At 34.4% G+C, this 61,074-nt stretch overlaps 3 protein-coding genes across 3 annotated transcripts; 2 read left to right on the top strand and 1 right to left on the bottom strand.

Moving 5' to 3' along the window:
* The first annotated feature begins 1,167 nt into the window (after nt 1-1,167).
* On the top strand, nt 1,168-10,705 carry LOC126714218 (WD-40 repeat-containing protein MSI4-like). Its single transcript, XM_050414256.1, has 15 exons — nt 1,168-1,608; nt 1,778-1,841; nt 2,800-2,886; nt 3,011-3,073; nt 3,388-3,453; nt 3,592-3,666; nt 4,754-4,829; nt 6,838-7,036; nt 7,509-7,590; nt 7,764-7,837; nt 7,995-8,106; nt 8,220-8,294; nt 8,499-8,575; nt 9,704-9,803; nt 10,339-10,705. The coding sequence occupies exons 1-15, from the start codon at nt 1,322-1,324 to the stop codon at nt 10,447-10,449; spliced, it is 1,548 nt and encodes a 515-aa protein (XP_050270213.1). The 5' UTR covers nt 1,168-1,321; the 3' UTR covers nt 10,450-10,705.
* A 4,244-nt stretch (nt 10,706-14,949) lies between these two features.
* Nucleotides 14,950-15,453, bottom strand: LOC126701369 (LOB domain-containing protein 22-like). Its single transcript, XM_050399425.1, has one exon. The coding sequence runs from the start codon at nt 15,451-15,453 to the stop codon at nt 14,950-14,952; it is 504 nt and encodes a 167-aa protein (XP_050255382.1).
* Nucleotides 15,454-35,699: 20,246 nt separating this feature from the next.
* On the top strand, nt 35,700-41,284 carry LOC126714217 (translation machinery-associated protein 22). Its single transcript, XM_050414255.1, has 7 exons — nt 35,700-35,981; nt 36,070-36,150; nt 38,272-38,324; nt 38,460-38,541; nt 38,620-38,687; nt 38,837-38,920; nt 40,830-41,284. The coding sequence occupies exons 1-7, from the start codon at nt 35,834-35,836 to the stop codon at nt 40,884-40,886; spliced, it is 573 nt and encodes a 190-aa protein (XP_050270212.1). The 5' UTR covers nt 35,700-35,833; the 3' UTR covers nt 40,887-41,284.
* The last annotated feature ends 19,790 nt before the right edge of the window (nt 41,285-61,074 follow it).

Genomic DNA, 61,074 nt, shown 5'->3' with positions numbered 1-61,074 from the left:
TTTAAATGGAAGGGAATGTTCCATAATGGCTTGAGCATGACCTTTCTTTTTTATATCAACATGGTTTTCTATCCTCCTAGATGATGATATTGTTGGTATGATGATTCATGTTACTCATTTTGATAAAAAAAAAAAAAAATGATACTTGCGTTTTCTAGAGTAAAAAATGAGAGAGAGAGAGAGAGGAAAATTATACTTCGATTTAAAATTAAAATTATGGAATTCTATTGACAATCTTCCCATTTACATTGCATGAATATTATAGTCTAGGAGTTTGTTAAAAAATTGGCCAAGATTAAAGTCCTAGTTTTGGGTGCATCTATCACAAGGAAGGAAATTAGCCAGTTGTGGATTATTCATTTCAAAAGCGTAAGATACAAATTTTGTGGCTTCCCTAGCTTATCTTTTTTCAAAGGAATCTTTGAAAAGTCTTATCAAAAAAAGAAAAAGAAAGAAGAATGTTTGAAAAGTAAATATTCTTTTTTGAAAAAAATGTTTTGAATTTAAATTAAAAAAGTTAAATCTTAAAATTGGTATTGTACTTTTTATTTAAGAAATAATGTATTATATAATGTATCCTTAAAAAATAGGATTTTCCAAAGAATATGTTTGGACTAGATTATTTTGTTAGTTTATTTTGTTGAAATAAACTGTTTTTTTTTTTTTTAATTTAATCTTATCCTACCACACCTTAAAATACATGAATATTTTGGCTAAAATTCCAATTGTATTATCTAAGTTTGGTTGAAATTAATTTTAGACTTTTAATTTTAATTTTGTTAAATTGAGTTCATTAAATTTTAAATTTATTCAATTTAAGTATTTCATTCAGTTCCATTAAAAAATTACTTTTAAGTAGGAGTATATAGTTAACTAATAAAATAAGATTTTTGACATAAAAAAAAGTTCAATAATTTTTTTTTTTTTAAAAGTGTAAATACGAAATTAAAAAAAAAAAACCTGAATTAAATAACCTTGAAATTTAAAATACACGATAAAAAAAAAAAATCTGAAATAAGTTTTCGGTCAAAGAAAGTATGATTTGCATAATTTTTTATTTTAGTAAATAGTTGAAGCCGGCCCAGGTCCAGGCCCAGGCCCAGGCCACTCAAGATGAGTGAGCACGACTTGTCAATTGTCTTTTAGTCTTTAGGCTTTAAACTGCCTTCTGAGTCTGACTTTGACGCAACGCACAGGCACGCAGGCACGCATAAGCATAAACACTCACACAGATACTCGCTCTCTTCTCTCGTCTCTCTTCACACAAATTCCCCCATTTTCTACAGCGTTAAAAGTTTGAGCAAAGCAGCAGAAGAAGAAAATGGAGTCGCAGCAGCAAGGTCCGGTGGTGAAGAAGAAGGAGACTCGGGGCCGGAAGCCGAAACCCAAGGAGGACAAGAAAGACGAATCTGCGAAGCCCAAGGAAGGCAAGAAGGCACAGCAACAGCACCACCAGCAACAACAACAACAACAGCAGCAGCAGCAGCAGCAGCAACAACAGCAACAATCCGCTGTAGACGACAAGTACACTCAGTGGAAAACCCTCGTCCCTGTTCTCTACGACTGGCTCGCCAACCACAACCTCGTTTGGCCTTCTCTCTCTTGCCGGTATTTTCCATTTCTAGGGTTTTCGTTTCATTTTTCCCTTTCACTCACTCATTTCTCTCATTTCTTAGGGTTTTGCTTCTGTTTACTTTTTATTTATTTATTTATATTTTATTGTTAGGGCTTTATTGATTTATTTAAAGACTGACTGAACTCAATGATTTAAATATAGGTGGGGCCCTCAGCTGGAGCAAGCTACTTACAAGAATCGCCAGCGTCTCTATCTCTCTGAACAGGTATTTTCTGCTCGTATCAATTCATTCCAATTAATTGCTTATTAGCTATAATTACTGTGTGATTGATATCTAATTTTAATTCGTTACTTATTTATTTATTTTTTTTAAAAAGAAAAGGATAGAGATCTAATTTAAGAGCGTGCAAAAATTCCTGATTATTCTTTCTCTTTCTATTTTACGTCACATTGCATTAAAATATTAATTATTTTATTTTATTTTCTTAATTTTTTCTCTTTTCAAATAAAGAAAGAATAAAAAAACTAAATACAAAATGAATAGTGTCGGTGTAAATTTACATGGTTATTATAACAGCCTGATGTGGGTGAATTTTAGGCTTGGTTGGCTAAAATGTGGTACATTTTTTTCGTACAAGCACTGATGCGGTGCTCTAATTGTTAAATTAAATATGTGGCCACTTAAGTATGTTTGATTGACTAAACAAGTTTATGAATTTGAAAAATTTCTCATTGTCTCAATTAGATAAATAGACTATTCTTCAATCATAATCCTATTTTAAATATTAGGGCAGTGCTAGGAAATTTCATGCATACTGTTTTTTTTTTCCTTCTTAATTTCAATTACCTGTTGTAAGACACAAAGAATCAATTTGGTTTTTAGATGATTTGAATCCTAAAATGTATTCTTTGACAATAAACTGTCAAGGTAAGAGCTTTTTGGATAATTCGATGGTTACGATGAGAGAGGGGGAATTTGAGCCTTAGATGTCTCCGTTGGAAGCACTAGGAGGTGCTAGTTGTGTTAAAAGAGCTTTTTATATACAAGTGTTTCTTGTGCGTGTGTGCTTATCATTGTAAATCTCTAACACTCATATGATCTATTGTTGAACTCTGTTCTGATATTAATGCAGCAATTTGTTATTAGCTTGTCTTGTGTTAAACAAGTTTATGGGCCTTTTTTTTTCTTTCATATAAATCCTTTTCTTCTCTTTTGTTGTCAGACTGATGGTAGTGTTCCAAATACTCTGGTCATTGCAAATTGTGAAGTGGTCAAACCTAGGGTTGCAGCCGCAGAGCACATATCCCAGGTGACTCATTATTATGTTATGTTTCTGCTTTATTATATATTTTCCTTCTTGTGCAATACTTTATTTTCAATGAGGTTATGTAATACAGCTAAATTCTGTTACCATCAATTTCTTTATTTTTCAGTTCAATGAAGAAGCACGTTCACCATTTGTAAAGAAGTTCAAGACCATCATTCATCCTGGAGAGGTATGAGCCGTGCATTCATTAATTGCACATATAAATTCACCAACCTGCACAAAAATAAAGAGGAATATCTATTTCTGGTCCTACCTTGTATTGAATCTAATTTGAAAGCATGCCACTGTTATTTTTGTGCAAACCAGTGGAGTAGATATTTTACGAAGTTATGTTTGTAATTATTCCTATGAAAAGGCTATTTGTGTTGAGTCTTTATCCAATTTTATTCGTTTTTGGCTCTACTGTCATAGATGATGGAAGTGCCTGCATATTATTGAATCACTTGGTGCTCATTGCAGTAATTATTGAGTACTATTTTGCAGGTGAACAGAATCAGGGAGCTGCCACAGAACTCTAAGATAGTGGCCACTCATACTGATAGTCCTGATGTATGTGCTGAACTAAACTACTAATTTTGTCATGTATATATATATTGGATTGAGGATATTATAGTTGTCTTTGATTTCTATGTTTCATTAATTTGAAATGTTTAATGTTTTTCATTGTTGGATTTTACTAAAACTCAGGTTCTCATTTGGGATGTTGAAGCTCAACCAAATCGTCATGCTGTCCTTGGAGCTACAAATTCTCGTCCAGATTTGGTACATATATACTGTCAAAAAGTCTTTTTTCTCATTATAAAGTGCGTATTTTATTTTATTTATTTTATTTTCTAATTTCTTCTTAAATTACCATTGATGGAAAATTCATCCATTATTATCTAAACAAAGGGCTTCACTTTGGATCTGTATTGTGATGTCACATTGCATTGCTTTTGAAACCCTGGGATTAATCCCACTACAAAAAAGCGAATTCGATGAGTGCATTGGTTTAGGGGACACGTGTGGAAATCAGCCCTTTGTTCAATCATTGGGTCTCATGCTACTTGGATGGGTAACATTGGATTGGAGAAGTTCCCAGTCCTTGCTCCCATGGGTTGTAAAAAGGCTATTAGAACTCAGAAGTTGAAACTAATCCTTAGGATTAGTTAAGTTAGGTAGTTGTTGGCTGATTTCCACCATAGACTCAAGTAAAATTGACCTCAGTATTTGTTTTCAGTAAAGTTGGCCAACCACTATAGATCAATTCTTGAGTAGTACTTGATGACTTGAGGAATCCCCTCTATTCTTTAGATGTTATCGTTTATGTATTTAGCCAATGGCCTTTGGGCTAAATGGCATCACCACCCTCATAAGAATGGGGTTGTGGGTGAGGTTACGCGTTCAAGCCTTGGGAATGTGTGAGCTATGTTCCAGTAAATTCAGTTGTTTACATTCCTGTTAGTAAGAGATATTTTACAAAAAATAAAATTTGACAGTGGTGTGGGAAATTTAATCCAAAGACAAAGAACTGTCTAGTAAGTATATTGTTTCTGAAGCTCTATGTATATACGAGGGAATGGTAACCACAGTACATGAACAGCCCAAAGAAACTAACAAAGGCAATCCTTTGGAAAAAAAAAAACAGTAGTAACACAACTCTTTTGTTTATCTTCTGGATATTCTTGCATCACAACCTGTTTAGATAATATAATTAAATTGTGGGCCTTCAAGAATATATTTCTTGAGAATAATTTGATATTAGTTAAAAAAAAAAATGTCAGCCTGTAAATTCTCTATGGCCTGTACTTTTTTTTTTTTTTTTTTTTTTCCTGTTTATGATATGGACATTGAAATATTCTTCCTGCAGATTTTGACTGGACATCAAGATAATGCAGAATTTGCTCTTGCAATGTGCCCAACTGAACCCTACGTGCTATCTGGAGGTGGATTATTTATTTTTAATTATTTCTGCTATTTCAATTAGGTGTTGAAACTGTTGGGCAAATCTTTGTCTAGTTATTTCCACAACCATAGATGATATGAATTAACACCTTTTGATATCTAAGATAAAACATGGTTGTAATTTGAGTGAGCTAACTGTGCCTTATTCTCTGTTGGATATCATATGATGATTAAGTCATCTTTTACCTTTGTTGGCATTTTTTATAAGATCAAGTGTGGTAAGCATGTTGTGGAAGTGTAATTTTTGTGATATTTTATGTTCTATAATATGTAATGTAGCATTGTGGACCCATGGCCCTTGATGAATCTTGTTGAATGTTGCATCCTTGTTATTGTTTTTTGAGTCCAGCACAAATTGTCCTTTTCTTGTTATGTTCAATAGTTCAAGTGTAGTTACCTTGTGGAAGTCAAGTTTGTAACGTATTATTGTGGGCCTGTGGCCCTTGATGAATGCTGTTGAATGTTGCATACCTGTAAGTTTTTTGGAGTTCTAGAACGAACTGTCCTTTTTCTTATTATTTTTAAAAGAAATGAGTTCAAGCAGAGTTTTCTTGTTGTGGAAGTGTAAGTTTTGTGTAAGTTTTCTTGCTTACCGCGTGAATTGGGTGGTTTAGGAATTCGGAAGTTGGTGCCTTTTAATCAGGCCCTTTAGGGAAATGGCTTTGGAGGTATGGCCATGAAACCTCTCATCTGTGGCGAAGGGTCATAGCCATGAAATATGGGGAGGGAAAAGGGGGTTGGTGCACTAGAGCTTGAAGTAAGGCCCATGGGTGTGGGTTATGGTGGAGTATTGGTGAAGGGTGGGAATCTTTCGCTAAGCATTTCTCTGTTGTGGTGGGGGATGGATCTCGTATTCTTTTTTGGCATGATAAGTGGACTGGGGATGTCCGTCTTAAAAGTCTTTATCCTCAGTTATTTTTGTGTTCAGCTAACAAGGAGGCTTGTATTTCTGATGTGTTAAGCCCTTCAGTGGGCGATAATGTCAGAGTGTGGAGCTTAAGATTTCAGAGGGAATTCAATGATTGGGAGTTGGCGGCCTCCTACTCCCTTCTTCATTTCATCCAAACTCGAATCCCTAGGGGTGGAGGGTGTGATAGGGTTTGTTGGGATCTTAATGGCAGTGGGAAGTTTGATACTCGATCTTTCTATCATAAGATTCGTAATGCTGCTCCCTCCACCTTCCCTTGGAAGGGTATTTGGAAAGTTAAGGTTCCTAAAAAGGGTGGTTTTCTTTGTGAACAGCAGCTCATGGTCAAATTCTAATCTTGGATAATCTTATGCTTCATGGTCGCCCATTGGCAAATTGATGTTATTTGTGCTGTTGTAATGCAGAATCTGTGGATCACTTATTACTTTTTTGTCCGATAGCTCATTCTTTGTGGATGTATATGGTTTGGTTGTTTGGGATCGTTTGGGTCATGCCAGGTTCAGTCGATGACTTATTATTCTGTTGGTTTCATTGGCTTGGGAAGCATAGTTCTGATATTTTGGATTTGGTCCCAGGCTGTTTAAAGTGGACTATTTAGTCTGAACGGAATCGGCGGGCTTTTGAGGATGAGGGGAAAATTGTGGTTCAGTTATTAGAGTTTTGCCAGAAGACTCTCTTTGATTGGTCTCGTTGTTGGGGTTTCTCGGATTGTTCTTCCCTTGCGGATTTTATTTCTTCTATTAGAATAGATTAGGGGCTGTTTTTGTTTTCTTGTTTCTTTTTTCCATTGTTCACTACCGTGAACTCTTTTTGTTTCTCTTGCTTTTCTTTTATTAATAATATTCTCTTCTTACTTATCAAAAAAATAATATGCAAGCATTATAGCCTGTGGCCCTTTGATAAATTCTGTTGAATGTCAGATCCCTATAAATTATTTGGACTTCCAGCACAAGCTGTCCTTCCTATTCTTATTATGTTTAGAGGAAACGAGTTTTTTTTCTTTATCTGAAGAAAGAAAAGACTCATGAACATCTTCATCTGAAGAAAGATTATTGTTGCAGGGAAGGACAAGTCCGTGGTTTTGTGGAGTATTCAGGACCATATATCAACATCTGCAGTGTCTGGTGGCTCAATTACTAAGCAAAACTCTAAACCTGGGGAAGGAAATGATAAAACTGCTGATGGCCCTTCTGTTGGACCACGGGGTGTCTACATTGGGCATGAGGATACAGTTGAAGATGTGGCATTCTGTCCATCGAGGTAACATTTGCATGATCTTTGTAACATGCATATCCAGGAGTGCTTTGTTATTTCTCTCTCAGAATTTGCAATGTTAAGTTTCATGTTTCATGTTAAACGTGATTTTATTCATGCTTTCTAATTATAAACCCTAGTCTTGACATTGTTATTGCTTAGATGTGCTTAAAACTAGTCTCTACACACCATATTTAAGGTGAGAATTGGTGTTCCCTGTATCAGAGGTGGAAGCTGAAATTCTTGCATATCATGGGAATTGATATGCTCATGTGATTGGAATTCTCAGGAATCTTGTCAAAAAATAAAATAAAATATTGTCAGTTTCTAAGAATCAACAATCCCCACCTTGAATTCCTAGGTTGCAACTTCTAGTGAAGTGCTTTTGGTTTATTCTTCATTTTAATCACAGCAAGATATTAGCTTTTGAGGTTTAAAATTTGTTCCTATTTCTGACACCTTTATATCTCTGCTGAAGTGCACAGGAGTTTTGTAGTGTAGGTGATGATTCTTGCCTCATATTATGGGATGCACGAGTTGGTTCTAGCCCAGCTGTTAAGGTTATGTGCCCTGTGTTTTTTTTTTTTTTTTTTTTTTTGTCTCCTTCAATGATGGCTATTTTTTGTTTTTGATTTGGCGTTTTTGGTTATGCATTATCATCATCTGTAAGATAAATTCTTGGCTTCTGTTGAATTAAATTTGGCTCTTTTTTTTGGTTTGTTTCTGGTGACAGGTTGAAAAGGCACATAATGCTGATCTTCACTGTGTTGATTGGAATCCCCATGATGATAACCTTATTCTAACTGGGTATGTTATAATCTCATGTTTCTTTCTATTTTGCCATTTCTCTGTATTTTGGGCATGTGATACTCTTCTGGGTTTGATGGTGCTTCCTTATGGTTTGCACTGGTAGGGAGTTACTTCAATTGAGTAGATAAATTCAAATGTTGTACTTTTTGTCCAGGTCGGCAGATAACTCTGTTCGTATGTTTGATCGCCGAAATCTCACTTCAAATGGAGTTGGGTCACCTATCTATAAATTTGAGGGTCACAGAGCTGCTGTTCTCTGTGTTCAGGTATTAATGAATCTTCTTGTTGTCTTTCTTAATTCTCATTCGTCTACTTTTTTGGGAGTTATATTTGTTTCCTGAAGTGCTAATCTGTATCTTTTGTTATTCTCCTATTCCAGTGGTCTCCAGACAAGTCATCTGTCTTTGGAAGTTCTGCAGAGGATGGTCTCTTGAACATCTGGGATCATGAGAAGGTAAAAACTTTGACCTGTACTTATCCAAGTTTCATTGCTATTACATGTGTCTTGGATAACATATGCCCTGTCTTTAAAGTCATATGCAGCATCTTTTCTGGTTGGGTGCCTGGTTGATCGTTTTGCCACTTTTCATGTTGGGTGTGTATGCTAAAATGTATAATCTTTTCTCTCTCTTTGGCAATCTCTTATTTTATATTGTAGGTTAGTAAGAAGGTAGAGCGAGCAGCAAGAAGTCCAAGTTCTCCACCTGGCTTGTTTTTCCAGCATGCTGGGCACAGGTTTGAATATGCTTTTCTCACCCTATTGACTTGCTCATGAAAGACTTTCCAGCTATATGAGGTCTTAGCTACATGATTTTTTTTCTACTATCAGTTGTACCTTTGACTAAATCTTCTTCTGAACCAAGCTATCATATATATTCTAATCAACTTGATATTTTAATTTATTTATTGTTTCCTTGACTTATTGACCTGAATCAAATGCCACTTATTGGTTTTTTTGGTGCGGGTGTGGGGGACACCCACCCAATGGTTTGTGAACCCACAACCTGCCCCTTGAACTTATAAGGGGTGGATGTATCAGTTGAGCTAGAGCTCATTGGCAATTAAATGCTCCTTAGTGAACTTGTTGGTTGTTGTTTCATATCTCTTCATCCTTATTATTTTTCTTTCTTCTTATCCTGTATTTTCTGTCATCTCATCTTCGTCCATATGTATATTTAGTTTACAAGCAAAATAGCTATTAACTAATCACTTTGGTTTACTAGAGACATCGACATATTATATTGCTTTAGCTTGGTGGAAAAAAAATCATTTTCCTAAGGATTCTTTTCAAATAGAGATAGAGAATGAAGTAATTAGAAGGGTGGTTCTAACCCCCCCTCTTCTATAGGGGTCATCTATAAAGTGGGTTTTATTTTGAATGCATTCAAACAGAAAAGCTGACATAGATGTTAATACACCATCCAAGAGGGGGTGGTTTGCAATTTTAAATTATGAAAAGCTAATCTTGCTCTTCATTGAAAGTTTCATCATGGTAATTTTACTTTGCTTACTTACTAGTGCTGATCAGAGGTATTGGTTGTTTTAAAATTATATTTTTCTGAATGAGATATGCTAAGATCTCCGTGTAGCATCAAAAACCTTTGCAAATTAGGAGACAATTTGATGTATGTTTTCTATAACGGTTAATATATTCCAATTTCAAAAGTCCACCTTTGATTGCTTCTCTCTTAGGAAATTTCAATGCATGTTATGAGATGCCTAGCGTATAGTGTTGCACTTTTTACAAGTCTTGGCTTATATGGTTTGATCAGATAATTATGAATATTTTTTGAGGTTTATAGCTAGAGTTATTCAAAGTGTTTGTTTATCTGATTTACTCATAAAGTCTTCACTTTTATGCAGGGACAAAGTCGTTGACTTCCATTGGAATGCATTTGATCCATGGACAATTGTGAGTGTGTCTGATGATTGTGATACCACTGGTGGAGGAGGGACATTGCAGGTATCAGGATGTTGATTTTCATTTAATTATTTCCTTGCATAAGCTTTTAAATTATGAATATGTAGGTGACCAGGAGGGAAATTAATTTAAGAATTCTTTGTCATTTAAACTTGCACACTGGGAAAGAAGGGCAACTTATGAGAGATGGAGTTAGGATCGATGCAAATGGAGGAAATAAGCTTGGAAATATATCCCATAATTCGTTGCAATGTCATTGTACAAAATTTTTTGCAGGATGGTTGCAAAGAGTTTTACAAGAAGAATAACATTTAAATAGAGTTATAATGATGAAAATTTTAAAACTTAGTACTTCATAATGCTTGTCCTACCCAGTATATTCATTTGATTATTTGAATGTGGTGAGATGGAATAGCTTTACATAGTAACCTTTTCAATCCACTTTTATTCAAGAAAAAGGATATACCTCTTTCCTTTCCAGTCCTATCTTTGATTTGTAATTAAGTTTATATAAAAGTTCTCCTTGAGTTGTTTCAGGGGACTTCAATTGATATGCAAAATAAATTAATTTGTGCAGATATGGCGGATGAGTGATCTGATCTACAGGCCTGAAGAGGAGGTTCTAGCCGAGCTTGAGAAATTCAAGTCGCATGTGGTTTCTTGTGCTTCAAAGGCTCGAGAGTCCTGAAAAATTTGAGCACCTGTAAAATAACAGGAAGCAAATCTTTGTAGGAGCTTACTATATGGATTTAGAGACTTTTGTATCTAGGCGGGGAAATTGCTAGCAATGTTTTTGTAGTAATGCTTCTGCAGACATTCAAGGTGACAACGATAGGGGTGTAGGAAATTTCTTGAGTCTCCAGAGATTCAGGCCAGGAAATGGCTGTTTACATTGGGCCTTTCCGGGTCATGTTCAATTTAGTAAAACTATTACCTCCATTTAATCTTTTGCTCAAATTTTATTAAAACTAATACTGATGAGTACTTTTTGAGAACAAAAAGAAAATGTGGTGCTTTTTTACCCAAGGCAGCAAGGGGGCCGTTAAGAAGGGCTGTTTGACCTTAGGTTGCGTCTCTTGCTGCTTGGAGAAGTGCCAGTTCTGGCACTGCAGCCCAATAGCAAGCCTTCTGGTTTGTCATCAAAATATTTCCCTTCTGTAGGTAAGTGTTTCTGGAATTGGTATTGCATGCGAAGTGGAATTCCTCCTGTTTAGTTAAAGTAAATAGTCGGAGTTATATGAGAAAAGGTATAGTTTTTTGTTTGTAGCTATTGGTACTAAGTAAATATCTTTGTTTTGTTTTGTGGTTGTGGAATTGTACAACGAAGATGTTATATATGTTACTAAAGATTGCAATCGTTAAGTTCTCGACTGTTGGGTTTGGTAACCTCCTTCTAACCTTATGGGATGAATTTTTCGGTTTCTAGATTAAAGATCCTCACACGAAATCACAGAAAAGGCAACTAGGATTTACAGGGAGAGAAAGGATATCACTTTGATGGCTCTTTCATCCTTTGTAAGGAACCTTCTTTTTTGTTGTTAGCCAAAATGTTGGCAGGCTAGGGGCATTGTATTCCCCAAATTAATGTGTACTTGATTTTGCCCTAATTTAATGCACTCTTTAATCAAAGCAAAGACAAGTATATATATATATATATCTGTATGTATATATTAATTCAATAATTTGGGGAAGAGAGAACTTGAACTTTGAACGTCTTAGTCTTAGTTGAGCTACAAAGCTTTCAGTAAAAATTTATAAATAGAAAAAACTATACTTTTTTTTTTTTTTAATATAGGGAAAAAAGAGATAATATAGATCTAACAATTTAGACTTTATATCATTTTGAATTATAACAGTATAAATTATTATATGCATAATCTGAATATATTACCATAAAATAATTAAGATAAGATGAAGGAGATCAATACAAAGAAGAATAAGATGCAAGCATTTTAAACTTAGCTCAATTGGTAAAGTCTATTATGATTTAATAAGAAATCTGGGGTTCATTCTCTGCTTACACAAAAAATCGACTGGTGTCTTGGTCTGATGATAAAAAACTATCATTAGGAGTGGACGTCATAGGTTGAAACTCTCTAAAAAAAAAAAAACTTAAAATAAATCCATTGATTCACATTATATAAATTGCTACAAAGTCCAAAGTGAAGATCCACCCACATTAAAATTTAATTTAGACACTCCTTTGCGCATACAAAAATAAAAGTTCCTGCCCATCAATCTCATCATGAGAGAGAGAGAGAAAGAGAGACAGAGGATGTAATTTCATTCATCCTCTTGATCTTCCTCCCCTTTCGCAGAAAATCCGACAATGTTATTTGTATATTCCTCACCAACATACTCCATAGGTCGCTTACAATGGGGCTATAGAGCCAGCGCTGCAAATTATTGATAAAGATGAATTATTATCAAATTTATTGAAAGTAAGACTTCATATTAATTGAACAAAAAGTAAAGAGATTTTTTTTTGAGAAACAAAGTAAAGAGATCAATATATTAGAACATGTATATTTGTGCACAAAATTCATAGTTTGTAATATATGTATGGGATGTTAATGGATACCTTTAGGAAAATTGTTAAACCATTTTAGGAAAATTTTGACACAATTTTGTTAGAAAATATAAAAAACTGTCAAAAAAATTAATTATTTTTTCTTTTACCGTAACAAGTTCCTAAAAATATATCTTGAACGAATGCCCAATGCCTTTAGGGCATTTGTTAAATTTTCCCTATATAAGTATAGATTTTATGTAATAGAGTATGAGGTTCCATCATGTAAGGCATTCTTTTTTATTCTCTTTATTTAGGCTTCCACCTTAACAAAGATTTCATTTATATCAAAGCATTAATTTATTGAATTATCTAATAGAGTAAATGCACATATTAATTATTTATAATTGTGCATTAATTATTTATATTAAAGGAATTTATATAATTACTTTTATAAATTAAGAAACTATTTTTATTTGTGAATTTGCTAAAATTGATATGAAGAAGAAGATATGACATTCTTACTCATATGTAGTTGCTTTGAGTTACAATAATTGAAATAAAAACCATCAAAATTTAAATATTTGTGAATTTACTAAGATTAATCTCTTTACCAATTAGGTTTCTTAACTCCTTTCAATGACATATAGTAACCAACATTGCAGTATTTATTCTAGGAAATTTAAAAGATTACTAATAGGATAAATATATTTATTTTTTATTATTAATTATTTAAGTACAATGAAATTTTGATGTCATTTTTCTAAGATTTATACGAGAAATAATTGATTTAAAATATGACATTCTTACTCAAATTTAGTTGCTTTTGTAAAAATTGAATCAAAGTCCCAAAAAAATGAAAAAAAATTTAATAACACACAATCAAGAATGTAAAAAAAAATTAAAGGATATTTGCATTTTTATATTATCAAAAAGATATTTTCATTCTTGAGTCAGTATTAAACGTGTTTATCTATATCATGCAATTTTAAAATTTGTAAACACATATAGTATGATCAAATCATTATACACTCTTATTGTCTTTGTATTTTATCTATAAAAAAGAACAATAAATATTACAATTTTTTTACAGTAAAAATTACAATTTTTACAAGAAAAATTATTAAAAAATATATATTTTTTCGTATATCAATTGTTGGGGGTAAGGCGATTTGAATTCTAAATATTCTCATTGAAAACACTGGGAGGAGCCAACTAGTTAGATTACAAGACTTGATGAAAAATATTAAAATATTGGAAGAAATTAATAACAAGTTAGTGATATTTGTGTTAGTGGCACAAAAAGTCTTTCGTATATTAGAAAACATAATTTTATTATTTTTAAGAGCTTTCTTTTACTCTCTTTTATTATACATGATCCATAAGAAAATATCTTATAAGAGTAATGTTAGTGAATATATATTTTGATCGAAAAATTGTGCTATAAGTTATATGCAGTGGCAGAACTGGGATTTGATGTCAGGAAAGACAAAATTTACAAGCACATACACTAGAGTGGTTGAGATCAATATAAATAATAAATAATCATTTATGTGAATAATATATATATATATTATTTATTTATTGGACAAAGTTTTCCTACAAACAACAAAAGGAAAATATCATGTACGTACAATACACATGACTAACATAAAAATAATTGTATACAATCACTTAAGTGTAGTTTAGTAAGTGATCACATGTCATTTTTCGATTGTTAATTGCAGCTTACAACTAAATTTATAACCAAATTTTATCCTTATTTCATTATATTTATTTGTTAGAGATATGTTACACATAAATAAGCCATTTTTTAAGCCATTTTGATATACAACGAAGATTTTACTTACATTCACGTGAAAATAATTTTTATAGGCAGATTAACCTCAAGTACAGCTCATATGAATTCTGATATCTATGTTAATATAGGCTTATAAAATATTCAAGTTGTAACTTTCTCAAAACAATATTGTGAACATATATTTGCTTAAAATTTTGGAGTTAACATGTAAACGATATTAAACTTTGTAGTTTATTAAGTAATCATTCTTATATTTTATTACTGTTACACAAATTTACATGAAGAAGAATAAATTATTGTACAGGTATATATATATATAATTTTTTTTTTTGCTTTTCAATAAAAATTATTGTTTCGTTAATATTTTATTTCTTTTCAACAATTTTTTTTCCTTTTATAGGTTTTGAATCTTCAGTGAGTGATAAAATAATGAATATTTTTTTTTGTTCTTTTTCAGATTAAGAATGACATATAACACAAAGAAGAGTCTATTAGTTGTGATGATTATAAAAAATATTTATCGAATGTCACAAAGAAATAATAACAAAGCAATAAATCATTGATAACGAAAAGAACATTATGATTATGATTGTACCTAGATTCTCCAGGTCCATTAAAATTTGTAATAAAGTTTTCGTGCTGATAAGCTTCCAACATTTGATCTATAGGCTGGATGTCAAACGGTTTCACATCTGTACCTTCTTCCAACGTTGACGGATAATTATATCCATCATCAGAGTTTTTCTTGTCACCTACATATTCACTAGGCTAGAATTGTACAAAATTAAATGTCAATTGCTTAATAAGTCATAAATATCAAATAATAGATTTGCCTAACCATAAACATATATTCTTTAATAATAATAAAAAATCTAAAATCATAATCTTACTAGGTTGGGCAGGATTGGTGACAAAAGCTTAAACCCATCAATTTGATCATGTTGCACAGGAGTTGGAGCCAATGGTGGCTTTGATGCAAATGAAGGAGTATTTGCTAAGTTTTCTAATTTCTGATTTTGTTGCCCGAGCTTCTCTCTCCCCCGATAAATGGCAAGGTGTTGATTCGCAATATTTAGTTGTTTTTCATAAAACTCAACTTGAGACTTAAGGTTACTGATAATACCTAAACAACCATTCACTGGATCATTTCTCCTTGCATTACCCTCCATTAGGATTGATTCAGCAGTGGCTTGTCTTTGGCTTGGCTCAACTGCGTTCATGATCTTTAGTATGTTGCTCACACCAAAGAGCCTGTGGGCATTTTGAAATTCATGATACCTACTAGCTGGAAAGTATGGAGCTAATTCACAGTTTTGGTCACATTTCTTCCTTTGGTGTTTACATGAGGAGCAAGCAGAAGGATTTCCACCTTCCCTATTCATTGTGTTCTAAAAGTACTTACTAGATAAACTAGTAGAAGAGAAAATGTGAGTAGGCATTTTTCTTTTCAACCAAACAGCAGCATATAAGTGAGGGTTAAGAGCTTGTGAATATCATAAAATGGGACTAAACACAAAGAATCATATATATTTAGAATTTGAGTTAAATGGGTAAGATCACATTAGATTTTATAGAATATTTTGGTATCTTGATATAAATGGGTTAGATATTGCACAACTCAACCTCAACAAAAGTTGAAGTTTTTTTTTTTTTTTGGTTTGTTTTTACTCTCAGATAGAATTCTACTATAATCTTATCTAAGTGCATATGTATGTGAAGTTTCTTCTTAGAGATTTAAACCCCGACTCTTGCCCCCCACACCCCACAAGCACTTATACTTATGGAGTGACCATCATGTCAAGGATGTATGATGGTTTGGAGTTTTAAAAAGCCAATTGTCATATTAAATGGTTACAATTTGTATTCAATACCATATAATAAAAACTTTCCATGTTTGTACGAAAGTACTTCTAGGAAACATGAGAGAGGATTATTTTAGAAGGAGCCTTTTGTATTATAAATGTGGTTTCTTATGGGATTATCTTTCTAGAATACAAATTTCCACAAGAGTATGGAATTAAAAACAAAAAAAGAAAAAAAAAAAGAAAAAAAAAAAGAAAGAAAAAAAATCTATAACAAGAATTTGAGACTACTTTCATAAAAAAGAAGTCCTTGCAAGTTGACATTATAAGTAATTGCCCTTCATAGTGATTAATGATCATCTTGCACTTGTAAAAGAATTCTTAATTATTCGGAAAAATTACACTTTACCATCTTAAACTACACCTCATATTATACTTTGTACCCTAAAATTTTCAAATGCACGTTTCACACTCCAAATTATGACCTTTGTTATATTTTGCATCCCCAACACTAAGTTTGTTGTTAACTTAGACGTAAATTCAAAACTTAGGGTGCAAAAAGTAATCAGGAGTATAGTTTAGGGTGGTAAAATATAAGTTTTTATGGAATTGAGAAGAAGAGCAATTATTGTTATTATTTTTTATGCAGTATCACACTTTTCTATTCAAGTTAACAACAAAACTTGATGTCAGCTTGCAAAATGTAATAAAGATTATAGTTTATGGTGTAAAATGTGCATTCGAAAAGTTTATATGTAAAGTGTAATCAGGGTATAGTTTAGGGTGTTAAAATGTAATTTTTCCTAATTATCGAGGAATACACCTAAATCATTTACATGGTTTATGAGTGTTTAATTGGAGGAGGATGTTCTATTAAGTAATTACTACTGATAATAAATTAATTAGATTAATTACCAAAAAAAAAAAAGTTTATGTCATAATGTAACTATATCCTGACTTTTAAGCAATAAATGAAAATAAATTATTGCTATTACTATTACATTCTTTATGAGTGTTGGTTTAATTGGTAAGGTCTTTAGACACTAAGGGTGTATTTGAAATTTTGAATATCACTTATTTTGCTGAAACTGAAAACTTATTGCTGAAAGTACCGTAAATAAAAGTTAAAGTTAGTTGAAATAATATATCTTGACTTTAAATTAATTACTACTGATAATAAATTAATTAGATTAATTACCAAAAAAAAAAGTTTATGTCATAATGTAACTATATCCTAACTTTTAAGCAACAAATGAAAATAAATTATTGCTATTACTATTACATTCTTTATGAGTGTTGGTTTAATTGGTAAGGTCTTTAGACACTAAGAGTGTGTTTGGATACAATTTATTTTGCTGAAACTGAAAACTTATTACTGAAAGTACTGTAAATAAAAGTAAAAGTTAGTTGAAATAGTATAGTAAGACCCATGAATAGTATTAAAAAGTGCAACGGGATCCATAAATAGTAACAAAAATAAGTTGAATAGTAAAATAATTTTAATTGGTAATAAGAAACTTGTGATCTATCAAAGGATCTCCATTTGAATAGAGTAAAAAAAGAAAAGAAAAAAAGAAGAAGCTAATGGATAAAGCCTCTGAACAATAAGAAAGAATCGATTAGCGGACCTCCATTGAGTAAAGAATAAAAAGACTAAATTTCCTTAAAATAAACCATGTTCCAGGGTCTACCAAAAAAAAAAAAAAACCATGTTCCAGGGACAAAATGGATATAGATTTCTTTGACTCTTTCCTATATGGATTTGGTCTTTTATAAGACCTGTGGATGTCCCAGATTATAATTTATATGAAAATTATTTGTAAAATAGTATCTTTATGGTTCATGCATATCTTAGGTGGTTTTATATTTGAGAATTAGTTATATTACACGTTATTAAATAGGTGGAAAATGTGAATTACTATGATTGATATAATTTAGTATATGATATTGTTTGAATGAACTCACAATATATAATTATTTTGACTAATTTAATTAATTGCATACTTATTATTTTATTACAGCGTGTATTGTTTAATTTGCTTTTGTTTTTTATTGGTTTTTGTTTCAATTATTGCAAAAACAACTAAACTTGTAGTGGAAGGTTAAATGGAGAGTATTCTATTTTTTCTTCTTAAGGAATGTGCCACATGACAAAGCCTTAAGCTATTGCAACCTTAAATAAAACTTGTGAAACAAAATTATTAGTTGGAAATTTAGGATAACATATACTTCGTGGTAAGCTTTTTATGGTGCAATATATATATATATATATATATATATCTTGCTAATTGGTTTCCCAAATATTTATTAAAATTTAAATACTTAGATAATAAAATTATTTATCTTTGAATATAAATATCCAATAAAAAGTCAATAATTCACTCAACCGTTGTTTAGGTGGAAAGTTGAATGAATCAATTCATTAAAACCTTTGTCTAGGTTGAAAATTAAATGAATAATACATATTTCTCTTTCAAAGAATAGTGACACGAAGCACTAATTTAAAGGCGAGGTAGAAGGCAAAATGAAAATTTTCTTGAAAAAATGCGCCAAATATGAAGTTCGTGCTTATATATATTATGAGAGGGATGTTTGCGGTGCGGTGCAGTGCTAGGTCATTTTTAACACCACACTTTGCGGTTCGGTTTAGCCAAAACTATAACTGCATCGCACCTTATTTTTGCAGTTACATGTGTGGTGCGGTGTATAGTTTAGCCAAAACCATAACCGCACCGCACCTCATTTTTGCGATCACATGTGCGGTGCGGTGTATAAAAATTCAACATATATCAGTAATATCACTATCTTAGATTCTTAGGTATACATCAAACATGTAATGAAGTCAAGTACTTTGAACAAGGTAGAGTAGCAAGCAACTTAAATGTTTTAACTATCAAAATCTAATGCCCTTCAGTCTTCACTTTAGATCAAGAATATGAAGTAAAAAGTTTATGTGAAACACCAGGTACAAAGCAAAAAGGATTTACCCATACTCAATACCAAACAAAAACAAAGAAAACCCACAAAAATTAAACTTAAGTATCTAACATAGGACCCATCAATAAAAAAATAATATCTAACTTAAATATCTAACATAGGAAGTTCCAAGTGCCAGTATACCAAGTTACCAACGGCAACACAACAATCAATAAAAAAAAAAAAAAATATATATATATATATATATATATAAATAAATATATATATATATATATATATATTTATTTATTTATATATAATTAACAACTGGTGCAATGACAGTGAATTGAACTAAGAAAAACTTTAACAATAGATTAACTAACAACTTGTCCTGAGTGAATAGTATAATAGGCCAATAGATTAACTTTAACAAAGAAAAACTTGAATTGAACACAGGAATACCTCAATAGTAGAAGCAATTGGTATGACAGTGAGTAATCTAGGTGGAAGTGTGGCGGCTAGGGTTTGACTTCTAAGGGCTGAGAGAGTGATAAGATTTTTATTTTATTTTTTATTTTTACTAACAAAAGTTACAAAACAATGAGATACGGCTAGGGTATTAAATTATTAATGTATTGATCTTTTGTCCTTATTATATATATAATATTAAATAAATAAATATATTAATATATATAGAAGGTGCGGTGCGGTGCGGTTTGTGCGGTTTTCATATTATAAAACTGCAAACCGTGTTGCATCATGTGGTGCGGTGCGGTGCACTGTTACTTGCAGTGCGGTGCGGTTATGCCATTTTGCAGGCGGTTCTGGTGTGGTTTTTGTGGTTTGGTGAACATCCTTAATTATGACTTATAATGCTTATTATGTGTTATAATATTTATGAAATTAACTTCAATTATTTTATATTATATCATTAGACAGAAAAATTAACTAAGAATATGAACTAATTACTTGAGTGAATTGTAACATATTTAATTATTTCACTAAGTAGACAATTATACTTTTACATTCTTGATTAAATGAGATTTTCTTTTATCTTTATTGTACTTTGTTCCAATTGTGGTCAAAGCAAAATTTGAGCATTAATGTCAGATTTCAAAAAAATTGTTTTTCTTATAAAAATCTAAGAAAAATAATCATAAAAATTAGTTTCGCATAAATAATTAGTACACCACATAAAAAATTAATATATGAAAGTAATGTATTTACACGTATTAATATTCTATTTAATTATTGTTGAGGGCCATTTGTGAGAAAGAAAGCCCAATAACAAGGGAAACAAAGAATTGACAAAGTAGGCAGCAAAACCATTAGGCCCAAGCAGCAGGAATAATGGATCACAGGTTCAAGAAATAAACAAATGGGTCTTGAAGAGGCAAGTGGGCTCAAAGAAGCCCAGAAAGAAAGAAATAGCATCCCATGGGCAGTGTATGAGATAGAAAAGCGAGAAAGGGCCGCCGCAGGCCCAAGGAAATGTAAACTAAGAAAGTAAGGGGTTTATGGCAGGCCCATAAACCCCAAGGATGAGAATAAGGTTATTGGGCCAGGGAAGCCCAATGAAGTTAGTAAAAAGCCCATGGGAGTGTGGAATTAGCAAATGGGCAGAGGAAATCCAAAGAAAGCAAACGGGCCGTAGATGCCCAAAGGAAAGCCCAAAGGGACATAGGAGCCCATAAGTAAAAGCAAAACAGTGGCCGTGTCAAGCCACTAAGAGAAGGAATAAACGGCTGGCCTAAAAGAGGCCCAGCAGGATTAAATTGTTACGGTAGGAATAACAGAACAACATTACAAGAAATAAAGGAAACCAACGAGTGGGCCAAAGAAATGTAAGACCCATCATCAAATAAAGCCCAACTCGTGAGTAGAGCGGGAAAACAAAGAACGGCCCACGTAAAAGAACGAAGAAGTAAGGCAGACTGTGCAAACAAAGCTTTAGACCGCGGCAAACACATAAGCAGTAGGCAGATTTTTGGACATATCTGAAGGGAAAGCATGCGCAAGGCCCAGACACCACCAACTTATACCCAGCCAATATGGGACGTGGTGGGGTCATGGGTCAGAGATAAGAGGTAAAAGGGGTATGGTTTGGTGGTAGGGAGAGGGGAAAAGACCTATTTTGTGGCTCTTGCCTAAGCCCTTTTGGGAGGTATGTTCTGTTGGGATGACAGATCACTCAAAAGAGGCGAGGTTAAGGGGGAAACCGTTAGGTGCATGCCTTGAGGGAAAGAGAGAGAAAGCATTTACGCCGTGGCAGGTAAGAGTGCTACGGTGGACTAATGAATGAAACAAACCTGCCTTTGTCTGGCAAGGGTGAGTGGCACACAGACGAACCCTTTGGTGGTTGGCAAGTACGCCTAGACCAGACAAAGGCGGTTAAGGGGCAAAGTGGTAAAATCTGGTCACGGCAGGGACTATAAAAGGACCCTTGCCGTGCCCTGAAAAGGGGATCGAAAAACAGGGAGTATGGCGGAGTAAAAAAGAAAAGAATAAAAAGAAAACAAAAGAAAGGAAAAAAGATAAGAGAGAAAACAGAAGAAAAAAAAGGGATAATACAATGGACATGTACCAGTAGGTCGATTTCCCTCTCTCCCCCTTCAAATCCTGCACTCTTCCAAAACATAACAAAGATTCCTTTTGGGCATTAACCATTCAGGTCCGACTCTCTCAAAGCCATTAATCCCCACGGCAGGATATTTTCCTGGGAGATTATTTGCATTGAGAGGATGCGTTCTCCCCTCTTTGGTTTTGCTTCTGCGGATCAAACTTAAACTTGACTTTATGCCCATTCTTGATTAGTTCATATCACTTTCTTTCTCCTTTACTTTCTTTGTAAATGACATTGTTACGATTGTAATTATGTTTTATAAGTAGGGATTACTTGGCCATTTTCCATTAAATAGTCAGAGTACTCTGTTTTGTTATTATTATTATATCTGCCTGCCGTAACTCATCTGAAACAGTTCTGCTTGCCGTAAGCATACTCCTGGCAGACGAGGCATAGTTTGTGCGCAAGCCGGCCCAAGTTGAGTTACAGTTGGACCGGTCTCAACTCCCTTACTCAGAAACATTTGGGCCCAATACCACAGGAGGCAGCCCAGCCCAACAAACAACGCAAAAAAGGCCCCTACAATTACATAGCATGCACTCGCGTATATTTATGTTTATTGGGTTCAACTTACATTTGGTGTAATATTAAGTAATATTACATCAATCAATATATTTTTTGTTGGATGATAATTTTTCAAATCCACTATTGAATTATATTTTATTTTCATACTTTACATGCATGCAAAATTTCAAGATAATAAGAGATCAATAACTATATCATTTATAAAATATATGTTTATATTTCAAGTATTTGTATTATAAAATTATACATATAAAATGAATATATAGATCAAATAGTAGAGAACATTTGAATAACATGAAATTTAGCACACGTGTTATCATAATAAAGAATATGTAATCCAACGATGGGATTTTCAATATATATATGTGTGTGTGTGTGGGGTACAAGAATTTGAATAAGGTACTTGTGCCACATGTCATACCCATGGTCGAGGAGTCCATTATCGCGTTGAGAAGGTTACACACTTGGATAGTAGGGCCAAGTCAGTGGCACGTTACTAGAGGAGGTCATATTATAGAGAAAGAGTTTTGGGAAGGGGGTTAGCCCGGACATGACTAAAGGGATGGTGGCTACCACCACATTTAATGCATCCCACCAAACTTCATGGCTGCATTTATGTGGAGAAGACCCTTGAACAGTACTGCCTTGGCTGCCCCAACTCACAAGGGGCTTGGGAGGGTGTCTGATGGGACAAGCACTCAAGTAGTGGCCTGGATGATCAACAAATGGAGGGCCAAGATCATCTAAAGGGAGCTATATAATGTAAGAGACCCTCCAGGGAGAAGGGATCAGAAAATCTGTAGAAAACACACTATAGCAACAAGAACTGAAATTGTATCTAAGTCTAAAAGAACTAAACTCAAGAATCATTCTTTTTGGACTTCGCCGAGGAAGGATTTCCTTGTTTTAAACTTGTCTTTCTTTGCTTTCTTGTGTCTTTGATTCATTATGTGTATGGTTTGACCCATCAAAGCCCAGATTTTAAGCCCACTCTCTATAAATTCATTGTATTGGGCTTTTTGGGCTTGAGTCCATTCATCTTTTGAGTTAAGGAACGAAAGCCAGCCCTTACAATTGGCACCGTTTGTGGGAAAGCTTGAGCTTTAATGAGTTGAATGTCCAACCATGGTAGGATCAGGGCAAGTCTGGGAGGAGTTTATTGGTTCCTAATGCCAGGACCAGTTCCTCAACCTTGAGTGAAGGAGGGACTGTGAGGTTAGTGTGCACACCACGCACACTAGAAGGGGCCAGTCTCGAGGCGGGAGTTACATCTCCTATAAGGAAAATACCAGAAGAATGTAGTTGGAGATTGACCGTTTTCGCAGGAGGCTACGCCGCGAGTGACAGAGAAGGACTCCTTCAGATTCTGACCCCTCTTCCGATGATGATGAAGGTGGTAGCTACAGGCTCAGGTCCAGGACTCCTTCCAGTGAGTTTTTTTCGTACGATGAGGACCGTTATTACACACGGGGGAGTAAGAATCTATTTCGTGAAGGTCTGGGCAACGATGCTATGAGTAGGGCTCTTAATCAGATCTCTAAATCATCGTTTAAGTGTAGATTATTATATAAGCAAATCACTGCACAAGGCAGAGATATGCTACTTACCCTTGGAGAAGGCTATTTTGGCAGTGGTGCATGCTACGTGGAAGCTCCCTCATTACTTTTAGGCTCACACCATTGTGGTCTTCACCTAGCTTCCCCTTCAATCACTGCTTCGGAGGGCTGACTACACGGAGTGGATTGCAAAATGGGGAACAATCTTAGGAGCTTTCAATATCAAATATATGCCCTACACTTCCATTAAGGGCCAAGTCCTAGCGGACTTAGTGGCCAAGTTTGTTGAGTCCCCAATAAGAGAGGACAGGAAAGAGCGAGGCATGGAAGGAAAGTCAATTGGCATGATCTCCCCGCAGGGGCCTTTATCCTAGAAGATGTATGTTGATGGCGCGGAAAATCAAAGGGGATCTGGAGTGGGGCTAGTTGTGACATCTCCCGAAAGGATCATTATCGAGAAATCCTTAAGATTGGGCTTCTTGACCATAAACAATGAGGCTGAGTATGAGGCTTTGTTGGAGGGAATGGCCATGGTTCGAAGGATGGGAGCAAGGACAGTGGAAATATTCTCCGATTCGAGATTGGTTGTAGGCCAAGTAAAGGGAGAATTGGAAGTCAGGGACGTGAGAATGCAGGACTATTTGAGTTAAGTTAGGCATTTGCAGTTAGGGTTTGAATCCTTCTCCTTACAACAAGTCCCAAGGAGTAGAAACATGCATGTTGACTCCTTCGCTACCCTTGCAACCTCTTTGGTGTAGTGTTTACCTCAGGTTATCTTGGTTGAAGACTTGTATAAGCCTGCCGAGGTCAAAGAGTAGGGAATCCCTATTCACCAAATTAGGGTGGGGCCTAGTCAGATGGACCCCATTATGTTGTTTCTTAAGGATGACGTCTTGCCCGAGGAGAAAGGGGAAGCTGATAAGGTGCGGAGAAAGGCTTCTCAGTTCTGGTTATCCGAGGATCAAAAGTTGTACAAGCGCTTCTTTTCTGGGCCTTATTTACTATGTGTTCATCCTAAAGTGGTGAAGCTACTCTTAGAAGAGTTACATGAGGGAATTTATGGTAGTCATACAGGGGGCAGGTCACTGTCCCACAAGTCCCTTACTTAAGGGTATTGGTGGCCAAATATGCAAAAAGAAGAACAAGAATACGTGAAAAAGTGTAACCAATGTCAGAGATTTGCTCCGAATATCCATCAGCTAGGGGGTGTCCTCAACCCTCTGTCCAGTCCTTGACCTTTTGCTCAATGGGGCTTGGATATTGTAGCCCTTCCCTAAAGCAGCAAAATCGGAGATGGCTTTTAGTCGGCACTGATTACTTTACCAAGTGGGTTGAAACTGAGCCACTGGAGAACATTAGGGACGTGGATGCCAGAAGGTTTGTGTGGAAGAACATTGTCACCCGGTTTGGGATCCCTCATACCCTCATCTCATATAACGAGCTTCAATTTGATAGCAAAGCTTTCAAAATATACTGTTGTGACTTGGGCATTAGGAACAGGTACTCAACTTTGGCTTATCTATAAGGGAACGGGTAGGTCAAGGTTGCCAATAAGGTCATAGTAAACAGACTCAAGAAGAGGTTGGATGAGGCAAAAGGCAGGTGGGTAGAAGAGCTGCCACACGTTTTTTGGATGTATCGCACCACCCCTCGTAGATCAACAGGAGAGACACTCTTCTCAATGTCGTATAGGGTCGAAGCTGTGATTCCTCTGGAGACTAGATTCCCAATGCTAAGGACAAGCTAGTTCACCCTAAGCAGCAACAATGACCTGTTGGAGAAGAGTTTGGATTTGGTTGAAGAACAGAGAGAAAATGCCATGGTTCAGATGGCATACTATTAATAGAAGCTTAAGCAAGGGTACGACTTAAGTGTGAGATTGAGGCCGTTATCACCTAGGGACTTAGTGCTAAGAAAGGTTGTGGGTACTGCGAAAAATCCAGGATGGGGAAAATTGGGGCCCAATTGGGAAGGACCATACCGTGTTACCTCGGTAGTAGGCATAAGTGCGTATTTCTTGGAAGACTTAGATGAAAATGTTATACCACGCCTTTGGAATGTAAGTAACCTGCAAAGGTACTATTATTAGTGAAAGGCATATTTGCCATGTTCTCTTTTCTAGCATTACGTGTCATCCCTATTACTTGTTTGAATATTAAACAGAACCTTGGTCATGCCTGGATCCTCGGATCACATACCTTGGGTAAATTAATATTCCTAGTTATTTACTTAGGTGTTAAATAGAACATTGGTTATGCTTGACTCCTCAAATCACATGCCTTGGGTAAATTAACACTCTCTATTACTTGTTTGAATATTAAACAGAACCTTGGTTATGCTTGGATCCTCGAACCACATACCTTGGGTTAATTAATATTCCTAGTTATTTGCTTAAGTGTTAAACCGAACTTTGGTTATGTCTGACTCCTTAGATCACATGCCTTAGGTAAATTAACACTCTTTATTACTTGTTTGAATATTAAACAGAACCTTGGTCATGCCTGGATCCTCGGACCACATATCTTGGGTAAATTAATATTCCTGGTTATTTACTTAAGTGTTAAACAGAACTTTGGTTATGTCTGGCTCCTTAGACCATATGCCTTGGGTAAATTAATACTCTCTATTACTTGTTTGAATATTAAATAGAACTTTGGTCATGCTTGGACCCTCGGACCACATACCTTAGGTAAATTAATATTCCTGATTATTTGCTTAAGTGTTAAACAAAACTTTGGTTATACCTGCCTTTTTAGACCACATGCATCAGGTAAATTAACACTCTCCATTACTTGTTTTAATATTAAATAGAATCTTGGTCATGCCTGGCTCCTCAGACCACATATCTTGGGTAAATTAATATTCTTGGTTATTTGCTTAAGTGTTAAACAGGACCTTGGTAATGTTGGGTTCCTCGGACCACATGCTTTGGGGTAAATAAACACTTATAATTATATAAGCCTACGGTGGAATGGAGTGCTTAGTGAAATTCTAAGTATGATGGCCCTCTTGGATCATATACTCTGGATAAACATGAACTTCACTATCATTTGGGGTTAAGTAGAAAATCCAGAAGTACACTTCACCCATTGAGCTATTTACCTGAGGTATACAAAGTTTGCCTTTTAGGTTTAGTCACTAGATGCCAAGTGCCACAAATAAGGTAAAGTTGTCCAACTACACTGCTAACTGCATGAAAGGTAATAGTCAAATTGTTAATTACATGAGCAGCTGTTAACTTTAGGGGTTAGAATATACCTTAATCAAGGTGATAATCATTTTCCTTACTGTTTACATGGGAGCAGTTTATTTATGTTAACAACTAGTCATTATTGTTATCTTTTGTCAAAGCAGGGGTGTTCACCCTTAGGAGCACCATCAATTTAAAGTCTCAGCACAAGGAAAAACAATAATTATAGCGAACTAGAGACAAACATTGCAAGAAAAACAAAGGTCCACAAAGCCAAAAAGTAATATCTTTTCATTCAACAAAATGAAAAGTACATCATGGATTGGGGCAAACTGCCCTAACCAAAGGAAAAAGTACAAAGAAAGAAAGAAAAATCCTAAGCTAAGCCTTCGCCAGGTGAAGGTATTCTTTGTTGACCGGCGGGGGAACGGGAGGATCAGCGGCCTCCTTCTCCTAGGCCACGGCTTGAGGCTTGGCCATCTCGGATTCCTTCGCCTTGAGAGTGGCCTCCTTACCTTTGCCTTTGTCCTTTGGTTAGGCTCTGCTCTAGCCAGCCTCCTTACCCTTGGCCACCTTTACCTCACTACCTTAGTCACCAGCCTTACTAGGCTCTTTGGTGGCTTAGGAGGAGGAAGAAGGGCCTGGGTAGGAGGAGGCTGCTTAGCCACAGTTAGAGCAGGGACAGCTTCCTCGAGGTTGCCTCAGGGACTTCTTGGAGGTCCTCGAGATAGTAGACGTTCTCGACTTTCCTCCACTTTGAGTTTGCAGGAGCTCTAACCACATTCAGGACCTCAGTCTAAACCTTGAGGCAGTATTCCCTACAGACCCCAGTTAACTCTTCAGTCAGTCGAGCCTCAGTTTCTTGCACTCCGAAGTCATAAAACTTCTGCCTTGTAGTGTCCGCAGCTACCTGAGCCACCTGGGCAGCCTCCTTAGCCTTAGACAGCTCTGCCTTCAACTCCAACACCTGTTGCTTGGCCGTGGCCAGCTCTATCTCGGTGTAGTGGAGCCTTTGGCGTTGCTCCTCAGATTGTGCCTCGACGTTCCTAAGGCCAACCTCCGTGCTCCTTCGGTCCTTATCCGTGATAGCCAGCTTTAGAGCCAGCTCCTTGTTCCTGCCCTCAGCGATGGCGAGGGACTTGCTTGCCTCCGCGCGGAGGTTATCCGCGAGCCTCGCCTCCTTGCAGGCGTCTTTCACCTACTCCTCAGTGGTGAAAACCTCCTGGATGGCCTGCGCAAAGACAACAAAAACACTCTGTGAGATAAGTAAACAAAAAGACTAGCATGAGATCAGTGGGACCAAGTTGAGAAGCTCACCAAGGCTAAGTCCCTCTTCAGGGATATAAAGAGATCCTACTGCCTCATGTTCTTCAAGGCATCCATATTCTTAGGCAGCAGGAGAGGCCGCTCCAGAACCTCAGCCACGTGATGGCATGACCTCTCTAGAACTCCCTGATGAAGGAGCTCTAGGGTACCACTACACCATCCAACTCCAATTGAGGGTTCCAAGTTGGGTGGCACACGTCAGCAGAGTGCTTGGCCTCCTTACTCTCAACTGAGGAGGCTTTTCCCTAACCTTTGGCCGTCTTCTGCTGCTTGGGCTCCTTTTGGGTGGGGGACCACCTCCCCCTACTCGGCTCCTCCTTCTCCTTCCTTTTCTTCTTTAGTTTGGCCATGGCGAATGGGTTAATTGTCGGAGGAGGAGGGGGGGGGGGGAGAAGAGCAAGAAGGGGCTGGGACCCTAGGGTGTCCTTGGATGCCGACCCCTTAGCCCTTTCTACAAGGATTTCATGTAAGCCCTTCTTCTTGTTCAGGGCCATCTTCTCTTCTTCTTCCTTGGAGCTGTTGTCTACGTGTGCGATAATGAGACTGGAGGTGCGAACACCTAAAAGCCTATCGAGCTCGTCTTCTGAGTTTGAGACTTGAATCACAGGCTTTTCTTGCCCCTCTCCCTCTTCCTCGAGACGAAATTGGTCTATCTCCGCCTCAAGTGACAACTGCGATGAAGTTGTCTCTTCCCTTAAGACTACAGCTTTGCGGGGAAAGCGAAGGGAGGGCAACTTAATTGGCACAATGTCTTCTCGAGCTAAAAATCCTGGCACCGAGATGTCTATTCTGGCTAGCTGAGGATCGCTTGCCCTGATTGCGTGGCCCACGTCTTGGAACTTGCCGAACAAGGGCTGGAAGTCAAGGATGAGGTGGACGGCTCTCAACTGTTTGTCCTTGCTCACAAACACCTCAGACCTTAGAACTTTGTTGAGGTCTGCGACGTTGACGAAGTTGATGTTGAGGGCCACGTATGTTTTCTCTGCAAAAATAGCCAGGAAACAAAACCACGGTTAGAACAATAAAGCCCTCCATCAGAAAGAAATGAAATACTAAAGAAAAGGAGAGAGTAGCAAAGCTAAGGAATTAGTGCCCAAGTTAAAAGATCTAAACCTAGGATACCTCACTTGGCTCTCCCTTTCGGGTTGGGTAGTGAAGATCGTCGTGGCATTCACCAGAAGCGATCAGGTAGTCATTCTTCATGCCCTTGTTGGACTTGGGAAGACACGAGACGAGCCTAACCATTGAAGACCTAGACTTAAGGTAATAGCCCGAGTCTGCCAATAGATGGTACTCGTACATCCAAACGACGTCGTGCCAGGTGAGGTTTAACCCTATTTGCTCATTGAGAGTGTCTACGCTACCCAAGACTCTAAATAGGTTGGGCGCACACTGGTGAGGGCAGATCCTATGGGCTATCAATAAGTCTCTAGTCACCCTTCCCACGGGTAGCCTCATCCCCCCTTCTATGAAGGAAGTCATGGGAATGAAAACCTCCTCTTCCCTTCTGTGGGTAAGCCACTCATCTGAAGGGCAATACCACAAGGAAATGCCTTGGGGAATGTGATACAAGGCTTTAAATCCCTCCATACCAGCGGGGGAATCTACTAAATGAGCGAACCTACCCATCTAGGTGGACTAAGGAGAAAAAAGAGAAACTTATATGAAGGCAGAAATAGAAAACAGACTGGCCAAGGAGAAAATAGCCTAAGAACAAAGAAGCTTACAAGAATAAGGATGAGGGTCACTTCAGAAGCTTCTCAAAAGATTGAAGATCTAGGAAGTCTTGAGAGTTTGGAGATTTGGAAAGTCTTGAGAGTTCGAAGATTGGTACAGTGAGAGAAATGAACCCCTTAGGTGTCTTATATAGGAAGTAGAATTGGGTGGGAGTTATCTTGCTCGAAATTTGAGAAGAAACACCAGCCATAGGATCTTCATCTTATCGTAGGACATGGGGAACAAAACACCGCCTGGAGCATTTAACAAGACGTTAAGGACTCCGAAGCGTCAGAACGGTTGCGGGACACGCGAAGTGACACTTTCACATGTGGAAGTCAAAGAAGTGTGTGGAATTAATTATCCAAAGTCAAAAACCCATTTTTCTCCTCGGATAAGAGGAAAAAACCAGAGTTTTGAGAGGCTATTGTGAGGCACAAGAATTTGAATAATGTACTTGTGCCATGTGTCATACCCATGGCTAAGGAGTTCATTATCGCGTTGAGGAGGTCACACGCTCGGATAATAGGGCCACGTCAGTGGCACGTTACCAGAGAAGGTCATACTATAAAGAAAGAGTTTCGGGGAGGGGGTTAGCCCTGACATAACTGAAGGGATGGTGGCTACCACCATATTTAATGCATCCCACCAAACTTCCTAGTTGCATTTATGTGGAAAAGACCCTTGAACAGTACTGTCTTGGTTGTCCTAATTCACAAGGGGCTTGGGAGGGTGTCTGATGGGACAAGTACTCAAGTAGTGGCCTGGATGATCAACAAATGGAGGGCCAAGATCATCTAAAAGGAGCTATCTAATGTAAGAGACCCTCCAGGGAGAAGGGATCGGAAAATCTATAGAGAACACACTGTAGCAACAAAAAACTGAAATTGTATCCAAGTCTAAAAGAACTAAACTTAAGAATCATTCTCCTCGGACTTTGCCGAGGAAGGATTTCCTTGTTTTAAATTTGTCTTTCTTTGCTTTCTTGTGTCTTTGATTCATTATGCGTATGGTTTCACCCATCAAAGCCCAGCTTTTAAGCCTACTCTCTACAAATTCATTGTATTGAGCTCTTTGGGCCTAAGTTTATTCATATTTTGGGCTAAGGAACGAAAGCGAGCCCTTACAATATATGTCTTTAAAAATATTTAGGAAATGAAATTTGTTAAGACTAATATAGACTATATAGTTAAAAATATGAACATATTCATTAATGAATTAAAAAATATTTAAGTAATTTAAGTATACCATTATTTTATATATATATATATATATATATATATATATTTATATATATGATTCCATGTATTATTAAATTCGTTTTTTGTCTCAATTGTTACCAAAAAAAAACTAAAAATAAGTAAGAATGTCATATTTCAAACTTTCCAAAAAAAAAAAAAAAGTCATATTTCAAATAAATTATTTGTTGTGATAATAAGGGTATGTTTGGTAACTGTTTTTTCTCTTTATTTTCTGTTTCCAAAAACAATTTTTTATTTTTAAGACTAAAAAACTTGTTTGGTAATCCAAAATAGACAGAAAACAAAAACTGTTTTCAAAACTCAATTTGTGAAGGAAACTGAAAACATACAAAAGACTGTTTTCAGTTTCTAATTTTTAAAAGTCAGTGAAAAAACTATTTAATTTAATGAATTTGTCTCATTTAATGAGTTAGTATTAGAGTTCAAATCCTAGTAACAACATATTTTGTTATTTTCTTTTTTTTTTTTCAAAAAAAAACTATCTTTTTAATTTCAACTAACCAAACATGTTTTTGATTTCAAAAATACAAGAAAATTATTTTTTCTTTATATTCCCAAAAAAAAGTTTTTGAACATATAAAATAAAAACTATTACCAAACATAACCTAATTATTCCAAATAAAATTTTTATTTAATAATTATTTTAAAATAACCTCATAAATTCATGTTAAATAAATAATTAATTATTGCACCATATATAGATAATTAATACATGAAATTAAATGCTTTTTACCTTATTAACACATAGCAATTAATGAATACATTGACATAAATAAAAAAATTTGACGAGCTGAAAAGCTAAATTAAAAAAAATTTCTTTCCTTTCAAGGAATGTACTACTTGGCAATACCTTAAACTAGTCGCTAACCCGTGTGATGCACGGGAAAACTATTGATAACTTCCCCAATATAAAAATAAAAAATAAAAAATAAGATCATGGTATAAAAACTTATCTAATGAAAACCCAATGGTATACTATCAAGCCTATCATGCAATATGCAATGATATCATTGAAGTAAAATATTATTTGATAATATCATATATATTATCAAGCCCACTTCTCAAAAAAAAAAAAAAAATCAAGGCCTCACTCCAAGTTAGCCGGTTTTTTCTACACCTCAGGCCCATAGTTATGACCCAAAATGTTTGCTCTTTCACGAACGATGACCAGAAGGAGAAGATTGACTCTTTAGAAGGTTTTTATTATTATTATTATTATTTTGAGGAATTATCTAAAATAAAATAAATTATTTTTAGATTATTATTATTATTACTCTAATGCACAGTAAAAGAAAATCTAAAAAGTGATGTAAATTGGAAGTTTTAAAGGAAAAAAAAAAAAAGCAAATTGGTATTTTTGTAATTTAGTAAATATAGAAGGGTGTTTATATATCACACACCTTCTATGAAGCCTCCTTTTTCACTTTTGCTAAAATCTACCCCCTCCCTATGTTATTATCTCAGAGCTGTAACTCTCTTTCATCTCTTTCTACTTCTTTTTTCTCCTCTTTCTTTTATTCACTGGAACTTCTCTTATGGTTTTCTGTTTTTTTTTTTTTTTCTTCACTGTAACTTTTGTTTTCCTTTCTTCATTATCATCATTCCCTTCTCTTCTTTGACATTCTCCATCAATTTTTTTTTTCTCTAACAGTGCCCTCCGCATCTCCCTGTCATCTCTTTCATCTTCTCTTCATTTTTATTTTCTTTTGCCGACAATAAGATCCACTGCCTTTCTTCTCTTCTTCTTCTATCAAATGCTTTGAAAGTTGAAAAATGGGAATCGGGTTTGGTGGAGTTGGGACCGGAAAAGTTGAAAATAGAAAACTTCGGGATTTTGTTTTTTGTTTTGAAGGAAGAAGAAGGAAAACAGTGGAGGAAAGAAAAAGGGTCTGCATTTTGTTTGTCAAAGGTGGAGATCGGGGATTTGGAGAGCCGGTTTGGGCTTTGGCATAGGATTGTGAAAGCAAAAGGGAGAGTCGGGTTTTAAAAAAGTTTTATTATGTTTTTTTTTTTTTTTTTTTAATATTATGCTGACGTGGAAAACTGTGGAAGCTTAAAAAGCTTTGGTTATATATATATATATATATATATATATATATATATAGACTACTATGAATTTTTTTTTTTTTTTTTTTTGTGGAGAAACACACACATGCAAGAGAGATAGAGATGGAACGAGGTTCTAACAATTGTTTTTTGAAACTAGACTAGATTGGATGGTTGGGAATTGGACTAGGAACCGTTCCGGACAAAACTAGGAAATCGGCAAAAAAATTGGTCAAAAATGGGAAGAAAAAAAAAGAAAAAAAGAAAAAAAGAAAAAAAGAAAGAAGGAACTAGTCTCTTTTCCAGTTCTTTGACTGTTTAGGTTTTTAAAACCATAGTTTTGACACAAAGGCACACTGCAAACTCCATTAAAAAATTATGATAACTTTTAAGGGATCGTGAGATAAGTTAGACTACCACGGTTGAGTTATTGGCTTTCTTAGTGGCAGAGCCATAAATTTTTTTCTGGGGGGGCCAGCTAAATAATAAATATAATAAAATTTTTAAGTAAAAAAAATTTATTCCATAAATTAACTTTAACTCAAAAAAATTGTGCCTTACATTCTTTATTATATTAAACATTTTTTCCTTAAAATATAGATAAAGTGTGAAAATTTTCCCCATAAATCACTCACATTTTGAAACATTAATATTGAATTTTATAAATTAGTTATTTAGTTAATTTGATAGGGATTTTTTTTTTTTGGTGGGGGGGGGGGGGAGGAGTACCATAATTTTCCATTCATTAATCTCTTTTTGTGCATTGGAAATTTGTGTTTGAATTTGAGTTTGCTGAATGCCTTGAGATTTTTCTATTCAAAATAAAAGAGAACGAAGAAGAAGCAAAAATAAAAAATAAAAATCATGACAAATAGGATATTATTTACTATTCGATCTATAAACTTATTTTTTATACATAATTTTAGACTACAAAAATTTGAAATTTAAATATTTGATTGATAACATAGTTATTGATCTTTGATCTTCTAGAAATTTTGCAAACATAGAGGATATAAGAAAAAAGTATAATCTAACTGTGGATATTGAAATTACATCTAATAAAAAGATATCAAAGAGAGTTATAGACATTGACTACAATTAAATTTGTAACAAAACTTCATCATTAGTAAAAATAGAGTACCACCGCACACCCTTGGTGCAGTGGTCACTCCACAAGTATAAATGCTTGTGGGGTGTGGGGGGTAAGGGCCGGGGTTCAAGTCTCCAGGAGGGAGTTTCACACACATATACACTTAGATTAGGTTAGAATAGAAATTCTATCTTGTATAAAAAAAAAAAAAAAAGTACTTGGAAATTGGATTGTAACTATATGGAACTATTTTTATGAAATCACTTTAAATATGTAAATATCTTTGCATCTAATGGTATGAAACAACTTCAAATATTTTAGCATGCAAGAATTACAATCAATGTAATAAATAAATAAATGTATATATATAATTTATAGATATAATAGAATTTTAATTTATAGTATCTGCGCCATGATAATTGTTTTTTTTTTATTAGTTTAAGACACCAATTGGTTTTTAGTATAGACGAGATTTAAACATAGTTTTCTTATTTGAGAACAAAAAATTTTATTAGTTGATGTGAGGGCTGGTTAATCAATAATTATTAAAACCTTGTTAACTGGGCCTGTGGCCCATCCGAGGACGTTAAGCCATCCGAGGAAGCTCATATAAGGTTATAAGAGGAACCAAATGAAAAGAGGAATAGATATCACATGAGATGGGTCCAGTATTCGTCTGAAGACAAAATCCTTTTCAGCAATATGTGTCTGAGGACGACTTGAACACCATATTGTTATAAACACACTTCAGAGCTACATTACCACTAAAGGTGGGACATGAGACCAAGGGTAAGAAAAAAAAGATAAACAAATATCTTTAACAACTGCTGCCTCCGCATTAATTGCCTCTCAACCAATTCTCTGGTTGCATTAATGTGGAGGTGATACTTGAATAGTAACGAAGCAGCCTTACAACTGCTGGATGAAGGTTCCAGGAAGTGTTAGATGGGACAGAAAGGGATCCTCCGAATCCAACCTACACGTGTGTGGTGAAGATGACACCATGAGGGCAGTATATAACATGGAAGAATACATTGAGAGAAAGGATCGGAACTTCTAAACAAGTGACGCCTAGAGGAAAACCTTATAAAATAAAGAACTTAGCTTGTTTCAACGAGAAATTGATCGTAATATTTGTGTTAATCCATCTAAAAACGTTAAGTTTAATCGTTTTTCTTTTGAAGTTAATCTAGTTCTTTTATATCCACGCTCTACAAATTTGTTGTTTGGGCATTTAGCGTTCAAACCCAATACGAGTTTGGGATCGTTACAAATTGAGTCCTTACAGCTGAGTTAACTAGAACTTTACTCATGGTTTGGATTAAATATTTACAAAACATGAAATGTATTTATTGTTACTATTTATAAACAAAAAAAAAAAAAAAAAAAAAATTAATCATGAAATGAATTCTATATGTTTTAGTGGACCTTGAACCAAAAAAAACGAAGTTTGACGAAATAGACAGAAGGCCTATTGGGCCTACATCGCTGAAATTCTGAAAGCCCAAATACAAGCCCATGGGCCGACAAGTAGAAATACCTCATCTCATCCGCAACCTTTTTAAACAGACGGCAGCGCTAGAGCTAGCTGCATCTGCATTAGCATAATCGTCAAACAAAACAACCTGCGTCGCTTAGACGCACCGTTTTGAACCCTAACACTCACTTTTTTATTATTTTTATTTCCTCAACACAAACTTAGAGAGATTGATGGCGGAGAAGCCCCAACCAGTTCGTGTTCTGTACTGCGGGGTTTGCAGTATGCCAGCGGAGTACTGTGAATTCGGACCCGATTTCGAGAAATGCAAGCCCTGGTTGATCCATAACGCCCCGGACCTTTACCCGGATCTCATCAAACGTACTCATTCTTATCCCTAATTTTTTTTTTTTTTTTTAATATATATATTTTTCATTAAATATAATTGTTCATTTATTTTGGTGCGCAGAGTCGAATGCGAAGGAAGCTGATAAAGTTACCGAGCAGTTACAGTCCACTGGTATTTCTTCAGATGGAGCTACTCCTTCAGGTATTATCCCTTTGTTACTGTTTTTCTATTCTTTCATCATATATAATTTCTTGTTTATTTTTATTTATTTTTTATTATTATTTTTCATATTTTAGTTATGCAATAAGCCTATATGTCCATCTGTGGGAATTGTTGTAACAGTAGTATGTGTGAAATTATGATGATGGAAAGTGATTAATATATTTTTGATAACCCTCTCCTTTTTTCGAGCTTGAGATCGGTCTATGAACAAAATATATGACACTAACCACAAATACGGGCGGAGATTATGTGTTTAAAAACTGATGTGGTAGGATTTTACACATTGTGTTTCCATTTTTGAATTCCAACACTACTAAGATCTTATATTTGATTTGCTTGTAATTGTTTTAGGTACTTTGTGTTCATCATCATGAACATAAGAGTACTTTTTCTGCCTTTAAAGGTGGCATGTTGTATTTGTTACACAATACAAGTGGTCTTGGTGATGGGCTGATGTTGTACCTATCATAACTTGCCACCTTATCAAGTTTTTTAAAGGCGAAAGGTGACCTTGAGGCTCCAAGGTTTTTTTATCGCCTGAGGCGCGAGGTAACAAAAAGGCGCTAGCCTGATTAAAGCGAAGTGCCAAATAAGAAATATAGTTATTATACATAGATAACTTAAATCTTATGTATCTAATATATTGAAATATTATTATCAAGTGTTTTGTATATATGTTGCGTGAAGAAATTAGGTCGATTAATTTCAAAACAGGCTTACCACAGTTCGGGGCTTTAAGCTCTATTTATTATTCTAACAATAGGTTTACAGCAAGTTTATGTAAATTAATTAATCTAACAATTAAATTTTACAACTAGCCTTTGTAAATTGATTAATCTAATAATAGATTATACGACAAGCTTTTGTAAGTTAATAATCTAACATTAGGTTCTACAAAAAAATTCAATAAATAATTTATCTTCCAATAAATTTTATAACGAGCTTCAGTTAAAAAAAACAATTACTGAGGCTCTTGCCTTAGCGCCTTTTTCATGGTTCAAGGCACTCGCCTAGGCTCTAAAGGCAAGCACCTCACTAAAGGCGCCTTGTCCTAGAGCCTTAGAGGCACCTTAGTAATGCCTCACCTTGCCCTGCCAGCCAATGACTACCATGGTCATGTACCTATTAGTGCTGTAGAATTTTACATGTATTTGGCATGCTGAGCACACTGTCATTGTGTAGGCTGCCACATTTTCGGACTGGATGATGTGGCACTTCCAAGTTGGCTTCCATGCCATTTTGTAATATTTAATAGGCTAAAATATTGTTTTCTTCCCTAAAGTTTGCATGATATGTGCTATGCTCTGCCATAAATAGCTGACCTCTCTTTGTGATTTGCAATTCTATGGTTGAAAACTGAGAGAATGTGGATCAGCAAAAGAGTGAGGTCTAAAGGAATCACCCTTATCCTTTCTTATAATGATGCCTCCTGATTCCTGAATCAGCCGTGCCATTTTTGTTAGAGTCATCTGGGTTAATTGGCCAAACTCACATAAAAAGAGCCTCCCGTTTGCGAATAACAACTAGCAAACTTAATAGCTGTATTGGGTTAAGTTGAGAACATATTTTGTCTTTGTGGGTGACCCTAACAAATTTTGTAGTGCTCATAGCATTCACATGAGGCATCATTTGTAAGTGATTCTGGGCTTTGATTTGTTTTGTTGGACAGGGATACAGCCATTTGAATGAGCTATGTCTGTTTTAAAAAATCACATCTGCACAAGAGGTGGTAGCTGTATATTATTAGTTTAACTGGATACACTGTATGCTATTAAATGTCAAAATCATTGTCTTTCTAGTTTCGAAAGAAGATAATAATTCTTTTTTCAAGTTTATAAATATTTATTCATTTTCTATTTTGGCACTTTAAGGAAGGGTTCAAGGAGTTTAATACTTTTTTCTCTGCCCTTAGATGTGACATTAACAGGTTTCTTTTAATTGTGATGTTGTCTGACTGATTTTGGGTGGATTTAGACAATATATATGTTTAATGGTGTTATTCAGTTCTAGTTCTTTCCTAGAGTTTGGTTTCCACTTGCAAGTTCAAACTATACTGACATTCTTACCTCTCTCTTGGTGGGCTGTTGTGTGTTACTTCAGCACCAAAGCAAGAAGAAGTAAAACGTCTTCCTGGTGGAAAGATAAAGAAAAAAGTAAGTGCTTTGCGAATATTTCTTCCATTTGATGTTTATGAACAAGCACTTTTGCATGAAACCAATAATGGAGTATTTGTTGTTGGGAAACATTGAGTTCAATATGATTGAAATTACTGTTGGATTTTTCTGTAGGAGAAGCAAGAAGTCGTTATTGAAAAGGTTATACGTAACAAGCGAAAATGCATCACCACTGTAAAAGGCCTGGAGCTTTTTGGTAAGTGATATGCTGCTTTAAATTGTAAAATTTTAATGTCGTCATCATAATGAACCCTGTTCCTTTGATTACATTCAGGTGTTAAACTTAGTGATGCTTCAAAGAAACTAGGGAAAAAGTTTGCTACCGGAGCCTCTGTTGTTAAGGTATGATAGGATTTGGCACTAAGTATGGATATCTGTTCTGGTGAAAATGGTTCTGATATATTTTAACATATTTTGAATGATAATGGGCCTTTTAAATGAAATTATCACTCATAAAAAAAAGTGCTTTAAATGATTGTTTCCACTTCCAGGGCCCAACTGAGAAAGAGCAGATAGATGTTCAAGGGGACATATCCTATGACATTGTCGAGTTCATTACAGACACCTGGCCTGATGTAAAATACCTAATCTCTTTCCTTAGATATTATGTGTTGGTTGAATGTGTGTGTTTTCCTATCTTGTCTGAATTTAAAAGGCAATAACTTTATAGTTATTTGCCATTGCCTTAAGAAAGTCATGCCTTTTTGTAAGAGAGAACTTCAGCCCAACCTAGAGTGAACATGTAAAACTAAGCTAGATTTGGCTGCCAATAATATATTATCAAACCAACCTTGCTTTTCTACCTAAGAATATTAGGTCTGTTTTCCATCAACTTATTCTTTGAGCTTTTTAGCTTGTTTATTTATGCACAACTTTTTAAAGCCTCATTTTTCTATGCACAACTTTAACCAACTTTCAACAAATAAGCAATTTGCAAAAGTTGCATCCAAACTAAACAAACTCTGGCCAAAGTATAGATCTTAGGCAAAATGATTATGCGTTTTGAATGCTTGCTGTTCTTATTGTCTATTTATTTTGCTGATTTCCATTGACAATGATTTGATAAACATTTTACTGGTATTGGAGACACACAAAAGTTGACCAGCTTTTTGGTTTGGGAGGCATGAGGCATGAATTTCATGTTCTTTATAGCCTCAACTGGGTTTTTGCATGGGCTAATCCTTATTAGGGATTTGTTATCCTAATTTGTGGTGAGGACATTTGAGGATCATAGTTTTCATGCATTTATTCTATTTTTGAACTCAATAAAAAAAATACATGTAACTTAGAGCCAACAAAAAGGATGAAATCTGGTTTTTAACTAGTGCTGCTAATTCTATTTCTATCGCTGTTTTGAAAACCAGACCATACCGGCCAATCTGACCGGTTCAACTGTGAACTCAGACCTTAACCAGCCCGGTCTAGCATTAACATCAGAAACCAAAACTGATTTTGAATGGTATAATCTGCCAGGGAGGTGGAGGTGGGGGTGGGGGTGGGGGGGAGGAGGACTTTCAACATGCATATTTATAAAGGAAGAAGCGTAACTTCTTTATGTTTCTAATATGAGAGAATGAGAGACTTCCAACAATTTTTTCTCATAACGAAACTAGTCGTACATTGAAAAGATGTTAACAATGTTTTACATATTTTAAATGAGTCACTCTTCACTTTTATCTTTAATTCTTAAGATGGGAAAATTCTGCATTAATATTGTACATAACAATTTTCAAAATGTAAGGCTGAATAAGCTTTTTCTTCTCAGTTAAATGGAAAAAGTAAAGTTAAGAGTAGTTAGGCTCGTAAGTTATCAAGGCTAGCAACATATCTTAATTAAAATATTTATTATTTATGACGTCAATGTACAACCACTAGTTGAGCCCCAATATGACCATAATTATCAGGAACCACTCCCTTTTTGAGTCCTAGGGACAACAAAAATTCACAATAGTCCTTCTAGGTGATAAGCCTAATTTAGAATTTTTGTTGTGTCTCTAGCTTTATTGTTTAAACTATGATTTCTATGTATACCTAAGGTAGGCCTAAATTGGAAGTTTTTAATGTTGACTTCGGTTACTCCAGAGTTTGGATTAATGATAGAATAAAGGAATACAGTATTCTATTTATAGTTCCTAGTATATTCAAGGAGTTCTGTTTAATGATCAGGTATTACTTGTGATGATTTTGAAATTGATTATGATAGTGGCTGAAGAGATGTATTTGTCATTTGGTTATATGAAATGTTCAACAGTAACGGCAATGGAACATTTAGAAGTGTTTTTGCACTGTTCTTTGTCTAATTGTTTTGGTGTGATGTGTTATCTTGATTCTACTTTCTGCTTGATCTCCCCCTTTGGTTTTTTCCAGTTATGTTTAGGATCATATTGCATATTCTTTTCATAGGATTCTTTTTGGGTCAAAGAAGTCAAACTTATATCCGTGGTATGTTTATCTAAACCTAAATTTCTTTCTCCCTTTTCTCAGGTCCCAGATACTGCAATTTTCTTTATTGAAGATGGAAGAAAGGTTCCAGCTGCTTAACTTTGAATCGTGGCATATAAATAAAATGTCGTGTGGTACCTTCCGTCCTGCCCGTGTGACTCCTAACCAGACTTGCTGTATCTCAGAGAGTATAGGGGCGCTGGACTATACTAGTTAATGTTTTAAGGACCTATGGCCAGTGAAAGTTTTTGCCTCTCTCTACAATCTCTTGTTACCTTTGTTGCCTAGAATAGTAAATGTCTTTGCAGTTTGAACTGCTTAATATATTAATGGATATCGGATTTGCTTTGCATAGAGGCAAATCTGAGTGCCATTTGCTTTTGTTGTGTATTCGTGTTGATATCTTATGGACAAGTATTAGAGTAGCTGCAAAAGCTGCCAAGTTAAATATTGAAAAAAGTTTACCTCTAAACCAGCCTAGAGGAATTTTCCTTCAACCTATTATGTGGCAGTTAAAAATACCATTTATGTGTAAGTTTAATCAAATATCTAAAATATTATTTAACTAAATTTAAGAATTAGTATGTATATTTACACTAAATTTAACGGTATTTATAGTATATAAATATATCAAGAATCTAACTACTCAATTTTCATTGTGATGATAATTCATAATATTCAAACCACTTAAAAAATACTTGAAATCTTAGTATATAAATATATCAAGAATCTAACTACTTAAATTTTCATTGTCATGATAATTCATAATATTCAAACCACTAAAAAAAAAACTTAAAATTCAATATAGCTTTTAAGTTATAACCACCCAAAAAATATTTAGAAACCAAAACACTACCTAAATTGTTATAGAAACCTTTTTCAAAATTATTAACTAAATTGTTATAGAAACTCTAGGATTTTTCCTTTTTCAAATAAAATTATTAACAAGGAATCATTTAAATGTATAATTAGATTGGATAGTACTACCTAAAAAGGTGTAAAACCTAACTATACCCTAAACCCTTACAAATAATTACAATTTAATGGATTGGATAGTACTACTAAAAAAAAAAGGATTGTTATATCTTTACCGGTTTTATAAAGTTAAAATAGTATTCACATGAGTATTAAAAAAAAAAAAAAACCTAAATTGGTCTTAAAATATAATATATATAATGCATGCGTATGCATAATGTGTATCTACTATCTTCTTATTGTATAGAGACATGTATATTAGTTATAAATTTTGCCCCCTAGGCCACAAGTCAAATCCTTATTCCACCACTGACTAGGACTTTGAGTTTATGTACGAAGGTTTTTATTCTAGATTGTAAAACTCTTTCTTAGTTTGCGTAGGTGTGTATTGGTTTTCCCTTAGAGAATTCTCCATCAATTTCCTACCTCATCAACACATTGTGTGCCTCATGCTTTTATTACTTTTATTATTTTACTTTATGATATGGTGAGTTGCTGATTTGTGATTAATAAATATAATATTGTGGATCACATAATTGAGTTAAATTAGTAATTAATCAATAATTCAGTTGTTGTTTTGGAAAGGAATCTAAATATTCTTTTTTTTTGAGAGGCGGAATCTAAAGATTCTAAACCTGATTTAAACAAACAAAAGCAGTACAAAAGTTAGCTGCCCAAGGTTAGATGACCAACCGAATCTAAAATATATCGTCATTCCGTAGTCCTAATAGTTACAAAGAAATCTAGGGAATAAATGAGGTAAGCTTTTCTAAATTTTCTTGTCTTGGCTCAATCTAAGGAAAATCCAAACAACATAATTTTTTTATTTTTTATTTTTATTTTTTTGAGAATCAAACAACATAGTTAAGTTAGGGTCATTTTACTTGAACAACTTTTAGCATGTTTCAAGATAACTTTTAGCTGGTTTTTGGTGAAATAACTTAGAGCGAATATATTGGATTATGCAAAATTTAAATCAAATTTAATCCAAAAAGCTTATTTTAGCTATAATCCATTCCACACATTGGTTTTCATCTTTTGCTGAGCTATGGCAAATAATAATCAAATTTGGCTATGCACTAGTATATTATTAATCCTCAATTAAGGATTTGTTTGGATATCGCTTATTTTGCTGAAACTGAAAACTTATTGTTGAAAGTACTGTAGATAAAGGTAAAAGTTAGCTGAAATAGTATAGTGAGGCTATGAATAGTATCAAAAAGTGCAATAGGATCCATGAATAGTAGTAAAAATAAGTTGAATAATGAAATAATTTTCATTTTTCATTAAAATCCAAATAGAGGCTAAAACCTGCAGCAGAGATGTCTTTCACTCTTGTGGAACATATTATTTGGGTCAAATATATTTGTTCTTGATGAAGTGGATTGCTCAACGTGCCTCTGTTAAGGTCCATGTTGGGCTAGATTGGCCCAGCCTAAGCGAATGCAACTTGGATAATGCATGATCCTAGTACAATACCTTAGATGCATGCAGTATAAGATGTTCATCAATTATAAATTCAACCATATGATTATATTGAATTTAATTATCTTTAGGAAATATAATATTGCTTATACTTTAACTGTTATCAATACAATTATGTATTTTAATTTAGTTAGGGAATATAATGACCTAAGTTTTATCCTTAATTTTATTCCTATTATTATTATTATTATTATTATTATTATTATTATAAGCCTACTTGAGTAAAAATGATTGATGAGGATACTATGATTCCTGTCAATGTTTATTTATTTAATAAACAATGAATGCCTATAAAGCCTACCATATTTTATTAACACTACAAACCCACCAGGGAAACAAAACAATGATTGAAACTGTTATTATTAACACACTTTGGGGTACAACCACTTTATAGTTGGTCGTGTGAATATGTGATCATAGAAGTGGATATGAACTAAATAAGAATCGTAATTGTCTCAAACATAATAATAATAATAATTAATAAGCACTGTAATGGAGAGCTGCCAATCTTTTTTATATTTTGAGAACCCTTTTATGTTATCTTCCCATGGGCAGGCCCAACCGCGGTGATATTCTGATGTCATTGGGATTATTCGTTTTACAGATCCCAAGAGGGAAAAAGAAGTTTTGTCATGATCTTAACTTTCGACAATCAATTATGAAAAGGAAATCAAAACATTCTTATTTGGAATTTGAAAATTTTAGATACAAACCAATATCATTTAAAGAGTTTTCTATTTTATGGGCAATTTGGAAGTCTTAAATTCGAAACTTACCAAAATTTTAGAATCTATGAGAAAAATTAAGTGAAAAAAAAAAAAAAAAAAAACTAATTTGAAAGGGAAAAAATTTATTTTAGAAAAGTCTCAGTTGGCTAATGCCAGTTGGCCACCAATTTATGGAGAGAGATATTGGCAAAGAAAGAAAAGTTATCATTAAAAGAGGTTTTTATTTATTTTATTTATTTATTTTTAAATAAAGTCTATTTGTGAGGATAGGTTGAGTATGTAAGTGTAACCTTTCGAAAAATTTCTCTTTTTTTTTTTTCAAAAAAGTAAAAAATATTTTCCACTCCATTGGATTTATTAACATCAATAGTTTATAAATGCTAATCAACGATCATCTATGGAGAGAGACATGGGCGAAAGGAGAAAACTTATTATAATAGAGTTAATTTCGTGGTTTAGAGTTCATTGGTGATGATATTCAAAAAATGTTTTTAAAAGGGAAAACGTTTTTCATCTAATTGGGTTTGTTTTATGTTAACCATATAAACCGTTTTCTATTTTACATTTGGACAAATAACATTAGTAAGAGCATTCATATTTGGTGTTTTAAAATAGCCCAAAAAACGATCAACATTTGGTGTGTTATAGATAAATTTTTCTTAACTTTTTGTTACAGTAAGCTACTGTTTTTGGTTATTACTATAGCAACAAACTAAGCACAAAAAATTATTTTTTTATTCAATTTTCTCTCTCCTGTATGCATAAAGAAATAATAAAGAATAAATAAATAATAATTAAATAAAGTAGTAAAATAATAGAGTATGAGATGTAGAATATATTGTTAAATGGTATACTATAAAATAGATAAAGTAGTTTATTGGTATGTTAAATGCTAAATTTTTTAGTAGAATGAATGTGAATGCTCTGAATAAGTACCATTTAGGATCAGCTTAGTAGTAGGGTCTATATAATTATATAAAGACTATATATCTTATCATTTGAAATGATAAAATTTGATGCCCAACATGACAATGCTACATTTAAGTCTTGAGTAATTAGATTTATAAACATGAGAGAATGTTATGTCACAGTATTTCGAGAGTACCTAATAATTTTCTTATAAGCATTACGAACTTATGATTTGGAGTCTTTCAAGTCAAATTTTCAAATATAGGAGCCGGTTTCAGGTTGCAAACTTTCTGTCCACTGTCATCCATATCAAAAACACGATTTAACAGCACGGTACAGACCAGCCAGACCCACCATTGTTTTTTTCTCATTTTATCTTGAAACTTCCTTAATGTGAACGCTTTCTTTCTATCCTTTGAAATTTGGAAATGGTTCAATCATGTTCACATCCTATAAGTGCTTGGCAAGGGCTGCGCATTTTCACAAGGAAAGAGACTAAAAAGAAAAAAATGTACATACAATACACATCAGTTTAACGAGTAATCATCAAGATTGCGCTATTGGATTTTCCCAAGCACATAAATCAATTTGCTCTGATTGTCCTCCTCTTTGTCCTTATTAGGGCACTTGATTTGTACTTTTTTTTTTGTTGTGTGTGGATGTAACAAGGATTTTATGAAATGATTGTGATTTGGATTTTTTTCCAGCACCACTTCTATTCTTACTCCTCCATATTGCCAAGAAAGAAAATACATGTGTTAATTTGTGTCTTCCAATAGTGCGTTCTAGGAGTACAGCATTATTGGATTGGAGTCTATAAGTAAGGGCAAGAACTAAAGCACTAAATTGTTTTCTTTTTCCCCCTTTTATCATTGCTTGCATTAACTACTTAGAGAAGAGTAGGTCCTATACCTTTCAGAGTTTTCTGCAGCTCCAGTGTGAAGTTGGACAGCAAAGTTTTAAAACAAACCCCCCACTCCCTCTTCCTCTCTCATAGGGCCACGTATAGTGTTCATATATATGTTAGGGTTTATGCTTCAAAATCCAATTTATTGGCATGTTAAAAATAATTAAATTGTTTAATTATATGAGATTATTTGTAAATGAACTAATTGGACATTATCATAGTCCTTGAGATGTATTGTATGTGATTTATTTACAAAATATATAAATCACAAGTTCCTTATCTTGTAAACTCAAAATGTAGTACGTAGTCGATGATGAAATTGGGCATTTCATCTGTGAAGACTATAGTACATCAATTAATATGGTTTGTCTTAATCATGGAAGTTGAGACTTCTAGTTGATATGTTGATATGTCTTAAGTGTGTAAGACATATTGAACTAGACCGCTGTGAGATTAATTATTCAATTAACAACTGTCACTTGAATAATAAATCTCATGACTTCTAATTTCATAGACTCTCAATCTTAAGAGGATAGTGAACCCGATCATAAAATGTAGGTTACTTTGATATATCAGGAGTGAGATATAATTTAACGGTAAAAACCTCAGTATGTTGGGTAACCGCACATAGTGTTGAGGGAACACATATTCTCAAGATGAAATCCATAATCTCTTTCTATAGAGACACGAAATATCTCCTTGAGATAAGTTTAATGGGAACTAGTTATTCAAGACCGACCACTTTAGTAAAGAGTTACAAGTTTATATTTATTGAAATTAGATTTCATAAATATGAATGACTAAAAGATTAATCTGGGGACTCAAGGAATAAAATAGTTGTTAACAAAGTGACAGTTTGTTATGAATTTGTTTACTATGGATATTTCATGGAGTGGTCAAATGTTTTTTTTTGGAGAAATAAGGGGCTAAATGATATCATAATAGAGTCTTGGGATATAATTTATTAATATGGCCTAGAGTGCAATTATATTTCCATAGTGGTACTTGTTATATAATTAATGGTAACTTTGGGCTCGTCAAGAGTTGACAGATAAGCCTGGTGTCCATTGGAGTTAAAGCTTTATTTGTCCCTTTGGTCTCATCCCAAGTCACACACTAAAGCCCAATTGGGTTGGCCTAAAAGGCTAACCTAATTAGATAATCAGTTACTTTATTTAATAAGAGTTATTAAATAAATAACCGCCAAGACAATTAACATGTACGTATGATTAAAAGAAGAGAAAAAGTTTTTTCTTTGCAGTATCTTTTAAATACACTTTTATTCAAGGGAAAATTAACGTACTTAAGAACTGGTTGAGAGACTACTCATCTTGGACATCATGTGGAATTTGGATGAAGATTGAAGGTCTTCTCAAATCTTGTTTTTGAATTTTACCGCATCAAGGTACACTTTCTCTTCTTTGTTCTTGAATTCAAGATTATATGTTATTTCTCATGAATGAAGTAGATCCTTGTGTTGCTTCCGTTGTGTATTTTGTATGAGATGTAAAACCAGTTTTTCCAACTATATATATATATATATATATATATATGGGTAAGACTTAGGTACAATACTTAAGTGCTGTTCCTTAGGTTCCCATTTTAATACTTTGTTTGTTTCGATAAAAAACCTTGTATAAAGATAGTTTTAGCATTTTCCAATGTTTAGTAGTATAAAAAAAAAAAAAAGTTAAAAGAAAAATATATTTGGTCAATATAAAAAGTATAACTTATTTTTAGAGATTGTTTTCCACTAATTCTTTTGGAAAACAATTTTATCTTATAGTAAGCTAAATAAGGAAAGTTAGGAGATTGTTTTTCAACTCATTTAAGGTTACTACCAAACATAGGAAAATGAAATAGTTTTATAGAAAACACTTTTTAGAAAATGACTCATTTTCTAGAAAAATATTATTGTCAAAACAAACAGAGTATAAGATTCTGTCATGTAGATTTTTTCTCATGGGATGAAAGTGTATTTTTTAATTTTTTAGTTTTTTTTTTTTTTTTTGGAGGGTGAAGTGTATTTTTTTAGTTAAGTAGTCACATGACTGAATTTTAAGGGATGAACCTAAGGAACAACACCTTAGATACTGTACAAAGTTTTAAAACAACCCCCCCTCTCTCTTCCTCTCTCATAGGGCCACATATACATATATTCAATGATTACAATGGAGGATGGAGGGAGATCACGTATCTTATTTAGTTTGTTGGATTGTTAGATAGAAGTTTATATATATAAAAAAAATGTGCACTAGAAGTTATAATATTAACATGTGACTCAACGTAAATGTCACATATCGTATCATTTACTTTTGTCATGTGATACACTATTAGGACATATGTAAAATTTGTTAGAACATATGTTATTGTAAATTGGCTAATCCTTTGACAAAACGCATTTTACTTGTATTTGGGTAGATCTAGGATGTGTTTAATACTTCAAGGAACAAGAGTTCAAGTCTAGTATTGAAGTCATGCAAATTTGTCCAAAAAACTAGTGAAGAAATGCTGTTCATTAAAGTTTGACAGATAAATCTATTGATGTTTAATGTTTGATTCTCGACAGCTCTTGATAGAAGTTGTATCTATCGAGAATTACAAGATTCAGATTTTCAGATATGTTTTTCATGCATATCCAAGCTATTTGTGTAGGGTTTCTTTTCTCACAACCCTAGACATATATAAGGATTATTTTAAGGACCGTCTAGGATGATGCAACTTGATGCAAAGTGATTATTCACTCAAATTGTGACTAGAGATAATTTGCTCTAGTTCATCTTCTTTATAGAAGCTACTGCGTATGTGCGCCAAGGGTTTTGTAACCAAGAAGTTTCTTGATCTTCATCGCTTGGATGGACTGAAGAACTTTGCAGCCAACATCTTTTTCAAGTTGGTATGTTAGTCACGTACTTGGATCCATGCATCGATTGATTAGTCATGTACTGAGAGCCATGTATTGAAAGGAGAGATTGTCACTACATTGCAAGTCTAATTGTGTATTGAGGTAAGGGTTCAATTGTAGGTTGGTATTAAGTACTGGGATTCCTTTTACTTGTAACCGCTTGTTTTAATAATAGTGGATTCTCAGAAGTAGTGACCTTAAATTCACCTGGTGGGGTTTTGCCTTGGTGGTTTTCTCCATTTGTAAACAAATCACCCGTGTTAAATTTAATTTCCTCTGCATTTAGTTAGTTGGTGGTTTTTTTGTGCTACCACGCTCATTGTATATAATTGAATCTAATTAATTTCACTTGGCTAAATTAATTGATTAAGTTACCAAAGGGGGTTAATAGATTCTTGGCCTATTTTACACTATAAATATATTAAAATTATTAATATATTTTTTTCTAATTAAACTTTGTTGCCAAAGTTTAAAGAAGTTACTAAATACTATTCCAACTGAAAACTTTAACAATAAATTTTTACCTAAAGCAAATTAATTACTTATAGTGAGTTACAAGGTGAAACCATGTCATCGGATATGTACCACTATGTTTTATAATGAAACTTATTATAACTAAAACCCTATTATGGAATTTTTATGGAACTAAAGGTTTTACTCCAATAAAAATTCAATTACTACAAGTGTAGACATCAAAATTTTATGATGTATTCACAATCGTCTGATTGATCATGATCAAATATTTGTGATCAAATTAATTCTCAATTGATGGTTGTTTTATAATAATAAAAGAACTAGTCAAGAACTCGTGCAATATACCGAAATATGTAATTATTTTGTGTTGAGGGGGAAATTGATGCCTCTAAATAAAATATGGGGAAGCCAAGCCAAAACTCAATGATGAGCTCTTGAGATGATGCCCAAAGGCTTTTGGTGTGGTGACAAGCCTATCCAAGTAAGAAATAAAGGTTGCACCTTGACAAAACAGCAACAAAAGCCCAATAAAAGTACTTCACAATAGTTAATTAGTACGTTAGTGGTCCTGTTTTGATAATACAAGAAAATTTTTTTTCCTCCAGCAGTAGGATGACATTACACTTAAAGTCCAGTAGTCAATTATTAAATAGATTCAAGAAAGTGTTCTTTTTTGGAAGTCCTTGTATGTCTTGGTTAGGGGGATCTATTGTACTTTTAGCCATCATTACATCAATATGAGGGAAGAATTCCATTGCAATAAAAAAAAAAATTATATCCTTCAATAGTAAAACAAAAAGTAAAAAATTAAAGGTTTCATGATGAGAAGAAAGGGGTTAATTGGCATGCTGTGAAAGGAGAGAGAGATTCCAGCTTAGTGCAACAAATGTTGAACTAAGATTCCTGGGGAATATATATATGTGGCATGAGTGGGGTAGTGTAGGCTATTTTGAGTGAGTGGGTATGTAAGCTTGTGGTGGTATGATGGAGTTACTGCTGAAGCTAAGTTTTTAATGGGTAAAGGGTTGTTTATGACTAATTAGGAAACATTTATGGGCTTAGAATATGCAGAAAAGGAAAGGGAATGTTTGAGGCTAAGTGAGTGGTGGGCTGAGGGGTATGATTTATGAGCTTAGAGAGAGTTAAACTACAAGCAAAGTAACAAGAATAATAGAAATTTTAGAGGGGTTAGTGTGTCTTGTGGGTTGGTATGCTTAGGCTTTTATAAGGAAGTTTAAGGGAGCATTGATTAGCAAAAGTCCAAAACGTAGGACTGATTCAGGGGTAGAATAGCTGATATAATTGTCATAGGATTTGGCCTAAAATGGCATATTTGCTTTTGGGGCTGTTTTGCTTCTTTGGGCAATGTCACACATGGGCAAAAATCAGCATAATCTTGCATTAAATGCTAAGAATTCTGAGATTGTGTTCAGCCAATGGGATTAAGGCAGGTATTAAGGAGGAATCCTAGTGCTGCAATTGAGATTTGGACCCCAAGAAGTAGGATTCAACACCCCATGCCAAATGTCAAAGTTTAAGCCCACTTTAGAGGGTTCTGCTGGAGATCCCTTTATGTCCTCCAAACCACATGTTCCCAAATTTTCTCCTTTAGGATTCGTGGGCTTGGCACATGAACCATGTCTTGAACATTTTTGACATTTTAGCATTGATTTGTTGAGATTTGGATAACTTGGTTTCAGCTCCCCTTCTGCTAGAGATATAGTCTTGAGAAAAATGATGAAGTTCCATCACCCATTAGATTTCAGCTAATATTAAAACCTTTGGGCACCGTTCATGTTAGGTAAAGAGTGACAGAAAGTTGATGGGACAGCCCTTAGTTCATCCTCAATAACTTGGTTCTCTTGTAGAGGCCTCCAGCTGTACCTTGGTTAAGGATGAACAAGAGTTGGTTGTCTATTTTCAGTCCTCTACCTCTTGTTGGAGTTCTTTGGATCGGGCTTGCTCATGTGAGCTGGTCCCTTTGGGCTCTACTGTGTTCATCCTACAAAATGGACATCAACAACACATGTTGCCATGAGTTTTCATCCCTCATGGACTTTTATTATTAGTAAATATTTTGGGTTTTCATAGATATTTGTAATGGGTCTTTGGGCAATGAGTTGTAACATTTGAAATAATAGGATAAGTTTCAAAAGGCCTTTCTAAATAACATTTACTATTTTTGAAAATGATGAGCTCCATATCATAATTAATGTTCATGACTTCTAATAATTACATCATAATTTAAATGGTGAACCTGTGGGATTGAATAGTTACCATGAGTTTTGAAGATAAATATTATGGACATTGTGATTTAAAATATGTTATGAGAAGAATATCATAATCTTCAAGATAACTTTCCATGAGCTTTTATAAAATGATTGCCATGGTTTTTGGGATGATTGCCATAGTAATGTTTAAGAAACATTGTTCATCTTTGTTGAGGTCTAAAAAGTCACAATGTTGCACCAAGGCCCAAAATAGCATAGAGAATTGAACTCCATAAAAAAATAAAATACTTGAGCCTGCAATAAAGAAAAAAAGATGGTAGGCCCAAATCCATTAAGGGTTTAAGGAGGAATCCAAGCCCACGAATAGGTAACCCTTAATACTCATGAAACAAAAGGAAGAAGAAAAGCCCAGCCCACCAAGGTCAGAAAATCGCTAGGGAGCCTAGTGGTAAGAATTGGGTCGGGATACTCAGGGACTGCCAGGAGCTCGGGATCCTTGGGACGTGCAGTAAAACCAGGGTTGGATTAAGACAGGTCAAGAGGGGTGCCAAGAAACACAAGGAACGAGAACAGATATGTCCCTATCAGCCACCCAATGATGCAGAAAGGAATCAGAAGACTTGGGAACCGAAAATTCATGAACAAGGAGCTGGTACCTTAGGGAACCCAGAAAGAAGAACCATAAAGGGAAGTGGCTGGGAAACTTTCAACCTGGCAGGAAGGAATCAGCTCACTTGGGAAAAATGACAAAGGGAAAGGCAGCCAAAAGCTGAGTCTGAAAAGATGAGGTTTAGAAACCTTGAAGGAAGAAGGATCAAAGGTCAGCTCTCTAATGACACCCTAGAACGGAAAGTCAGCAAGAGACTTTTGGGGAAGAAACACCAAAAGAAGAAAATTATGAGAAATGAGGAAAGGACCAGCCACCAATGTTGTTGGCACAGCATTAGTTCTGGTACCCAGGGGACCAAATGGGGGGAATCAGTGGTACCCCGGGAGCTCTAGGATGACACTATAAAAAGGGGAAACAAACAACAGTGAAGGGCATTTAGCAACAGTGAATTAGAGTAAAATCTTTGAGAAAACTCTGTCAAAATTCATAAAAAGAGAGAAAAGAGAGGGAAATACCGTCCGGTATCCTCAAACAGTCACTAGAGAACACACTTGGATTCAAAGGAATTCAAACTTTGCAAGTCTTAGAGGCTTGAAGAGCCATCTAAGTCTGTGATTTTTGAACTTATTTGGACTTTGTAACACGTCTTAGTGAGCATAGTGTATTACATAATTAAGACAGTAATGAAGCATTTGACATTGTTTTAAGGATCCTTAACGCTTTATTTTTGTGTCTTTCTTTATCACTACTTTTCTTTGCTATTTCTTGCTGTTTAATGCTTGTATTTCTTGTTTGTTAGCATGTATGTGTTGTAGGATTCGTGCTCTATGCACCATCTGGTTCGAAATCAGCCAATTTAGCTACGATGAACCAAGTCTAGTCCCTTAAAACAATAAGTAAAACGCCCAGGATCCTTATTTCTACTTTGGCCTAGGTACTGTCCAAAAAATGACCTACACAATCTTTTAAATGAAATAATTATAACATAATATTTTTACCAAGCATTAATAATCTTGGGTTTTTGATAAAATAGTGCCAATGTCAATTGGACTTTTTGATATTGTCAATGAAAACTAGGCTTTTTAATGTTGCCAGCGAAAACTGGGCTTTTGATGTTATCAATAAAAATTGGGCTTTTGATATTGCCAATGAAAATTGGGCTTTTAATATTGCCAATGAAAACTGAGCTTTTTTTATGTTGCCAGTGAAAACTGGGCTTTTGATGTTGCCAATGAAAATTGGGTTTTTGATGTTGCCAATGAAAATTGGGTTTTTTGATATTTCCTGTGAAAATTGGGTTTTTTGATGTTGCCAATGAGAACTGAGTTTTTGATAAATAATTTGCCATGGGTTTGAATCATGAGATTTGATTATGGGGTTGAATCCCATTGATAAAATAGTATTGCCATGAATTTGAATCATGGGCTTTAATTATGGACTTGAATTCCATTAATAAAATTGTTTTGCCATGTATTTGAATCATGGGCTTTTTTCAAATATTGCTAAGCATAAAAATTCTTGGGCTTTAGAAAGAATGAGATTTTAACTTGCTCAATAAATAATTTAGGTTTTACAAAAAAATATTGGGTCTTATAGTGTTTTACATTTGTAGCCCAATTTTGTGATGGAAAGAAGAATGGTTGTGGGCTAGCATAGTAATAGCCAAAAATATTTAGGTAGGCCTAATAATTTGTTTGTGATGTTTGAAAAATAAATAGGTGTTATTTAAATAATATTAGGTAAAAAAAATGTACCCCAACATTTTGTAATATGTTATAATGTATAATTTATTCTATGAAAAGTAATATATTAGAATTAGTAGTCTTGAGAAGTAATACTCAACAATTTTCTCTTCTAAGTTTCCCCCTTTTCTCTTTCTTGATTGCATATAATTCTCTCTCTCTCTCTCTCTCTCTAAATTTGACAATTTTTTCTAGTATTACTCTTTTTTTTATTTAAGTTAATTACTCTCTATTAATATTTTGGATATGTTATACACACACACTTTTTTTAAATGAGCCAAATTCTTCTAACATGTATGATAGTGGTTATGTTTTCCTGTACAATTGAAATTTCTAGGCTTCAAATATATTATTTTCTTACATCTTAAATTCCTCATTCTCTTAAGGAGATTATCATGATAATTGAAACTTATCACAAAATTATAATATTATTTGAACCAAAATTAAATGAAATGCAAAGCCAAGTAGATTGTATTTTGATATAAAATCAGATTCTCACTTTCAAAACAACTCAATATTAACTCAAACTAAAATTAAAACCAAAGGCTTAAGATTAAGAGAGTAGATCTATGATGGGGAATTAACAAACATAACACCAAAACACACCAACCCAAAGTTGATTTGCCAAACGCACAAAAACTCATCAACCAAAAGTAGAGCTACAAGAAAGAATAAAAATTCACAAAAAGAATTAAGAAACATAACACCAAAACACACCAACCCAAAGTTGATTTGCCAAAAGCACAAAAACTCATCAACCAAAAGTAGAGCTACAAGAAAGAATAAAAATTCACAAAAAAAAAATGTGAAAATAAAAAAGTGAGGGGGGTGGGGGGAGTTATTATCTCTTTCTTTGGGGGGGGGGGGGTGTTGGGGGATTAAAAAAATGGACTAAGAGTATTCCGATCAGCCTCTCTGTAATTTTAGCTAAACTAGCCTAAAAAAAAAAAAAAAAACTACATTTTTACTATTTAACAAATAGACATATACATCAGTCTCAATATTTATATCTCTACTATATTCTTGTCAAAAAAAAAAAAAAATTCTCTACTATATTTAAATATTATTTTTTCTCTCTATAAAAATAAATAAATAATTTTTCCACTTCCCCACCCCTTCCACTGCAATATGGCAACACTACTCTTTTACAAACCCACCTTCACCTTCACCTTCACCACCAATCACAAACACCAACCCACCACATACACCACCAATCACTGCAAACAATTTTAGCATCAGAAATCACAAACCCCACCCACTTTCATTGAAAACCCAGGCTTGTTGCACTTGTTTCAAGAACCAAACCCAATCACGGCAAAACCCACTAAATATAATCTCTGGTGAAACCCACCTTCAAGCACCAAATCCACTCACACCACCTTTAATCACCAAGCCCCACTGAACCAATGATCACTAGTGAAATGCACTTCCAAGCACCGAACCCACTCGCACCACCTTCAACATTCAAACCCAACTTCAACCACCAAGCACTACCTTCATTCACCAAGCCTCATCGAACCCAGTCACCTGACCCACTTGCACAAACAAGCCCTGTCACTCGCAAAAACCATAAACTCTGTGCATGAGAGAGAGAGAGCAAATAAAAAAAAATTAGTTTAGCTTTGGCAATTATCAATCCTCATTAGTTCGGGTGAGGTATTTTCGTACGCTACTTTTTCAAGTTATTCTACTAATACTGATGTGGACAGATTTATGTTGTTTAGCCAAAAGTTTAGCTATTTCTAGCGTATACTGAAGCTACTATGAGTGCTCTAAATGGGCGAAAAAGAGCCAAAAAGCGGAGGAGAATGGTTGGAAACGGGTGTTTGACGTGGCACAATAAGATATTAAAGAAATTAATTGTTAGTAATAAATTATTATATATTGAATAGATTTCATTAATTATGTTAATTTTTTTTAATGATCTATTATAATATTTGTTGAGGGCAAAAAAGTTTTCCTTCTGACAAATGAGATTTATGTTGGGTTGGAGGATTTAAACCGAAACTCGACAATGGGCTTAATGCACAGCCCAAAGGCTATCGGTGAAGATCCAAGGAATCCACTATGTTTTATGCCTTGGGTCTAGATTGGGATTGACAAGAGTAGCCCATAAACAATCTCTACAGCAGACACGTCAGCACGATTAAAAAACATACCGTAAGAAATAACCTAGCAGTAAAGTGTTTCTGCAGAAAATAGCCCAACGGTAAAATGTTTCTGCAGAAAACAGCCTAGCAGTAAAATGTTTCTGCAGAAAACAGCCCAGTGGTAAAATATTTTTGCAGAAAACAGCCCAGCGATAAAATGTTTCTGCAGAAAACAGCCCAGCGGTAAAATGTCCCAGCGATAAAGTAAGATAAAACGGTGTAAATCTCCAGCTGTTAGCTATTTCACAGATTAAGGAAAATGTCTACATTTTCAGACTCATCATCAGTTATTTCTAGAGAAGAGTCTTCCAATACAATAACATGAGGGAAAAATGCTATAGTAACAGTTACATCATAACCATCAATAGTAAATGAATAAGTAAATATCATGGGTTCCATTATGACAAATAATGAGAAAAGCTTAGTGTGGGATGAAGGGAGAGAGAGAGAGATCCCAGCTAGCGCAGCAAGATCATTATGGTGCCAAGACATGCTCATGAATATAGTGAGTAGTGAGGGATATTTTAGGTAGTATAAGTAGTGAGAATCATTTGTAAGTAGTACGAGTAGTGAGAGTCATTTGTAAGTAGTATGAGAAGTGAGTAGGAGTGTATAGTAAGACTGTTGGGACTTTTTGCTGGGGGTAGCCGAGTGTTTATGAATAGAGCTATAAGCTGGGGAACTTAGTTTCTAAGCTTGAAAAAAAAAGAATTCAGTCTTTTTCAGAGCTTAGAGAAGGCTCTTTTACAGAGAGATTAAGGAAAAGTCTTGGTGTGTAGCTTAGTGTTTTTTGAAGCATTAATGGAGAATTCCATTTATAGTTGGGTTTTAGGGGGTAATTAGCAAATAATCTTTGCTAAATCTTCCTCAATCTTTAGAAAATTCTTAGAGAATCGTTCTTAGGATTTTAGCTAAGAGTAGTAAGCTCAACTTTAGAAGGTTCTTGCTGTTTTAGATAATAACAGTTGGGATTCTGACTTAATATTGAATGTTGATTGGCCTTGGCTGATGGAATTAGAGCATGCTTTAGGGTAATGGTCTTGGTTATGATGCAACTAGAATCAGAGCTCCCTAGGGTAGATTGGACCACCTCAAGCCAAGTGTCAACCTTGGAGCCCTTATTGGGAACTCTGCTAGGATCCCCTTAGTGCCTTCCAAACCACATTTCCCTAAATTTCCCCATTTGGGGTTCATGTGCTTGGTCCATGAATCAGAGAATACACATTTTTAGTATGAAAATGAGCTGATTTCATGTTGTTTCAGGAGCTTTAGTTGTCTGATCATAACTGCTCTTGATTTTTGACCGGTTGGGTTGGAGAAGAAAGAAGGGACAGCTGGCTGAAGCTTCCCAGCTTTCTATCACATCAATTTCAGCTTTATGTCACATGAGAGATGATGGAATTTCAGCTTGTGAAGAAAGGGTTCAACCCCTGATGGACACGTGTCCTCTTCTAGTCTGATTGGACAAGTTGGGACCTGATAAGAAGGGGTTCCAACTGTTTAGTTGTTGCTGAAGTTTGGCTGGTCAGTTCACGTCACCTCCAGCTGTTGGGATTTGTGTGTGGGCTGGCCTGACTCAGCTGGGCTTTGTAGTTAAGCTTCCTTGGGCTTGGTTATCCCTACAAAATGAATAGTTTTGCTATGGGTGATATTCATGAGCTTTTATAAATCTTGTAAAAGAGGTATTTCTTGAGGGATTAACAATTATATTTCATAAGTGTCAAAATAATATTTGAATTTAGTAAATATGTGCCAAAGTAGCATTTGGGTTTTATGAAATAGTTGCCAAAAGAATATTCAGGCTTTGCAAAATAAGTGCCAAATTAGTATTTGGGTTTTGAGCATAAAGTAATTGTTTTTGCCAAAATATTATTTTGGGCTTTGTAAAATAGATGCCAAATTAGCATTTGGGCTTTATAGGATTTTGTAAAAATATTGCCGTATCGTAATAGGCTTTAGAGATTCTGCATCGTAGCGGGCTTTAAAGATGTCGCATCGTAGTGGGCTTTGTAAATGGTGTCGTGTAGCAACGGGCTTTAGAGATACCGCATCGTAGCGGGTTTTAGAGGTGCCGGATCGTACCCGGTTTTAGAGGTTCCATGTAGCAACGGGCTTTAGAGATGTCGTGTAGCAACAGGCTTTAGAGATGCCGCATTATAGCGGGCTTTAGAGGTGTCGTGTAGCAACGGGCTTTAGAGATGCCGCATCGTAGCGGGCTTTAGAGGTGCCATGTAGCAACGAGCTTTAGAGATGCCGCATCGTAGCAGGTTTTAGAGGTGCCGCATCGTACTGGGCTTTAGAGGTGCCGTGTAGCAATGGGCTTTAGAGATGCCGCATTGTAGCGGGTTTTAAAGGTGCCATGTAACAACAGGCTTTGTAAAGGTTTTGTTGGGCTTTTGAGCTTTGCCTACAAGGTAAATGAGCTTGGGCTTTTTATAGAGATGGTATAATTTTATGGCCCAATTTTGGTAGTAACATGGTGAGTATTTTTTTGTGGGATGTAATGGATAATATTTATGAGAGGACCCAAGGTAATTTATGGGGCTTTATATAGGAAATATTTGTGGGAACCCAATATCATGGAGAATATTCGAGTAATATGCAGGAAATATTTATGTAGGCTTAAAATAATGTGTGGGCTCATGTGGGTATTTTTGTGAGTGGACTAAAGAATTTAAGACTCGAAAATTTGTACCTCAACAATATTCAATATTGATAAAAACTCAATCTTACATGTGTTTTCCAACATAACTCAAAGTAGTTTTTGTTATTTATTTTTACTAATTATTTTATTATTAAATTTTTATTTATGTTATTAAACTATTTATTTAGTTTATTTAAATTTCCTTAATAAATATGCATATCATAAATATATTATTCTTGTTTGTGTATACTATTATTATTGTATCATGTACATCACATTTAGAATATATTGATATACTTGATTGAATAAAATCAAGGAACATTAATAGTCCTTAATTTTAGCCCAATTAAAGGATTCTCCTTAGTCAAGTTTAGTTTCTATGCATAGCATACATAGGATTCATAAAACAACAACTTTGAATAGTAAAAGATGTAACCTTTAAAGATTTTATGTCATGGACATAGATCTTCGGGTCGAACACCATAATTCTCCTTATTCCGCTCTCTCTTCTAATCTACAAATCTTTGATTTTCTTCCTTTTATTCTAACATATATATATAATTTAACTCTAAATAATATTATATTACCTAATAACATTTTTTATTGAATTAATATTTTGAAAATATCACAGTTGGATAAAATGTTGTGAACATAGTACTTCTCATATTCTTAACACTTATACTAAATTTTGTGCCAATTAGATACTATTTGCTATTTGATCTAGAAACTTATCTTTTATGAATATTTTTAAAGTACAAAAACTTGAAATTTAAACATTTAATTGATGACATAGTTATTGACCTTAGATCATCTTGAAAAAATTTCAAGAACTTATGATATAAGAAGAAAATCTAATCCAACGGTGGATTTCTTAAAAATTACACCCAATAAAAACACATTGAGAAACTTGAACCCAAAAAAAAAAAAAAATATATATATATATATATATATATATATGATTTCTCTTTTAGCTAAATTAATTTCTTATTTGCAAGGTAGGATATAGAGTATATTCTCCTTTCGTTTTCTTCATATGGCTGACAAAAAAAAAATTTAAGGTTTGTATAATTATAAACAGGTAGGCAGATCATGAAAGAAATGGATCATGAATGTACTTATATACTTGTCGGGTCATATCTCTAATATGACACTACGGACCAGATCCTTGATTTGTTTGCTTGTATGATTCTAAATTGACAGCATTGAAGAGGGAGATTCGGTATATCTTACAAGTTACAACCACAATGCAAAGCATCGAAAATTCAGAGGTACAACCAAGGCAAAGTTAATTATCTGTGCTGAAGAATGATGCTATGTGAATCTAAGTTATATCCTTTAGAGTACATCAATTCAAACATTACACATGGAAGCTGCTAGGACTTACAAGCTTTACCTTCTGAATAGCAGGGTTGATGGCCCCACGAATGGTCCCAGATGGATGAGCATTACCTTCAAGGTAGAGCAGTACTGCATTAATGAAATGACATAGATGTACACGTAGTCAAGTCAATGATCATGACCCTGTTTAATTGAGAATCTAGAGCCGGTATGAAACTTTGAATGATCAAGATTCTGGATATATATGGTTGTTGGTTGAGTAATCTATTAGAAATTAACTTCTACGTTGTCCTACAAATGGTCAAGACAACATAATTTTCCAATCCTCCTATGCAGGTTGGCTAGTCCATTCACATGTCCCTATTGTTTTGGTGATCTGTAGGGTTTCAAAATTGAAACAATAAAATAAAATAATTCAATGTAGAAAGAGAAATCGGAAGAAAGAAAATTAATGTGGTTAAGTATGATGGTTTATCTCTACAGTCAAAAGTCTAACTAACCACACCTTGGCTACATTAAATTATGTTATAATGAACCCAATGTAGGGTAAATTTATGAAGACATTAAGCATAGTATGATAACTTTAAAACCATCCATCACATTACAAAACCATGGTAGTATAGAATATGAATTTATGATAATATCTCAAATGTAAAGCTAGAAGATGCCTTGAGTTTGTAGTATAAACTTGATAAGGGAACTATGACCATAAATGATCGGATTAGATGTAAAATGAATTGGCCATGATGTCAATTGGAACAAAAGAGATAATATAATGAACAAGGATGTTCAGCAAGGAATAGAGCTCAGAAGATGGCTATTGTGGCTAAAAGATTACTGCACCAATGACCAAAGGAAGACTAGTATTATGGTAGGAGGCCTATGTTTATAACAAAAAACCTAATAGACTATATCTTTAATTTATTGAATTGTGTTTAACAATAAATCCAATGTACGTAGAGCGTAGGTATGAAAATCCTAAAAACATGGTAGTATTATAAAACCATGAGAGCCTATAACATTATACAAAACCATAGTCTAGCCATCATGTACGCTTTATTATTTCCATAGCCTTTTCTATTTGTTGGAAATTTTTTTCGATATACTTTCCGAATCTTCACCTGTATACTAAGTAATTCTAAACTTTAGTAAGGGTGAAAAGTGAAAACTTGATGCATTGGAAATAGCG

This window comes from Quercus robur, chromosome 2, assembly GCF_932294415.1.
Source record: "Quercus robur chromosome 2, dhQueRobu3.1, whole genome shotgun sequence".
Classification (NCBI taxonomy): domain Eukaryota; kingdom Viridiplantae; phylum Streptophyta; class Magnoliopsida; order Fagales; family Fagaceae; genus Quercus; species Quercus robur.
This window is presented reverse-complemented; position numbering and strand designations above follow the sequence as displayed.

Bases quoted from the DNA above. Each gene is read 5' to 3' on its own strand.
- LOC126701369 (XM_050399425.1), bottom strand. From the start codon at position 15,453: ATGAATAGGGAAGGTGGAAATCCTTCTGCTTGCTCCTCATGTAAACAC.
- LOC126714218 (XM_050414256.1), top strand. From the start codon at position 1,322: ATGGAGTCGCAGCAGCAAGGTCCGGTGGTGAAGAAGAAGGAGACTCGG. The intron at 8,107-8,219 runs GTATTAATGAAT...CTCCTATTCCAG, and splicing joins CTGCTGTTCTCTGTGTTCAG to TGGTCTCCAGACAAGTCATC. The intron at 9,804-10,338 runs GTATCAGGATGT...TAATTTGTGCAG, and splicing joins GTGGAGGAGGGACATTGCAG to ATATGGCGGATGAGTGATCT.
- LOC126714217 (XM_050414255.1), top strand. From the start codon at position 35,834: ATGGCGGAGAAGCCCCAACCAGTTCGTGTTCTGTACTGCGGGGTTTGC. The intron at 38,325-38,459 runs GTAAGTGCTTTG...ATTTTTCTGTAG, and splicing joins GTGGAAAGATAAAGAAAAAA to GAGAAGCAAGAAGTCGTTAT. The intron at 38,688-38,836 runs GTATGATAGGAT...TTCCACTTCCAG, and splicing joins CCGGAGCCTCTGTTGTTAAG to GGCCCAACTGAGAAAGAGCA.